Consider the following 72,089-nt stretch of genomic DNA (forward strand, 5'->3'; position numbering starts at 1 on the left):
AATTATATAAAAAGGAAGTAAAGGTGGGGTATTACCAGATAAACACGTAGCAGAGCTAATCCTGAATAAGAGCAGAATGCACAGGATACCTGTGCTGGTACAGTTATATGAAAAAGTTTGGGCACCCCTATTAATCTTAAGCTTAATGTTTTATAAAAATTGTTTTTTTGCAATAGCTATTTCAGTTTCATATATCTAATAACTGTTGGACACAGTAATGTTTCTGCCTTGAAATGAGGTTTATTGTACCAACAGAAAATGTGCAATCTGCATTCAAACAAAATTTGACAGGTGCATAAGTATGGGCACCCTTATCATTTTCTTGTTTGAAATACTCCTACCTACTTTTTACTGACTTACTAAAGCACTTTTTTTGGTTTTGTAACCTCATTGAGCTTTGAACTTCATAGCCAGGTGTATGCAATCATGAGAAAAGCTACTTAAAGTGGCCACTTGCAAGTTGTTCTCCTGTTTGAATCTCCTCTGAAGAGTGGCATCATGGGCTCCTCAAAACAACTGTCAAATGATCTGAAAACAAAGATTATTCAACATAGTTGTTCAGGGGAAGGATTCAAAAAGCTGTCTCAGAGATTTAACCTGTCAATTTCCACTGTGAGGAACATAGTAAGGAAATGGAAGAACACAGGTACAGTTCTTGTTAAGGCCAGAAGTGGCAGGCCAAGAAAAACATCAGAAAGGCAGAGAAGAAGAATGGTGAGATCAGTCAAGGACAATCCTCAGACCACCTCCAGAGAGCTGCAGCAATAACTTGCTGCAGATGGTGTCACTGTGCATCGGTCAACTATACGCACTGTGTTTTTTTTGCCGCCATGCATAACGCCTTTTTGTATGACCAAACAACTCAATCTTGGTTTCATCAGTCCACAGGACCTTCTTCCAAAAAGAAATTGGCTTCTCCAAATGTGCTTTTGCATATCTCAGCCGACTCTGTTTGTGGTGTGCTTGCAGAAACGGCCTCTTTCCCATCACTCTCCCATACAGCTTCTCCTTGTGCAAAGTGCGTTGTATAGTTGACTGATGCACAGTGACACCATCTGCAGCAAGTTGATGCTGCAGCTCTCTGGAGGTGGTCTGAGGATTGTCCTTGACTGATCTCACCATTCTTCTTCTCTGCCTTTCTGATGTTTTTCTTGGCCTGCCACTTCTGGCCTTAACAAGAACTGTACCTGTGTTCTTCCATTTCCTTACTATGTTCCTCACAGTGGAAATTGACAGGTTAAATCTCTGAGACAGCTTTTTGTATCCTTCCCCTGAACAACTACAGGTCCTTCTCAAAAAATTAGCATATAGTGTTAAATTTCATTATTTACCATAATGTAATGATTACAATTAAACTTTCATATATTATAGATTCATTATCCACCAACTGAAATTTGTCAGGTCTTTTATTGTTTTAATACTGATGATTTTGGCATACAACTCCTGATAACCCAAAAAACCTGTCTCAATAAATTAGCATATTTCACCCGACCAATCAAATAAAAGTGTTTTTTAATACCAAACAAAAAAACCATCAAATAATAATGTTCAGTTATGCACTCAATACTTGGTCGGGAATCCTTTGGCAGAAATGACTGCTTCAATGCGGCGTGGCATGGAGGCAATCATCCTGTGACACTGCTGAGATGTTATGGAGGCCCAGGATGCTTCAATAGCGGCCTTAAGCTCATCCAGAGTGTTGGGTCTTGCGTCTCTCAACTTTCTCTTCACAATATCCCACAGATTCTCTATGGGGTTCAGGTCAGGAGAGTTGGCAGGCCAATTGAGCACAGTAATACCATGGTCAGTAAACCATTTACCAGTGGTTTTGGCACTGTGAACAGGTGCCAGGTCGTGCTGAAAAATGAAATCTTCATCTCCATAAAGCATTTCAGCCGATGGAAGCATGAAGTGCTCCAAAATCTCCTGATAGCTAGCTGCATTGACCCTGCCCTTGATGAAACACAGTGGACCAACACCAGCAGCTGACATGGCACCCCACACCATCACTGACTGTGGGTACTTGACACTGGACTTCAGGCATTTTGGCATTTCCTTCTCCCCAGTCTTCCTCCAGACTCTGGCACCTTGATTTCCGAATGACATGCAAAATTTGCTTTCATCAGAAAAAAGTACTTGGGACCACTTAGCAACAGTCCAGTGCTGCTTCTCTGTAGCCCAGGTCAGGCGCTTCTGCTGCTGTTTATGGTTCAAAAGTGGCTTTACCTGGGGAATGCGGCACCTGTAGCCCATTTCCTGCACACGCCTGTGCACGGTGGCTCTGGATGTTTCCACACCAGACTCAGTCCACTGCTTCCTCAGGTTCCGGTCACCTCTTCTCGTTGTACAGCGTTTTCTGCCACATTGTTTCCTTCCAACAGACTTACCATTGAGGTGCCTTGATACAGCACTCTGGGAACAGCCTATTTGTTGAGAAATTTCTTTCTGGGTCTTACCCTCTTGCTTGAGGGTGTCAATGATGGCCTTCTTGACATCTGTCAGGTCGCTAGTCTTACCCATGATAGGGGTTTTGAGTAATGAACCAGGCAGGGAGTTTTTAAAAGCCTCAGGTATCTTTTGCATGTGTTTAGAGTTAATTAGTTGATTCAGAAGATTAGGGTAATAGGTCATTTAGAGAACCTTTTCTTGATATGCTAATTTATTGAGACAGGTTTTTGGGGTTATCAGGAGTTGTATGCCAAAATCATCAGTATTAAAACAATAAAAGACCTGACAAATTTCAGTTGGTGGATAATGAATCTATAGTATATGAAAGTTTAATTGTAATCATTACATTATGGTAAATAATGAAATTTAACACTATATGCTAATTTTTTGAGAAGGACCTGTATAGTAACATAGTTAGTAAGGCCGAAAAAAGACATTTGTCCATCCAGTTCAGCCTATATTCCTATATTCCATCATAATAAATCCCCAGATCTACATCCTTCTACAGAACCTAATAATTGTATGATACAATATTGTTCTGCTCCAGGAAGACATCCAGGCCTCTCTTGAACCCCTTGACTGAGTTCGCCATCACCACCTCCTCAGGCAAGCAATTCCAGATTCTCACTGCCCTAACAGTAAAGAATCCTCTTCTATGTTGGTGGAAAAACCTTCTCTCCTCCAAACGCAAAGAATGCCCCCTTGTGCCCGTCACCTTCCTTGGTATAAACAGATCCTCAGCGAGATATTTGTATTGTCCCCTTATATACTTATACATGGTTATTAGATCGCCCCTCAGTCGTCTTTTTTCTAGACTAAATAATCCTAATTTCGCTAATCTATCTGGGTATTGTAGTTCTCCCATCCCCTTTATTAACTTTGTTGCCCTCCTTTGTACTCTCTCTAGTTCCATTATATCCTTCCTGAGCACCGGTGCCCAAAACTGGACACAGTACTCCATGTGCGGTCTAACTAGGGATTTGTACAGAGGCAGTATAATGCTCTCATCAGGTGTATCCAGACCTCTTTTAATGCACCCCATGATCCCGTTTGCCTTGGCAGCTGCTGCCTGGCACTGGCTGCTCCAGGTAAGTTTATCATTAACTAGGATCCCCAAGTCCTTCTCCCTGTCAGATTTACCCAGTGGTTTCCCGTTCAGTGTGTAATGGTGATATTGATTCCTTCTTCCCATGTGTATAACCTTACATTTATCATTGTTAAACCTCATCTGCCACCTTTCAGCCCAAGTTTCCAACTTATCCAGATCCATCTGTAGCAGAATACTGTCTTCTCTTGTATTAACTGCTTTACATAGTTTTGTATCATCTGCAAATATCAATATTTTACTGTGTAAACCTTCTACCAGATCATTAATGAATATGTTGAAGAGAACAGGTCCCAATACCGACCCCTGCGGTACCCCACTGGTCACAGTGACCCAGTTAGAGACTATACCATTTATAACCACCCTCTGCTTTCTATCACTAAGCCAGTTACTAACCCATTTACACACATTTTCCCCCAGACCAAGCATTCTCATTTTGTGTACCAACCTCTTGTGCGGCACGGTATCAAACGCTTTGGAAAAATCGAGATATACCACGTCCAATGACTCACTGTGGTCTAGCCTATAGCTTACCTCTTCATAAAAACTGATTAGATTGGTTTGACAGGAGCGATTTCTCATAAACCCATGCTGATATGGAGTTAAACAGTTATTCTCATTGAGATAATCCAGAATAACATCCTTCAGAAACCCTTCAAATATTTTACCAACAGTAGAGGTTAGACTTACTGGCCTATAATTTCCAGGTTCACTTTTAGAGCCCTTTTTGAATATTGGCACCACATTTGCTATGCGCCAGTCCTGCGGAACAGACCCCGTCGCTATAGAGTCCCTAAAAATAAGAAATAATGGTTTATCTATTACATTACTTAGTTCTCTTAGTACTCGTGGGTGTATGCCATCCGGACCCGGAGATTTATCTATTTTAATCTTATTTAGCCGGTTTCGCACCTCTTCTTGGGTTAGATTGGTGACCCTTAATATAGGGTTTTCATTGTTTCTTGGGATTTCACCTAGCATTTTATTTTCCACCGTGAATACCGTGGAGAAGAAGGTGTTTAATATGTTAGCCTTTTCCTCGTCATCTACAACCATTCTTTCCTCACTATTTTTTAAGGGGCCTACATTTTCAGTTTTTATTCTTTTACTATTGATATAGTTGAAGAACAGTTTGGGATTAGTTTTACTCTCCTTAGCAATGTGCTTCTCTGTTTGCTTTTTGGCAGCTTTAATTAGTTTTTTAGATAAAGTATTTTTCTCCCTATAGTTTTTTAGAGCTTCAATGGTGCCATCCTGCTTTAGTAGTGCAAATGCTTTCTTTTTACTGTTAATTGCCTGTCTTACTTCTTTGTTTAGCCACATTGGGTTTTTCCTATTTCTAGTCCTTTTATTCCCACAAGGTATAAACCGCTTAGGCCATGTTCACACAGTGCGTTTTTTACTGCAGAACCGCAGCGGTTTTGCCGCTGCGGTTCCGCAGCTGTTTTCCATGCAGGGTACATTACAATGTACCCCTATGGAAAACAGGAACCACTGTGCACACGGTCCTGAATTTCCCTTAAAAAGCCGCGATGAATCGGTGCGGGAAAAAAGAAGGAGCATGTCACTTCTTTCCCCGAAACTGCAGCGGTTCTGCACCCATAGACCTCCATTGTGAGGTCAAACCCGCAGTAAAACCCGCAGATCAAAAATATATCTGCGGGTTTTATTGCGGTTTGTGGTGCAGAACCGCTGCAGCCGGAAGTGCGGGGAAGCGGCCGGAAGTGCGTCGGCGGAAGTGCTTGGGCGGAGAGACATGGAGGCGTACCGTCGCATGGGGATCGTGTCGGCCGTTTGATTGAATTGGTATGTGTGTGTGTCTGTCTGTGTGGTGTGTGTGTGTGTGTGTGTATATGTGTGTGTGTATGCGTGTGTGTGTGTGTCCCCATGCGACGCTAGTGCCACCATTGTGCTAAGTCGCCGTATGGGACTACGACTCCCATCCGGTATTAGGATGGGAGAGTTGTCCCTGTGTCCGGCGACTTAGCACAATTGTAAAGTTACACAAAACACCTACACACAATACACATACATGACACACAGTACATACAACATATAACACAGAGTATATACTCACCAACAGCACACTTGTAGGCAAAACCCTCGATCCTCCAGGAAAAAAATCACAAAATAAAAAATCAAATTCATACTCCCTGTCCGCAGAATCCATAAAACGAGTGTCCCACGCCGATCGGCTGCTCTCCGGCGATACACTGCCAGGAGCGAAGCTCCTAGCAGTGTATCGCGTACTGTTCCGGAGTTCAATGACTCCGGCGTCTCGGTTAACAGCAGTACAGCTGCGTTGAACTTTCCCACGCAGCACTGCCGTTAAGCGAGAGTGCCGGGGTCAATGACCGCCGGTAAACTCGCTCGCACATGAAAAGTGACACACCGACAGGAACTATGGCTCCTGTCAGTGTGTTGCTGCAGCCGTGGAGAGCAGACATGTCTCTGGATGTGTCTGTTCTCCATGGAAAATCTTCGTGGGATACGTGGCACTTAAATACGTGGCAATTAAATACGTGACACGTGGCACTTAAATACGTGATACGTGTCACTTAAATATGTGGCACGTGGCACTGAAATACGTGATACGTGGCACTGAAATACGTGGCACTTAAATACATGGCACTTAAATATGTGGCACGTGGCACTGAAATACGTGATACGTGGCACTGAAATACGTGGCACTGAAATACGTGGCACTGAAATACGTGGCACGTGGCACTGAAATACGTGATACGTGGCACTGAAATACGTGGCACTGAAATACGTGGCACTGAAATACGTGGCACTGAAATACGTGATACGTGGCACTGAAATACGTGATACGTGGCACGTGGCACTTAAATACGTGGCACGTGGCACTGAAATACGTGATACGTGGCACTGAAATACGTGATACGTGGCACTGAAATACGTGGCACTGAAATACGTGGCACTGAAATACGTGGCACTGAAATACGTGGCACTGAAATACGTGGCACTGAAATACGTGGCACTGAAATACGTGGCACGTGGCACTGAAATACGTGGCACTGAAATACGTGGCACTGAAATACGTGGCACTTAAATACGTGGCACTGAAATACGTGGCACTGAAATACGTGGCACTGAAATACGTGGCACTGACATACGTGATACGTGGCACTTAAATACGTGGCACTTAGGCTATGTTCACATTTGCGTTGTGCGCCGCAGCGTCGGCGCCGCAACACACAACGCAAACAAAAACGCAGCAAAACGCATGCACAACGCTGCGTTTTGCGCCGCATGCGTCCTTTTTTTGATTGATTTTGGACGCAGCAAAAATGCAACTTGCTGCGTCCTCTGCGCCCGGATGCGTGCGCTGCAGTGACGCATGCGGCGCAAAACGCAAGTGCGACGCATGTCCATGCGCCCCCATGTTAAATATAGGGGCGCATGACGCATAGCTGGATAGAGCTGGATCCGTGGGCTGTGATCTGGCCTACGCTCCGCACTCTGCGGAGCGCTGTCATTCAAAACACGTCCACTCATTTTGGTGTTTAGTCCCAAAATGGAGGATGGAAGAAGAAAAGGGTTGGACAAGGAAATGACATCATTTCTTTTTTTTTTTCCCCCACTGCAGTTAAAGCTTTATTTGTGTCAAACACAGACAATCTGCAGAGAAAACTGCATAAAAAACCGCACTAAAAACCGCATCAAAAACGCATCAAAAACGCACCAAAAACGCACCTGCGTTTTCTGCCAAGAGCTGCGGATTTTGTCCTGAAAAAAAAAGGATTGAAATCAGGATCGTGTGAACATACCCTTACAGTGCCTATTTAGGATGTTCTTAAACATTTTCCATTTATTATCTGTATTCTTATTTCTGAGGATATTGTCCCAGTCTACCAGATTAAGGGCATCTCTAAGCTGGTCAAACTTTGCCTTCCTAAAGTTCAGTGTTTTTGTGACTCCCTGACAAGTCCCCCTAGTGAAAGGCAGGTGAAACTGTACAATATTGTGGTCGCTATTTCCTAGATGCCCGACCACCTGCAGATTTGTTATTCTGTCAGGTCTATTAGATAGTATTAGGTCTAAAAGTGCTGCTCCTCTGGTTGGATTCTGCACCAATTGTGAAAGATAATTTTTCTTGGTTATTAGCAGAAACCTGTTGCCTTTATGGGTTTCACAGGTTTCTGTTTCCCAGTTAATATCCGGGTAGTTAAAGTCCCCCATAACCAGGACCTCATTATGGGTTGCAGCTTCATCTATCTGCTTTAGAAGTAGACTTTCCATGATTTCTGTTATATTTGGGGGTTTGTAACAGACCCCAATGAGAATTTTGTTACCATTTTTCCCTCCATGAATTTCGACCCATATGGACTCGACATTCTCATTCCCTTCGCTAATATCCTCCCTTAAAGTGGACTTTAGACAAGACTTTACATAGAGACAAACCCCTCCTCCTCTCCGATTTTTACGATCCTTTCTAAACAGACTGTAACCCTGTAAGTTAACTGCCCAGTCATAGCTTTCATCTAACCATGTCTCGGTTATTCCCACTATGTCAAAGTTACCTGTAGATATTTCTGCTTCTAGTTCTTCCATCTTGTTTGTCAGGCTTCTGGCATTTGCGAGCATGCAGTTTAGAGGATTTTGTTTTGTTCCAATCTCCTCGCTGTGGATTGTTTTAGAAATGTTCTTACCTCCCTTCTGAGTATGTTTTCCTGGGTCTTCTTTGTTCGAGTCTAATGTTTTTCTTCCCGTCCCCTCTTCTTCTAGTTTAACGCCCTCCTGATGAGTGTAGCGAGTCTTCTGGCGAATGTGTGTTTCCCAGGTTTGTTGAGGTGTAGTCCGTCTCTGGCGAGGAGTCCATCGTACAAGTAATTCACACCGTGGTCCAGGAATCCGAATCCTTGTTGTCTGCACCATCGTCTTAGCCAGTTGTTCGCATCAAGGATCCTGTTCCATCTCCTGGTGCCATGCCCGTCTACTGGAAGGATAGAAGAAAAAACTACCTGTGCATCCAGTTCCTTTACTTTCTTCCCCAACTCTTCAAAGTCCTTGCAGATTGTCGGTAGGTCCTTCCTTGCGGTGTCATTGGTGCCAACATGTATCAGAAGAAATGGGTGGACGTCCTTGGAGCTGAAGAGCTTTGGTATCCTATCAGTCACATCCTTGATCATCGCACCTGGAAGGCAGCATACTTCTCTTGCGGTTATGTCCGGTCTGCAGATGGCTGCTTCTGTGCCTCTCAGTAGTGAGTCTCCCACCACCACCACTCTTCGTTGCTTCTTGGCTATACTTTTTGCTGTCAATTGTTGCTGCGTACCCTTTTCTTTTTTGCTTGCTGGTAGTGCTTCATCCTTAGGTGTGCCATCTTCAACCTCTACAAAGATTTGATATCGGTTCTTCAGTTGTGTGGTTGGTGATTTCTCCAGGGTCTTCTTGCTTCTTTTGGTCACATGCTTCCACTCATCTGCTTTTGGAGGTTCTCTGACACTTTTTTCACCTTCTGTGACCAGTAGAGATGCTTCTGTTCTGCCTAGGAAGTCTTCATTCTCTTTGATGAGTTTCAAAGTTGCTATTCTTTCTTCCAGACCCCGCACCTTTTCTTCTAAAAGGGCCACTAGTCTACACTTCTGACAGGTGAAATTGGATTCTTCTTCTGGCCAATCTGCGAACATGTAGCACATGCTGCAGCTCACCATGTAGGTTGTCACATCTGCCATGTTGCTCCCAGATCCTGCTGACTTGCTGTGTGCTTTCCTTCTTGTGTAATCTACTCAGCCAAGCTTTCTTGCAATAATGTCCTACAGGCAAAAATTCAGAAGGCACCTGGAATATGCAAATTATCCTCCTCAAGCTTGAATCCCTGGTTTGGTGATGCTTTCCAAGCAGCTGGTCCCGGCTGTACCCAACGATCTTCTTGCTGAGGGAGACTCTTCGCTTTTCCCAGAAGGCACCTGGAATATGCAAATTATCCTCCTCAAGCTTGAATCCCTGGTTTGGTGATGCTTTCCAAGCAGCTGGTCCCGGCTGTACCCAACGATCTTCTTGCTGAGGGAGACTCTTCGCTTTTCCCAGAAGGCACCTGGAATATGCAAATTATCCTCCTCAAGCTTGAATCCCTCAACTATGTTGAATAATCTTTGTTTTCAGATCATTTGACAGTTGTTTTGAGGAGCCCATGATGCCACTCTTCAGAGGAGATTCAAACAGGAGAACAACTTGCAAGTGGCCACTTTAAGTAGCTTTTCTCATGATTGCATACACCTAGCTATGAAGTTCAAAGCTCAATGAGGTTACAAAACCAAAAAAAGTGCTTTAGTAAGTCAGTAAAAAGTAGGTAGGAGTATTTCAAACAAGAAAATGATAAGGGTGCCCATACTTATGCACCTGTCAAATTTTGTTTGAATGCAGATTGCACATTTTCTGTTAGTACAATAAACCTCATTTCAAGGCAGAAACATTACTGTGTCCAACAGTTATTAGATATATGAAACTGAAATAGCTGTTGCAAAAAAAACAATTTTTATAAAACATTAAGCTTAAGATTAATAGGGGTGCCCAAACTTTTTCATATAACTGTATACTGCAGTACTTGTAGGAATGAGGTCTATGCTGTAACAGCAACCAGTAAGTAATTTAAATAAAAGATCAAATGAAAACCAACAAATCAAAGTGTCGTTAAAACATAGAGAAAACCTAGCAAATAAATAAGCAGCATAATGCTTATAATGCTGTGTGATTCGAGAAGAGAAAGTACAGGTGACGAGCCCAATGTGTTGTCACCAACATGTGGCTTCCTCAGGGGTAGAAATTTCTAACTACTGGATAATAATAATAATAATAGTACAGTTGGTTTTTCTTACAAACCGCAAATCAAATCTCAAAATATCCGAATTCATGTGAAAGCATGAATTTCAGGAAATTTGACTTGAACTTCCACAAATCGATCTGCTCATCTCTAGTAATTAGTATATACGTAAATATCCACACTCCTTTAATAAATAGAAGTAAAGGTAACAGTTAACTCGTGAATTTTGTATGCCGCAACATCACCCCATACCACAACACGTGATTCTTACCATCACCTTAAAATGTAAGAATTCCAATAGATCTTCTGTACGGTCACAATTCTTTTTTGAATTGTATATGACTTACACGTATTTTAGTTAGCACTCCATTAATATATAAGTGGTGTCCATTCCAGTGGGATTTTCCAGAATAAAGAGAATCTGTGTCTCTTTTTAACTTGTCATATCTTTTATTCAGGAGGACTTCACCATGTTTTTCAATCCTCTTTTTAATTTTATTTGAAAATTATTTATCATTTCACATTGTTGAAGATCATATTTGCATTTCAGAATTTGTGACAATTGTTTTCTGTAACAAGTGAACATTCCCTAATTGTTATTAGCACAGACAAGTGGTCATCACTGAATCGCTGCTTATTGAACGCTTTGTAACAAGATAAATATAAAAGAACTTGTAAAGTACCAACATGGTAAAAGCTTTAGAACCTCTGGAGTCTGGTGACATCTAGTGTCGTTGTTACAAGATGAACATTAACAAAGTATGGTTTCTAAAATTATGTTCTTAACGTATTTTCCGGATTATAAGACGTACCCCAAATTTTGAGGAGAAAAATAGGGAAAAAAAACTTTTTTAACCCCTTCCCGACATTTGACGTACTATCCCGTCGAGGTGGGGTGGGCCCCCATGACCGCCGACGGGATAGTACGTCATACGCGATCGGCCGCGCTCACGGGGGGAGCGCGGCCGATCGCGGCCGGGTGTCGGCTGCATATCGCAGCTGACATCCGGCACTATGTGCCAGGAGCGGTCACGGACCGCCCCCGGCACATTAACCCCCGGCACACCGCGATCAAACATGATCGCGGTGTACCGGCGGTACAGGGAAGCATCGCGCAGGGAGGGGGCTCCCTGCGTGCTTCCCTGAAACGATCGGTACAAGGTGATGTACTCACCTCGTACCGAACGTCTTCTCCCTGCAGGCCCCGGATCCAAAATGGCCGAGGGGCTGTATCCGGGTCCTGCAGGGAGCACTTCCGGGTCGGAGCAGGCTGCAGATGAAAGCTGCAGCCTGCTCCGATGAAAGTATGATCGCGGATCTGATAGAGTGCTGTGCACACTATCAGATCTGCGATCTGTGATGTCCCCCCCTGGGACAAAGTAAAAAAGTAAAAAAAAAAATTTCCACATGTGTAAAATAAAAAAAAAAAAATTCCTAAATAAATAATAATAATAAAAAAATATTATTCCCATAAATACATTTCTTTATCTAAAAAAAACAAACAAAAACAATAAAAGTACACATATTTAGTATCGCCGCGTCCGTAACGACCCAACCTATAAAACTGGCCCACTAGTTAACCCCTTCAGTAAACACCGTAAGAAAAAAAAAAAAAAAACGAGGCAAAAAACAACGCTTTATTACCATACCGCCGAACAAAAAGTGGAATAACACGCGATCAAAAAGACGGATATAAATAACCATGTTACCGCTGAAAACGTCATCTTGTCCCGCAAAAAACGAGCCGCCATACAGCATCATCAGCAAAAAAATAAAAAAGTTATAGTCCTCAGAATAAAGCGATGCCAAAATAATTATTTTTTCTATAAAATAGTTTTTATCGTATAAAAGCGTCAAAACATAAAAAAATGATATAAATGAGATATCGCTGTAATCGTACTGACCCGACGAATAAAACTGCTTTATCAATTTTACCAAGCGCAGAACGGTATAAACGCCTCTCCCAAAAGAAATTCATGAATAGCTGGTTTTTGGTTATTCTGCCTCACAAAAATCGGAATAAAAAGTGATAAAAAATGGTCACGTGTCCGAAAATGTTACCAATAAAAACGTCAACTCGTCCCGCAAAAAAAAAAAAACCTCACATGACTCTGTGGACCAAAATGTGGAAAAATTATAGGTCTCAAAATGTGGAGACGCAAAAACTTTTTTGCTATAAAAAGCGTCTTTTAGTCTGGTTTCACACTTGCGTTTTTATCTGCATGCGTTTTTTAAAAAAACCACATGTGTGAAAAAATGCATGTAAACGCGGTAAAACGCATGCGTTTTTATAGAAAAACACAAGAAAACAAGAAAAAAACAAAAAACCCTAACCCTACCCCTAACCTGAAATACGTGGCACTGAAATACGTGGCACTGAAATATACGTTTATATACGTATATAAGTGCCACGATATTTCAGTGGCCACGTATTTAAGTGCCACGTATTTAAGTGCCACGTATTTCAGTGCCACGTATTTACGTGCCACGTATTTTTCAGTGCCTGAAATACGTGGCACTGAAATACGTGGCACTGAAATATCGTGGCACTGAAATACGTGGCACTGAAATACGTGGCTCTTAAATACGTGGCACTTATATACGTGGCACTTATGACTGTCAGAAAATGTTCAGTAAACGGTTAGGGGTGAGGTTAGGGGTAGGGTTTCAGGTAGAATTGGGGAGATTCCACTGTTCAGGCACATCAGGGGCTCTCCAAACGCGACATGGCGTCCAATCTCAATTCCAGCCAATTCTGCGTTGAAAAAGTAAAACAGTGCTCCTTCCCTTCCGAGCTCTCCCGTGCGTCCAAAAAGGGGTTTACCCCAACATATGGGGTATCAGCGTACTAGGGACAAATTGAACAACAACTTCTGGGGTCCAAGTTCTCTTGTTATCCTTGGGAAAATAAAAATTTGGGGGGCTAAAAATCATTTTTGTGGGAAAAAAAATATGTTTTATTTTCACGGCTCTGCGTTGTAAACTGTAGTGAAACACTTGGGGGTTCAAAGTTCTCACAACACATCTAGATAAGTTCCTTGGGAGGTCTAGTTTCCAATATGGGGTCACTTGTGGGGGGTTTGTACTATTTGGGTACATCAGGGGCTCTGCAAATGCAACGTGACGCCTGCAGACCAATCCATTTAAGTCTGCATTCCAAATGGCGCTCCTTCCCTTCCGAGCTCTGTCATGCGCCCAAACAGTGGTTCCCCCCCACATAGGGGGTATCAGCGTACTCAGGACAAATTGGACAACAACGTTTAGGGTCCAATTTATCCTGATACCCTTGTGAAAATACAAAACTGGGGGCTAAAAAATCATTTTTGTGAAAAAAAAAAAATAATTTTTATTTTCACGCCTCTGCGTTATAAACTGTAGTGAAACACTTGGGGGTTCAAAGTTCTCACAACACATCTAGATAAGTTCCTTGGGGGGTCTAGTTTCCAATATGGGGTCACTTGTGGGGGGTTTGTACTGTTTGGGTACATCAGGGGCTCTGCAAATGCAACGTGACGCCTGCAGACCAATCCATTTAAGTCTGCATTCCAAATGGCGCTCCTTCCCTTCCGAGCTCTGTCATGCGCCCAAACAGTGGTCCCCCCCCACACATGGGGTATCAGCGTACTCCAGACAAATTGGACAACAACTTTTGAGGTCCAATTTATCCTGATACCCTTGTAAAAATACAAAACTGGGGGCTAAAAAATCATTTTTGTGAAAAAAAAAATTAATTTTTATTTTCACGGCTCTGCGTTATAAACTGTAGTGAAACACTTGGGGGTTCAAAGCTCTCAAAACACATCTAGATAAGTTCCTTAGGGGGTCTACTTTCCAAAATGGTGTCACTTGTGGGGGGGTTTAATGTTTAGGCACATCAGGGGCTCTCCAAACGCAACATGGCATCCCATCTTAATTCCAGTCAATTTTGCATTGAAAAGTAAAATAGCGCTTCTTCCCTTCTGAGCTCTGCTATGCGCCCAAACAATGGTTTACACCCACATATGGGGTATCAGTGTACTCAGGACAAATTGCACAACAATTTTTGGGGTCCAATTTCTTCTCTTACCCTTGGGAAAATAAAAAATTGGGGGTGAAAAGATCATTTTTGTGAAAAAATATGATTTTTTATTTTTACGGCTCTGCATTATAAACTTCTGTGAAGCACTTGGTGGGTCAAAGTGCTCACCACACATCTAGATAAGTTCCTTAGGGGGTCTACTTTCCAAAATGGTGTCACTTGTTAGGGGTTTCAATGTTTAGGCACATCAAGGGCTCTCTAAATGCAACATGGCGTCCCATCTCAATTCCAGTCAATTTTGCATTGAAAAGTCAAATGGCGCTCCTTCCCTTCCGAGCTCTGCCCTGCGCCCAAACAATGGTTTACACCCACATATGGGGTATCAGCGTACTCAGGACAAATTGCACAACAATTTTTGGGGTCCAATTTCTTCTCTCACCCTTGGGAAAATTAAAAAATTGGGGGTGAAAAGATCATTTTTGTGAAAAAATATGATTTTTTATTTTTACGGCTCTGCATTATAAACTTCTGTAAAGCACTTGTTGGGTCAAAGTGCTCACCACACATCTAGATAAGTTCCTTAGGGGGTCTACTTTCCAAAATGGTGTCACTTGTTAGGGGTTTCAATGTTTAGGCACATCAGAGGCTCTCCAAATGCAACATGGCGTCCCATCTCAATTCCAGTCAATTTTGCATTGAAAAGTCAAATGGCGCTCCTTTGCTTCCAAGCTCTGCCATGCGCCCAAACTGTGGTTTACCCCCACATATGGGGTATCAGCGTACTCAGGACAAATTGTACAACAACTTTTGGGGTCTATTTTCTCCTGTTACCCTTGGTAAAATAAAACAAATTGGAGCTGAAATAAATTTTGTGTGAAAAAAAGTTAAATGTTCATTTTTATTTAAACATTCCAAAAATTCCTGTGAAACACCTGAAGGGTTAATAAACTTCTTGAAAGTGGTTTTGAGTACCTTGAGGGGTGCAGTTTTTAGAATGGTGTCACACTTGGGTATTTTCTATCATATAGACCCGTCAAAATGACTTCAAATGAGATGTGGTCCCTAAAAAAAAATGGTGTTGTAAAAATGAGAAATTGCTGGTCAACTTTTAACCCTTATAACTCCGTCACAAAAAAAAATTTTGGTTCCAAAATTGTGCTGATGTAAAGTAGACATGTGGGAAATGTTATTTATTAAGTATTTTGTGTGACATATGTCTGTGATTTAAGGGCATAAAAATTCAAAGTTGGAAAATTGCGAAATTTTCAAAATTTTCGCCAAATATTCGTTTTTTTCACAAATAAACGCAAGTTATATCGAAGAAATTTTACCACTAACATGAAGTACAATATGTCACGAGAAAACAATGTCAGAATCGCCAAAATCCGTTGAAGCGTTCCAGAGTTATAACCTCAAAGGGACAGTGGTCAGAATTGTAAAAATTGGCCCGGTCATTAACGTGCAAACCACCCTTGGGGGTGAAGGGGTTAATAAACTGGTGGTCCTTGCATCTTATTGCTTACCGGGGGTGGTGGCTGCGGTGAAGCGGGGTCCCAGGGTCGCTGCTGGAGGAGACAAGAGTGGAGCGTTGCTGCAGGCCGCAGGCTGGATGAGGGGGTGTTCGGGCTGCGGGTGTTCAGTGCTGCAGGGACTCTGCCGACATTTTGAGAAAGCCCAGAGCCCCTGCAGTGACACGGTTTCCTTTGAGATGGACTCCCTGAAAATGGAAATTTCGCGCCTCCTGCCAATAGGACCCGTTGAAGCACAGGAGGCGCGAAACGGCCGTCGTAAACTGTGTACCACACAAACTTTCCTGCTGGCATGTTTTAAAAGTTGAACTAACAAAAGGAACTTTTTAAGGAAATGGTGAGTGCCACCTTTTTCTGTTCATGGATAATATTTGAATTGTTTTTTCTATGGTGTGCACCCGAAATTCCAGGGGCAAGGTGTTAAGTGCTTTCAGATGTAAGCTGGCTACAGGTGCTGTGTTGGTGTTTTACTCCATTATAGGGGGTGAATAAGTTTGAATGGCACGATGCTCACCTAATTCCATTTATATACCCTAACGCCCCCAGAGAAAAGCTTGGTCACCCCTTTAGTGTCTTTACCCTATTGGACATCCCAGTTTCCATTCCAAAAGGAAGAAAAATAATTTTAAAAAGCATGAAAGCTGAGGGGGATCTACTTAAAATTAACTTGTGTTTACAGGAAGGGTATAGCTAATTTTCTTTTTTTTCTTAGTGTCCAGCTTTTAGTGTCTGCAGCATAACCTCAGTCCTCAATGTTCCCGCACCTCAATTTCACACAACAAATATACTATAAACACCAGTATTAGAGTTTATTATGTTTGATTTTCAGCTATATACAGTAGTTTGACATATATAATACATATATATACACACACAGGCTTGACCAAGAGGCATTCTTCATGCTGAGGTGTCAAAGAGTCTCTCAATCATTTCACCAACATGTTCCACTGAATATTTTATGTATTTATCTGGGTTCTTAGTGAAATTGACACCCTTGCCATACCTAGAAGAGAAAAGTGAGTGTATTAGAGAGCATCATAAATACCTAAAACCAGAGATTCGGAAGCTGGTATAATGAATAAGTTGGGGGGAGGGGACAATTGTACACTATAACCTACTTGAATAAGAACGCACTATATGCCTCCTGTACTATTTTCTTCTGAGACTGCCGGATCCGCTCACGCTGCTTTTTGTCTGGAATAGCCCATGACTTCTGGATCTTGCAGATTTCTTCCAGGCCTTCGTTAAACCCCTAATTTTAAACAATAAAAATAAGACATACATATTGTGCAAAGGATTAGACCATAGTAAATCACCTTCCATTGTAATAGAATATTACTATGTTTTTTTTCACTTTAATTTTTATTCCTGCCATCCAACTTTCATAACTTTTTATGTTTCTGACAATAGCCATATGATGGCTTATGTTTTTAGTAGGTCAAATGTATCATCTAAACTGCCAAATAAAAATTAAAACTTTTTTTGTGTCACAATATTTCTAAGATCCACAGCCTTTTATTCTTCTTTTAGCCATGTTTGAGTTTTTGTTTTTTTATTTGCGGGACAAACTGTAGTTTGTTTAGGAACCTTTTTGGGATATAAATTCTTAGAGATTCTCCGAATGCTTATTGTTCTATTTTTTTTTGATGGGGGGGACAACATTACCACAAATCAGCAGTTTTGGCTGTGACTACTCTTGCAATCACATTGGAAGAATAATTAATGGCTAAATACCTGCGAAACCAGAATCCCATTGACTTACTTTAAAACGTTCCTTTATCATCTGCCTCTCTTTGTCCTTCAACTGTGGCAAGAAAAAGAGAACATAGAGTAAGTAATTGCATCCATTTACATTAAAACACGGATCTTTTCAGATAATTGCAAGTCACCTTCGCTCCATGAAGTGGTGGAAGGTTCTTGTCATTGACATAGTCAATCACCTTGAGCCAGCTACAATAGAAAAAAAACATTATTCTAGCAAAAATAAGTGGCCTTCAGCAGATAAAGTTATTTTATGCTCTATTGCATCTAAAATTAAATAGCCTGTTCTTTAAATACCCTAGAGTTCTGTGTATGCAGCTCCCATGCAGACCTACATGTTTAAGTAGAAACAGAAACTGATGTGATCATTAAATTACTACCATCTGGATCTACTGTCCGCAGATTGGAAAGAAGTTCTAACGAGAATGGAGTAACACAAGACTGCAGGGTTAGACTGCAAACCATGTTGTTTTGTAGCCTGCAAACAAAAAGATAAAGTGCACCGATTTGTACGGCAGCTGTATACACCAAATGAAGACTGGTTGCAAAGTTTCTACTAATACTTTTTTAATTCTTATAATGAAATGCAGTGCAAATATGCACATAGCTTTTAAGAAATTCTAGGACTCAAGGAACCATGTATATGATATAATGAACTATCACCCCACATCGTAATTACTTAGCTACAATATTGAGAATTCAGTCTGTAAGGAAAATGCAGCTTCCTGCACAATAAATCAAAGATTATTGGTAGTCTTTGCTACCAATGCCTGGCACACAAGCCAATTTCACGGTCCATATACGGACCACTATGCCAGTCAGGCAACATCTCCAAACCTGACCTTACAGAGATATATATCATGTGAACCCGGCCAAAACAATAGATTTCTATTAACTGATTAGCCGACAAATACATTCATTTTCAATCAGCCTATTGATTGCAGGATCCTAATACTTAAAGAGGTATTTTTGTTTAAAAAATTATCAACTATCAATAGATAGATGATAATTGTTGAAGGGAAACTGTCAGGAAATTCATACTGCCCAAACAGCAGGTTGCATGACTCGCATTTTGGATGCAGAATTGCTGCCAGGCATATTATTTTCTTTAATGTTCCAGTGTGAACCATAGAGCCCCTTCCGACTCTTCTTCAATCTTTTATGAGGGTCCTCAAAAGTTTCAGAGAGTAATATACCTGGCTGGAATCGTTCATCCAGACTGCGATTCATGTTGCCCACGGTTTAGACAGTATAGCTAGTTGGGCAGGTTCACACTAAAGGAATTGTTGGGATTCTTCTTGTGGGCATTCCATCATATCGCTGCCTGTGTGTAACAACTCTGCTGGCATCACGGCATGGCCTCGCATCTGTCACACTATCTTACCCACTGCTCCAGGTCATGATGTGGTTTCTGTTTCATGCCAGCTCCATGGTCTGTGTCTCTGCCCTCTGCATGCTTCATGGCTGTGTGTATAGGGGGGCGGCGCCTGAACTCTCTGGTTCTTATAGGAATCAGGTGCATCTGTCTAATCTGTTCCTGACCAATTACCAAGAGGCCTCCAATATATAGTGCAGCTCCAGCCAGTGGTCTGGGCCTGTGCAATGTGTTAGCTCAGTTAGTGTTTAGCTTCTGAGTTTGCCAGGCCTTGCTCTGAGTTACTCCCTCTCTGGAGGCTTTTCTCTGTGCTATTGCCTTGGTCTTGTTGTCCGCCCTCCAGGAGGCAGAATATCCTGGTCCCTGTGTCTTTGTTTCTTGTCTTGTTCCATTTCCTTGTCTGAACTTAGTCTTATCTCGGTCTCCTTGTCTGTGGCTTCCTTCCCTGCTGTGTCTTTCCTCGTGTTCTCAGTCTGCTTACTCTCTGCATTCTTGCGGCTCTGTCTGCTCTGTACCTTTGTGGCTTTACCTCTGCTCCGCACTCCTGCGGTTCTGCTCCTTTCTACTCTGCTTATCTTCTGCTGCTGCAGTTATTCCTTGCTGCAGCTCCTCTCCACATTCCTTGTGGCTCCGCTCTGCTTTGCTGCAGAAACCTCTCGCTGCAGCTCCTCTCCGTATTCCTTGCGGTTCTGCTCTGCTTAGCTTTTGTTGCTACACTATCTCTTGCTGCTCTACCATTCCTATTCGCAGCCTTGCGGTTCTCTTCCTGTGTGAACAGGTCCCAACCTGTTCCTTCATTCTCCTTTCCTTCTGGCTTGTTTCCGTACCTACATCTCCTGTGTGAACAGGTCCCAACCTGTTCCTTCATACCTCATTCCTTTCTGCTTGTTTCCTTTCCTGCACCTCCTGTGTGAACAGGTCCCTACCTGTTCCTTCATAAACCACATCAACCAGTCCTGTGTTCTCTGCTGTGCCCTCCAATCCAGTGTTCCTGCCAGTCCTGCCGTTCCTTCCAGTCCTGTGTTCCTGCCGTCCTAGCCAGTCCTGTGTTTCCTGCCGTTCCTGCCAGTCCTGTGTCCCTGCCAGCCCTGTGTTCTCTGCCGTGTCTCTGCCAGCCCTGTGTTCTCTGCCGTGTCTCTGCCAGCCCTGTGTTCTCTGCAGTGTCTCTGCCAGCCCTGTGTTCTCTGCCGTGTCTCTGCCAGCCGTGTTCTCTGCCGTGTCTCTGCCAGCCCTGTGTCTCAGCCGTGCCAGCCTACTCGTCTGAGTTTCAGCCGTGCTCTTCTGCCAGTCCTGCCTGATGCCCTCACCAATCCTGGTGTTCCTGTCTCCCAAGTGGGATCAGCAGCCACAGCCAGACACCACCCTGGAGTAGCACCTGGCAGCTGCCTGCTGCACAAGCCTGACCTCACCATCAGAGGCTCCAGTGAAAACCCAGGCAGCTGTCATAGTCAAGCCCCTTCCAGGGTAGTCTGGTTTGTGGCACAGTGGGGCCACAAACCCCCCGAGCTCACGCCCACCAGTCAGGACGCGAGCGTGACACTGTGTCCCCCTGGTTTCTTCTTCTGTCCGGATATGTCATGTGGCAAGGGCAGCTAGTCAGTGACCCAGATCACAAGCAGTCTTCACATTCCATTTGAGTTGCAAAGAACTAACAAGCTCTTTTGGTTTTTGAATGTGAAGGCTGCAAGCTGATTAGTGGTGGCTGATTGGCTGAAGCAGTCACATGACTTTCACATCCACATGAAGAAGCCAAGCAGATACTCCTCCATCACTCAATACCATCAGGGAGGAGTCGATTTCTAAATTTATTCTGCAACAAGAAAACTGTTACTGCAGCTCATTCTCAACCCTATTCACTCATACAATTATTTAGCATATGCAGCTATTATTTAGATCAAAGGTTTCTCGAAGCAAGCCAGAATATTTTTTTCTAAGAGTACATAAACCTTCGTTGGTAGATCTGGATCTGTTGTTCTATGTGTTCGCGATATAAACTGTCAGGATCCCTTTGGGTCACAGACACCAATTGCATGAGCTCTGATCTGTGGGAAAAGAATCAACACATATGCTGTTAGACAATGGCTAACGTAAAAATGATAGCTAAAGTCAACGAAGTCCCATCATATTGTCATCTTGTAACATTATTCTATACTGTTGACTTCTTTATTAGAGAAGACTAATATAGTGTGTTTAACAAGCTAGGTAAATTACAGATTATAAAGGATATAACAAAAGAAAACACCAGCGCTACCATTAGAAAAGATGCCCTTTGCTGCTGGTATCAAAACAGCCAGATGCCAGGGCTGTCAATATAAATAAATAATAAAGATAAAACAGGATTTTTACCGCGCTAAAGTGATATAACTAGGCTGAGAAATCCATATACAAATGAGTGGAGTATATAAAAGTTACCCCTATTAGTAAACTCCCCGCTGAGTACCTGCTACATATGATGGAAGAGTGGAAGGGTGAGTGCACTATGGTAAATACTAAGCTGAGCACAACGTGGTACAAAAGATTTTGGCACTAACCAGTGCGAGTCTGACTCACCGAGTTCTGATGTTGGTCGTAGTGTTGGAGGTACCAGGGATCCGGGCGCCCAGACAGTGGCGTGGACACGAGGAACGCCCCGACCGGTGGCGTCCCTGGAAACAGTGAGGGGAAAAAAAAAATGGCGGACGGGAGGGCTCACTGTGTGACGTCACAAAAGTGTGGAGCAGCACTGGGACCAAGCAGAAACCGACGCGTTTCGAAGGAGCACAGTCCTTCATCAGGGGCGTTCCTGGTTTCCAAGCCGACACACCGCCTTCCTGTTCAGCTGCTGTCACCTGGCGCTGGCCTCCTCGCCCAGCACTTGTTCCCCAGGAGCAGCGTCTCACGTGCCGGACCCACTGCCTGGGCGCCCAGATCCCTGGTACCTCCTACACTACGACCAACATCAGATCTCGGTGAGTCAGACTCGCACTGGTTAGTGCCAAAATCTTTTGTACCACGTTGTGCTCAGCTTATTATTTACCATAGTGCACTCACCCTTCCACTCTTCCATCATATGTAGCAGGTACTCAGCGGGGAGTTTACTAATAGGGGTAACTTTTATATACTTCACTCATTTGGACATAGATTTCTCAGCCTAGTTATATCCCTTTAGCGCGGTATCATCCTGTTTTATCTAGATTATAAAGGATGGTTGAACCGATTTGTCCAGGACACTTGAAATTGTCTTGGTCAAACAAGGGTACAGTATATGGTGCTTCCGTATTGGGGCTTTTTAACTTCATCTACTTTCTCAAGAGAGAGAAGGATTGAGCATGTGGAATTACAAAGCCCAATCTTTTTTTTTCTTTGAGAGTCAAGCCATATGCACATTTGGTCAAATTGGCTGTGCAAATTAAAGGAAAGTCAACAAAAGATAGCGGTTTGTCAAATGCTAGTCATCTCTCCCAACTTTAATCAGTTGGCAGATCCAGGCAGTCAACAGGGAGCATCTCCTCTTTCTAATCATAATGCTTTAGTAGACATTTATTTCTTACTTTTCCAGTGACTTGAGGATATGGTTATAATTATTGTGCAGAAATATTGCCCCCAGAGCCAGATCCTCATACATCTTCGATTTAGATAGAAGTTTTAACTGCAAGTTTCCAAGGACTTTACCTGGGAGAGGAGAATATAAATCACAATTTTGTTATTAGGCTGCCATTATAAAGACCAACATGAACAGCTTTACATACAGTCACCCTTCCCTAAATTAAGCAATGAAACATATTTTCCCATCTTCCTAGTAAACCACTAATAACTGGCAGCTGGGCCAAGTCAGAGTAAACTTCCTTGGTCGGCACTCAAGTGCTGGCACCCTTGGCACCTCTTGTGAGATTACTAGGCCCCCGTGATGTCACAGAGTACCAGTGTGGATGCTGGACTAGGTCCAACGGATTCATTTGCTCAGCTCTACTAGTAACCTGTCACCCTAGAACATTACATCTGCTGGATAGTTGTAGTACAAGTATATGTTAAGAAGATATATTATAGCCACAGGAAGAAAAGGCAACACACATTCTTTATGCCACCAAAAACAATGCCCAGAAAAGTGCAAGTACTTACAGATATACGTGCTGAGAAGACGGAGGCTAAATTGAGAACTGTAGTTACTGGCTGCAGAGCTGGTCTCTATAACAGAGAGAATAGCACATCATTATAATGATCAGACCTTCAATGATCAGGAGAATGAGCAGATGATGACTCCTAAAATTATGAGACATAATGTATAGGAAAAAACGATGGACGTTTGGTGAAATTAGAGACAAACTGGACACAGCAGATTCTGCAAATATAGAACTAGCGAAATACTGCATTTACTAAGTTACCGTACACTAAATTATAAGCCGACACTAAATAGCTATGGCTGCCACTCTGCAGAAAGGGCTCCATCATATAAATCACAAGTCTAGTACCATTTTATGGAAACATGTATTTATGCATGGACAATGACAGATGATCGCAGTGCTCTGCTATTTTGGCCAGAGCCATAGGCTTTGCAAGGAACAGTAGTGCACATGCATGATTGGGTACTCCATCACCTCCTCCTGGTCATGGTGTTGGAGTGACATTGTTGTTCTGCAATGTTCTGTGATTCTGGACTTCAGATGGAGTTGCAAATATAAGTTATGGGCTGCAATACTCCTTTAAATATATTACTATGTTGCACTACACTGGTTTGCACTGTAAATTAGTAGAGGCCTATTTACGTCTCAATGAAAAGAGAACGTGACTTTGGATAGAGACATCCAATGATTTAATGCCGAGCAGCATATGGCTTCTGGTAAATGACACATCCATTTTCCCCATGTATACAATATCCTGTATCCGCTTCCTTCCCTGTCCACTGGGCTTTCTATTTATCTGTAGCGCGCTCCATGCGGGTCAGGTAATTAATAGGACAGCTGTCTAGGGCTGTCAGATACGTCACCGCATCTTGATTTATATTCTTTAATGACGTCGCCATGACAACCAGACTGACGTTTATTTATGAGCAGCCGTTGGTGGATTTGTGCAGATGTGGAGTGCTGACCTACCCAACCCGATATACGAAGCAATATCCATTAGGAAGTAAAACAGTTACGAATGCTGGCATCATACAGGTCCCTCCCTGGCCCAGATAAATGCTCTGCAAATAGAAAGACTATATATAGAAGACTCGGATCACATATGGTGCCCTTGTGTAGTCTACAGAAATAAAGACAAATCAGGATTGATAACTTGAGTGATAAAATAGGCAAAATCCTTCTACCAAATGATCTGGGAAATAGATTTATTATAGTGAAATGCAGAGGACTGAAAGCAGGCTGGGAGTATGAATTATACTCACATGTAAAGCGCCATGGAATAAATGGCGCTATAACAATAAATAATAATAATAATAGACGTGCCTGTTCCTTCCATGGTGTTGTTTTCAGGGTGTGGCTTCCATTCTGTATCTGCTTCCCCGCATATTTCATTAGGAAGAGACGGTCTGAATTCCAAAATTAAATGATCATATGCTTGCGAGGACAGAGCACTCTTATTTTATGCTGCCATTATGTGACGGAGAGAAAGGCATCATAAACACAGGCCAATTCCCACTTACTTTGTTTGCCAATTTTGCCATGTAATTGAAGAGTCTTGCACAATCTGGACAAGACCCCCACAGCTCCTCAGAAGCCATCAAGGGGTTTCTCTGAAGTACACAGGTACATATGGACTGGTTATTGGTGATGGCCATAGAAGCAGACTACGCCATTACTATGTGGCCCAGCCCAGAGCGCCAGCATATTCCGGCAACCCCCACAAGTGAGCGCTCAAAGCACAAATATTTTACACCTTCCATCACATTTATGGGAACGGTTTAAAGAGTAACTGACTTTTATTTTATTGATTATATAAAACATTAGTCCCAGCAATTTGATAAAAGTCTTAGAGTGGTTGTTCCATGAACAAAGTACACATTAACCAATAGATCTCGGAATAAAAATAACTTCCACCACTGGATGTTTTTTAAAAAAATGTTCCTGCGCTGAGATAATCTTATAAATGTGCCCCTGCTGTGTACTGTGCAATGGCTGTGTCTGACCGTACAGGAACATGGTCTGAGCATACCACATCATGTCACTAGGTGCTAAAATGGTATTCCAAAGGTTCTCATGATAAAAATGTTAGGTTTCTTAGAATCTATGCCACTCAGAATGCTGACTGCAGGGCTTTTTTATTAGTTTTCACTGGAGATTAGTCTTAACGAGTATCTGCCACCAGGTTTTTGCCACCTAATCTGAGAGTAGAATATTCTAGCGGTAGAGACCCCGATTCCAGCAATGTATAACTAACTGGGCTGCTGCCTGTAGTTTTGATAATCTCCTGCTGATAAAACAGGGATTTTTATCAGTAGAGGACTAGTAAACTATCTGCCATGTAGTCCTCCATGTAACCTGGCCCCACTACTGATTGGCAACTTTCTGTATACACTGTGAATAGGCAGAACGCTGCCAATCAGTGGTGGCTGCAGAGTAATACAGAGTTCATGAATGTGGAGGACTACAAGGCAGCAGGTTTACTAGTTCTCTAGGGATAAAAACCACAGTTTTATCAGCAGGAGATGATCAAATCTACATTGCTAGAATCAGTCTTTGATTCTACATTATGATGCTCTCAGATTAGAAAACAAAAACCTGATGACAGATTCCCCAAAATTCATATGCACGGAGCTCCCCATTGTGGTGCTGGTGGAAGCAGGTAAGTCAGTAATAATACATATTGTGTGAATGGAAGTAGAGGATTTAGGGCTGTTTGAGGTAAATAAATGAATGTATTTTTGTCAATTTTCTCACGCTGCTCTTTTGTCTATATACAAGTATTGGAAAATATATGACCGGGCATTTTTTGCCTAAACAGGATTCATCAACAAAATGAAAGTTAGTAATTCTGCTCAGTTGGCTTAAACAATAACCTAGTATGGGCCCCACTGAGAGCGCCAACAAATTAAGTTTTACTATGGGTCCCTATAATTTTGGTGTATGCCCTGGTTAACATCAACGCAAACATGAAAGTAATGATTTGATGCCTCGACAATGTGTTTGAATGCTAAATATATTATGGAAGTCATTTCAATGATATGCTCTGAACTGAAAGACACGGATTCACAAGAACATATGACTGACTTGACGCAGAAAGCTATGACCATGTATACTGACTGCTTGCAGACTGGTTGGAATGGAATAGTCATGCAGTGAGAAATAAGAAGTTATGGGAATTGACAAGTATGAGCATGGGAGCCCCTAGAAGTCTTGCACTGCTTACCTCTGGGATCGATAGGAATATTGTAAGTGTCCCCAAGAACTATTGGTAACGGAGGGAGAGGAAGAGAGGAAAACAAAGCAAGGAGAAAGGGGCCAAAGAACAACAGGAGGGAACAGAATATCAGTTTAGTGCACTAAAAGGAGAAGATTAAATCACTAAGTAAAAATGAAAAAAATTACAGATGTTGCTGAATGGGGAATTTATAAATCTGAAGAAGAACGTGAGAAATTCTTAAAGTAATGGATGTGTAAAGGGTCATGTGAGCAACTGAAAAGATGGAGGCAAAATGTAGACATGTAAATTACAGTATAAAGAATATATAAAAAAAAAAAAAAAAAAAAAAAGGGTAAGAGTTAATCGGTAGATTATGTGAAGCACAAAGGCACAGAGATAGTGACACAATGGATAGATAGATAGATAGATAGATAGATAGATAGATAGATAGATAAAAAATGGAAGCAGCACACCGGTGAATTTGAAAAAAGTAAAAAAAAGTGATATTTAATATCACATAATGGAGAAACTTTTTCAAGTTGGTTACATGTTAGATATAAAATGTACCCGTCACCTGCATACAGTGTAAGTGGGCATACTAAAGCTGCCAATACACAATAGAATAATGTGGGGTGCACCTAACACCTATCAGGTATGGTGGCCTCCCGACTCTCTAGTCCAAGGGTGGGGAATCTTTTTATCTGCCAAGGGCCATTTGGATATTTATACCATCCTTCGGGGGCCGTACAAACTCCGTCCACAAAGTACATCCCGACTCTGTCATTGGTGTCAGGACGTAATCTTTCATTGCATGCTATTCAGTGTTCAGTAGTGAACACTGCGTGTGTGTGCTAACAGAGCGAGAAGAAATTAAAGGGAAATTAAAGGGAAATTAAAGGGAAATTAAAGGGACGTATCCGAGCTAAACCCACCGGCATCAGGGGCTTATCTACAGCATTCTATAATGCTGTAGATAAGTCCCCGATGTAACCTGAAAGATGAGAAATAAAGGTTAGATTATACTCACCCAGGGGCGGTCCCGCTCCAGTCTGATGGGCGTCTCGGTTTGGGGCCTCCCATCTTCAGACGATGACGTCCTCTTCTTGCTTTCTTGCCGCGGCTCCGATGCAGGCGTACTTTGTCTGCCCTGTTGAGGGCAGAGCAAAGTACTGTAGTGCGCAGGCACCGAGAAAGGTCAGAGAGGCCCAGCACTTGGGCACTGCAGTACTTTGCTCAGCCCTCAACAGGGCAGACAAAGTACGCCTGCGCCGGAGCAAGAAGAGGACATCATCGTAAGAAGATGGGAGGCCCCGGACCGGACCGCGACGCCCATCGGACCGGGACCGCTCCTGGGTGAGTATAATCTAACCTTTATTTCTCATCTTTCAGGTTACATCGGGGGCTTATCTACAGCATTCCAGAATAAACCTCAAAATAAACCTTCCTGCCCAAGAATGCGGTCCCTGTAAATCTGCTTGGGGGCCTGATAAAAGGTCATCGAGGGCCGTAAATGGCCCTAGGGCCTGAGGTTCCCCATCCCCGCTCTAGTCAGTAGGTTCTTAGATGGGACCTAGACAACAGATACTAGAGAGAAAAGGATAAAGCTGTTGAATCACAAAATGCCTGATCCTTTCGCTCTCATGTAAGATAACATAAGCCACAGCCAAAGGTAGTAGTGTATTCCACTATCCTCATTCAATACACATGAATGCTCGGATGAGTGTGCATGTGTATGTAGGTCAGATAGAAAGAATAGCTACCGGCCAATGGATATGCAAAGTGTATGGCAAGCTTAGGAGGGTTGTTTCAGCTTTATTTTTCAGGAGTGCTCTGCTCCCCAGTCTCTAGGTTTCCAGCTTGCGCTGTGCTCTTGATTAATTGATGCTGAAAGCAGATGCAGCATCAGAGAATTACATTGGCAGTAAAGCCGATCAGGATCAGAAGCTAATTGTGAGCTCCAGCGGATCTGGTCAACTTCAAAGCAGTGAATGCAAGGTCTATACAAAACAGCTTGTAAGCACTATGCTTAGCAAAATTAAAAGTCACTCTGTGCGTGAGAAAGGAGTACATTTTTAGTAACAGGTAAATTGCTTGTTTTTACAAGCACCCTGAAATTTTACCCATTTAATAGAAAGAAACTAACCATTTAGGAATACAATTAGAAACATAGGCATTACTAAGATATAAAGTATCGTGTATGCCACTGATGTGTACATTTTATATGCAGAATATACAGAAATGAAGAAAACAAGGGGTAAAGTAGGGTCACCTGAGAAAAATAAGTAGGCTTTATCACCAGGGCAGAGAAGTTGGTAAAAACATGAGTGAATCAATATCACATTTTTGATTTATGCGAAGGTGCTTGTAGAACGTCATAGATGTGGCCCCTGAAACACTGAACTCTGTTACCTTGTGATGCCAGCATGGCTCCTGCAGTCTCCTGGAACTCTAGTAGCTGTTGTAGGAAAAGAATAGCCTGGATGGAAAACAGAGTTCTTAAAAGCGTCAGCATTTGTAAAAAAAACACAAGTGTTTACGCAAGTATGACTAATATATCTACTAGATATTCCAGCCTAAGAATCCCCTTTAAGCATTCAGTATGCCCGAAGATACCGTAATACTGACAAATTGGAGCTTGGGGGCCCACAGAATATTAAATGTAGCCAAGTACTAACATATGATCTAACAGGTATAGGTGCAATATAAAGTCCCTTACTATGTTGATTACGTCAGTATATAAACAGATGCAAATGGCTTAGGTATACTAACATTACATCATGAGAGACCCACAGCTTCAGATTACGGGAGGGTGTCCTACAAACTTTAGCATGATCAATACCTTTAAAATTACAAGGCTTCTGCCTACAACATTTTAATGCAACAATAGTCTTTCATCACACTGAACACAAAAGCCAGTACTCACATTACTAGTAAGTTCATGTACGGTGCCATCTTTAGACATACTGGTTTCCTTATCAGGATCATTCTAAGAATTATTAAAAGAGTGTTATTAGCTCCCGACCCATAAGCTAATAACCTTAAAGTACTGGTTAAGAAATGAAACACAAGCAAACACACATTTCCAATTTTAATTTCTGCTAGACACTTTTAAGCATCTTTTTTTTCTTTAGCAAAACTCATGGACCAGTTTAATAGAAAATCAGTTAGGGGTTATCCAAGAATGCACAAAATGGAACTGCTGGTTTTTCTGAAGCATTCATGCAATTAGCATGTATGAATGGCATGGGACCACTAGGCCTGCGTTCGTTGGAGGAACGTAAGCAAAACAGATGGTGGACCAGTTAACTGAAGTGGGATTCATCAGAGGAGTAACCTTTGTCTGAAGCAGCAAATTTAGATTGAGATCGAAGTATAATGCCAATCTCTGTAGAGTGTCATGGTATAAGTTGGTGTAACAAAAGCAACCGGAAATTTTGAAAATTGGTCAGGTTCACTAGAAAGTCGGAATCTGTTGGCAGACATGCCTGATCTTTCTTTATCATATATTTGTGAAAAGTCAGTAAGTCCCCATGCACATGAGCTTGTCGGCTGATCCTGCTAAAAATAGTTAGTTCCACCGATTTTTTTAAATCTAAAACATATGACCTGCTTTAATCTTTGACTAATTTTAGTCTACTGTAGGTATGCAGCAAAACCAAACCCCCCAAAACACTCCACTAAAATTTCTAATTCTTTATTAATCATTAACTTTTAAGCTAAGTTCACACTAGGCATTTTTTTGCTGCTTGTTATGCTAAATTTCAGCTGCGTATTACAGTACCAGAAAAGTCTATGAGATTTCAGAAATCTCATGCACACACTGTTTTCTTTGTCATCAGTATTTTGTGCTTTGCATGTTTTTTTTGGACATAGAGTATGTCACTTCTTTCAGAGTTTTCATCCATTCACTTGAATGAGTGGTAAAAAAACGCTGAAAAAAAAAAAAAAAAAGGTATCAGGTTTTGCTGCATTTTTGGTGCCAAAATCTGATTCTTTTCAATAGGACTTTTTTTTTCAACACTAAATTTTATCAGCATGCACAAGAGACAAACCTAGCATGCCAAAACCGCCGCAAAAAAAACACACACAAAAAAGGCAACAAAAACGCCACAAAAAAACAGAAGAAAAACATGCTTTTTTCTGCAGCTTCTTTCCTGCCAAGAGATCAGGTTTTGCTGCAGAAAAAAAACGCCTATTGTGAACTTACCCTTAAAGGAACCTCAGCTCATGTATGTTTATGGTTCTCCTAGCTGCAAGGCCAAAAATATTAAAAACTTTTGTCAAGACACAAAAGGAGAAAAAAAATTGTATTAGGGCTATATGTATTGGGGGAAGAATTGGGGCCTATAGTATTAGTACTAGCACTTCTGGCAGTACGTTACTGGATACCTTTGGGTAATTAGGGTAATTTCTATATGTCCTAACTTATTTTTGAGTATTGTCCTACCTTGATAACAGATTATTAAATGAATTTCATACTTAGAGACAGCTCAAAGCGCAGTCTTTGAGGCGCGGGGGTACCATTGTCGCATTTTTTTTCAGGGTGCCAACCTCCATGGACTTGGCAGGGAAGAAATTTAAGGTAAATACAGGCTCCAATTCTCCCCAAAAATACATATAGCCCTAATAGGAGTTTATTCCTCTTTCGGTGTCTTGTTAAACATTTTTTATATTTTTTCCTTGCAGCTAGGATGACTACACATACACAAGATGTGGTTCCTTTAAAAGTTAATGGTCAATAAAGAATTAGAATTTTTAGTGTTTTTTTTTTAATTTTGGTTTTGTTACGTTTTACTGTGACCCCCTTTAGTTTCTACATATACTCCTTTTGGGTGTTCCTTACTTTAGGTATGCAGCCAGTTTCTCACGACTAACATTCATGGTCTCCTGACCAGAACCCGCAGCCTCATAGAAATATATATAAGGGCATGTGCACACGTTGCAGATTTTCCTGTCAAATTTTCTGCGCAGATTCTGGATCTCTTAGCAGAAAACGCAGGTAAAAATCCACGCGGATTTGATGCGGATTTTCATGCGGATTTGTATGCATTTTTGTAAGCTAAATAAAGATTTATTATTTAACAAAAAAAAATTGTGATGTAATTTCTTGTCCAACCTCTTCATTTACATACTCCATTGAAGAATAATATTTACACACACAGAAAGATAGATAGATCTATAGATAGATAGATAGATCTATAGATAGATGGATATAGATAATACCAAGCCCAATGTTTAGTAATAAACATAATAAAATGGTACATAAAGAGTTAAATAAAGACACACACACACACAAAATCTGCGTTAGGGCGGGGTCACACTTGTGAGAAACTCGCATGAGTCTCGCGCCTAAGTACCCAGCACCACCACCTGCACTCCGACTGGAGCATTCAGCTACATAGAAATACATGCAGCCGCACACTTTGGTCCCGTGTGCAGGCGGCAGTGCTGGGTATTGATGCAAGAGACTCGTGTGAGTTTCTCGTAAGTGTGACCCCGGCCTTAAACGCAATATCTATTTTTTTTTTAAATTTAAAAAAAAAATAAAAAATGGCGTGGGCTCCCGCGCAAATTTCTGCACCAGAGAGGGAAAGCCAGGGACTGGGGACCGATTTTTATAGCCTAGGAAGGGATTGATACCCATGGATCTTCCCAGGCTATGAATATCAGCCCGCAGCTGTATATTTAGCCTTTACTGGCTATGAAAATAGGGGGACCCCCACCAAAAAAAATTAGGTGGGGTCACCCTATAATTAATAGCCAGTAAAGGCTATGCAGACAGCTGCGGCCTGATATTCATAGCCTAGGAAGGGACCATGGATACTGCCCACCCCCCGGCTATGAACACCAGCACACAGCAGCCCCAGAAATGGCACATCTGTAAGATGCACCAACTCCGACACTTAGCCTCTCTCTTCCCACTGCCCTATAGCGGTGGCATATGGGGTAATAGGGGGTTAATGTCACCTTTGTATTGTAAGGGGACATCAAGCTGGCTTAGTAATGAAGAGGTGTCAATAAGACACCTATCCATTACTAATCCTATAGATGTTAAAGGGTTAAATAAAGACACAGCCAGAATAAAGTATTTTGATAAAATAAAACACAACACAGTTTTGCCATCTTTAATGTTATGCCTAATTCCTGCGACACCCTCGATCTCCTTTAAAAAAGAAAAAATAATAAACCAACACAAATACCCCCTGGTCCGACACAGACCATTTAAAAACGAGTGTCCCATGACAATCTCCCCTATAGAGCTGTCACCGCTCTACAAGGCCTCCAGTGACACACTGACAGGAGACAATGTCTCCTGCAGTGTTATCACTGAGGGTTCAATGAGTTCAGTCTCTCATTTTACGGCACTGCTGCGTGAGAATTTTCCCACACAGCGGTGCCGCAAGTGACAGTATGAACTCTGCTGAACTCGGCGGAGGGATACAGTGCGGAGGAATACCTGCCATCATTGTATCACCAGAGCCCCTGGAGAGAGGTCACATCTGCCGATGTGACAGCTATCCACCGGAGATCGTCATGGGACACTCATCATTAAATAGATTACATTGGATCAGGGAGAATACTGTTGGTTTATTATTTATTTATTTATTTTTTTACAGGTGATCGAGGGCTTCGGGGACTAGGTGTATGGTGAGTATATACTGTATGTTGTATGTACTGTATGTGTATGTGTGTTTTTTCTTTTTTTAGTTTTTTTTTTTAATTTTACACAGTAGCCAGATGATGGGACTACTACTGTCCCATCATCCAGCTAGCTGTCACTGTAGCCGGCATAGCCAGGTGGGACTAGTAGTCCCATTGGACGATGCCTGCCTACACACAAACAGCCGCGCACACACCCGCAGACCCACGCGCACGCACACGCACACACACAGATACACACAAACACCCGCACATCTTCTCCGCACACACAGTCTCCGCCCACACTCCGCCTCCTCCCTAACTGCGTTTCTCGCACCCAACTCTTTTTAAACCTGTGGTTTTGCTGCAGATTTGCCTGACACAATGGTAGTCAATGGGAGCAGAAACGCTGCAGATCTGCAAAAAGAATTGACATGCTGCGGAAAATAAAATGCTGCAAATATGCGCGTTTTTTTTCCACAGCATGTGCGCACCAATTGTCAATTTCCCATTGACTAATATTGCTTGTGCACTACACTGCGGAATTGATGCAATTCCTCGCGTCCACGCTGCAGAAACGCTTCAAAATCTGCAATGTGTGCACATAGCCATATAAGGCTGTTCAGTTTAGATCAGGAGACCTGCAGCTGGTTTGTAATTGAACTATGTATGTCTATGCATTCAACTGCATTAAATTCTCTTGGATTGTGAGAACATTTATTCCCAATCATTTGCCCACGAAAAAAAGGTGACAAATAGCTAATGAAAGAGTAAAAATGATAGTTAACTGGATCATTTATGACAACATAAAAATCATCCTGTAAACAGAGGATGAGCTAGCAACAACATGTTGATCCTGTTAATATTGGGACAGGACAAATGTATTAATGATTGTGCTGTCCTCATAAAATTTATGTCAGTCCAGTTGAACAGGCCGTTAAAGGTGCGTTTTACCTTTTTTGGCAAACGTGCACTGCTCTCCAGTCTCTTGGTTTCCTGCTTCTTGGCGGCAGTGCATCATAGTTTAGAGCAACGACATTATTGAGCCACTAGTCAAAACTGTGCCCTCCTGATGCACTGCAGGATCAAAGAGCATGGTGGCACTGAAGCTGGCTGCATTTAAAAGCTAATAGTGTGGTCCAGCAATCATCGCCAGTTTCTGAGCAGCATTTACAAGCTTTATTGGAGACAGCTTGTAAGCACTGCACTGCACTGCACTGCACTGCACTGCACTGCACATGTTTGACCATTGCTGATAGACTGCTTTGGTGGCCATTAACCAATGCAATGAGCAGTAAACAATAAACTTATAAATTACTACGTTCATGAGAACATAGAGGATTTTTAACCCCTTCATGACATATAATGTATATTTATGTCCTATGTATTGTCGCTGATTTTAATGTGGGCTCAGACACTGAGCCCGCATCTTTCCCATCTTTAATCAGCTGTCATGTGCTATCGCAGCTCCACCTGCGGCTGTTATCCAGTTAAATTTAAAAAGCGGCGGCATCATTCTTGCCGTCCACTCCCGTGATCACAGGGCGCCGATGGTTTGTCATGACAGCTGGGGTTTGCAGAAGACCCCTATGCCTGTCATTACAATACTCCTGTGAATGTTGGCTCGTGGATGGCGTTCATAGATCGTGATTTCTGCTATACATAGCAGTGCTGATTTGGCACGGACGTGACCTTCCACCCATTGGAGAATCTTTGTCACCTCTGTCATGACCTGTTTGCTGCAAGTCTCGCCTTGGTGGTTTATGTAAGCCACGGCCGTGGCATTGTCCGACTGAATGCAGACTGGCTTGCCTGCGAGGAGGGGCTGCCAGCGGAGAAGGGCAAGAAAGACTGCCCTGATCTCCAAGAGATTGATGGGGAGAAGGGCTTCCTGAGTGTCCCAGCGACCCTGTGCTGTGTGATGAAGGAATATAGCTCCCCAACCAAGGAGACTGGCGTCGATGGTGATGACCTGCCACCGGAGAGGAAGAAAAGACCGCCCGCGCAGGACTGAGGTGGATAGCATCCACCAAGTCAAAGATTACCTCACATTGAAAGGCAGAAGTACCGGTCGGTCTAGGGAGATGGTCTTCTCGTCCCAAGCAGACAAGAGGGCCAGCTGAAGAGGACGGGTGTGGAACTGGGCAAAAGGCACAGCTTCCATGGACACAATAATCTTCCTCAGGACCCTCATGCAGGACCGTAAGGGAAGAGGAGCTGGACACCTTAGAAGGCAGATTCCCTGGCGGAGAGATGAAAACTGCTCCTTCGGATGGAAGACACAGGCCTGAATCGTGTCGAACTCCATACCCAGGAATGCCAGGCGCTGGGCTGGGATTAGGGAGGATTTCTCTCTGTTGATTATCCAGTCGAGAAGTACCAGAGAGTCCAGAGTGATCTGACGACTCTGGACGCAGTCTCGGCGGGACGGACCTTTGATCAGGAGTTCGTCCAGGTAAGGGAGTATGAGAATCCCCTTGGAGCGAAGGATGGCCATGACCGCTGCCATGATCTTCGTGAACACCCTGGGTGCAGACGCTAGGCCGAAAGAAAAGGCCATGAACTGATAATGATCCTCCTGGATTGCAAACCAAAGAAATCTCTGGTGCTGCACACAAACAGGAATGTGGAAATGGGCATCCTGGATGTCTACAGAACAAAGAAACTCTCCTGGTTCCATGCAGGCGATTACCAAGCGTAAGGACTCCATCCTGAAGTGGCGGATCTGAACGTGGTGATTCAACTGCTTGAGGTCCAGGATCAGACGAGGCGATCTGTCCTTTTTCGGTACTACAAACAGATTGGAGTACAACCCTGAAAACCGTTCGTTCCAAGGAACGGAAACGATTACTCCTGAGTGTAGAAGGGAAGAGACGGCCTGAAGAACCCCTGGGGCTTGATACGGAAGCTTTGGCGGGAGAGACAGAAAGAAACGTCTTCCTGGGGGAGGAAGAAAAGTCGATCTTGTAACCGGACATAACTATCTCTCTGACCCAGGCGTCGTCGACCACTGATAACCATGCGTCCCTGAAGAGAAAAAGCCGGTCTCCCACCTGGATAGATTTCCAGGTGGGGGTTACCCATCACTTAGAAGAGAACCTGTGAGAGCAGGAACCAGAGGGCTTGGAGGAGCAGCCCTGTGGCCTCCAGCGAGGTGTCGGTTTGAAGGATGGTTTCCTTCTTTCCCTTGGGGTGGACGAGCGATCCTGCTGAGAGGAAGTTCCTGAAGAGGAGAAAAGTTGAAAGGAATGAAAGGGCAAGGGCGCTTTCCTATTGAAAGGACATTTGGGCTTGGACTGAGGAAGAAAAGTACGCTTCCCCCTGGTAGCGTCCGAAATGATCTGGTCCAGTCTGGACCCAAAGAGCCTGGAACCTAGAAAGGCCAGGTTGGTGAGTGACTTCTTAAGAGATTGGATCCGCATTCCACACCTTCAACCAAAGGATGCGGCCTATGGTGACGATGCTGCTGCTTACTCTAGCGGAACAGCCGACCGCATCCAAAGAGGCGGCCAGGAGATATTTGCCGGCGTGAGCAATCTGGTCCGCCAAATCTGCTAGCTTCTCCAGAGGAGCCACTGCTACGATGCCCTGGCGAAGTATTCTTGCCCAGGCAGAGATAGACTTCACTACCCAGGTGGAGGCGAAGTTGGGGCAGAGGGAAGCACCAGTCGCGTCAAAGGCCGATTTAGCCAAAGACTCAATCTGCCTGTCTGTGGCATCCTTAAGAGATGCACTATCTGGTAGAGACAGAACTGTCTTTGAGGCCAAGCGAGACAGGGGGGTCTACCTTGGGAGACTTTGCCCATTTGTCGACAAGGTCTGTGCTAAAGGGACACAAGATGTCTAGCTGTTTCCTTCCCTAGAAACGCTTCTCGGGATGCTCCCAGTGCTTGGCCATGGTCGCCTCAAACTCTTTATGATTGTGAAAGGTCCGAGGGGGACGTTTTACCTGTTTGAAAAAAACGGAGTGCTCTTGAGCGGGAACCTCGTCCTCTTTTAGTTTAAGGGTCTGAGTAATAGCTGAAATAAGGCTATCAACCATGTCTTGCATCTTAGAAGCCTGGTCCGAATCAGACTCAGACCCGGACTGGGAATCCACATCCGACCCCAACACCTCCTCCTCCGAGGAGGTATGGGGAGAAATAAGCACCCTGGAAGATGCAGAGGGGGCCGGGGAACTGGATGAGGAACTAGGAAGAGCCCACTTTTTAGGTCCTTTTCCCGATATGTCCCTGCAAAGGTCGTGGTAAGGTGAGCGCGAATCACCCTGGCAGGCGTTTGGAGCACTGGTGGCGGCAGACAAGTTTGGAAGACGTTCCAGAGCCTGGATCAGGGACTGCGATATTTTAGTCAGGTCCGAGCCCGATTGAGACATGGCAACAGCTCACTCCGGAGGGAGGGGTGAGCTCACATCCCAGGAATTAGAGTCCTTCTGTGGGGCAGACAAGGTGGAAGGACTGCAGGACGGGCAGAAAGGGGACGGCTGACCTGAGGACCATTTTCTTTTACAGCAGGTGAAGGCGTAATGAATCACGATGGGCTTAGAAGGAGGACAGGAAGCCCCTGCAGGGTTGGACATAAGTTGAGCCTTGGTGATACTATATAGGGGTACAGGGGCAAGGAAATGGAGAAGGCAGAGCCTACCCGATGCCAGCTATAATGCAGCCAAAGATCGATGGATAGTTGTGCCCCCCTTGTCAGATGTCCGCATACAGATGAGACGAAGTCTGAGCCGAATGTACGGGATGAAGCAGGCAGAGGCTGTGTCTTGGACCGGCAGCTACAGAGCACAGGATCCAAGATGGCTGCTGGCAACGCTGATATCAGCACGATGCTGAAAATCGACAGAGTGACTGTGATTGGCTGGCACGCCGGGGGCGTGGCCTGCCCGGAGGATCTGCCGGCCAACACAAACTGAAAGTGCCCCTGTGATTGGTTTACCACCGGGGGTGTGCCCCGGCCGGGAAGAGGGAGATCCGATTGGAGGAAGGAACACGCACGCAGAGCATACATACCGGCTCGGAAGTCCACAGTCCTCTTCACCAATGAGGATAGCATCAGGAGTCCTCGGATGGTAGAGGGTCGCTGCGAACAGGGATCCTCCTACCCGCACCTTCTCCGGATGGTGCAGAAGACAACATCAACAACTTACAAGAAGGGGGAGGCCACCGCTGGTGACCACCGTCTTCCTCTCAGCCATCTCCGAGGAGGGGGGTGAGGAGGGGAATAGGCAAAGGACCGGCCACCGGAAATCACCCTGAAACACCAGTAAAGGTGACATGGGATAAGGTCCTGCCTGCGGGTCTGAGAGTAGGCGATGTGGGTGACACCACACTGCTCTCTCAGTCGCATATTTGTGGGAAAACAGGGTGAGAATTTACACCCTGTTACGCTGAAGATGGAGAACCTGAAATAACAAAGGAAAAAGATTAATAAAACACAACAAGATACCTGAAAAGAAAAAAACTGCGGATCTGGGATCAGATCCAGTCACCCTCCTACAGACACTAAGCTTAAACTGAGTTGCTTTCTGCCTGTCAGTGGGTGTATACTGCTGGGGAGGAGCTATTTTCCTTTTTTTGCCTAGTGTCAGCCTCCTAGCAGCAGCAGCATACACCCATGGTTACCTGTGTCCCCCAATAAAGCGATAAAGAAACTTTTTCATACAAATTTAGAAAAAAACAATCACCACTTAAATAAAAAATAAACTATGCATATTTGGATCTGTGCACTTGTTCTGACCAGGAGAATCATATTGCCAGGTCAGTTTTACCATATAGTGAACATGGCAAATAAAAAAAATAAATTGTGGAATTGCATTTTAGCTTTGCAATTTCACCTCACTTGTAATTTTTTCCATCTTTTCTAGGATACGATATGATAAAATCAATGGTGACATTCAAAAGTACAACTCGTCCCGCAAAAAACAAGTCTTCATACGGCTATATTGAAGGAAACATAAAAAGTTCTGACTCTTGGAAGAAAAAACAAAAAAATGGAAATGGCGTGAAGGGGTAAAAAATAAGTTAATTGCAAGTTAAACAGTTGCTTGTCTTTTTACTCGTTAAAGAACAATGGAATAACACTTGAAATTGTGCTGATCAACCATGATAGTCAATCGGCACTTGTATATGGGCTAAAATCAGTTTGTGTAATAGGGTTTATACAGATAGAATCACCATTCAAGTTACCTTTATACTGTCTGCAAAATCCTCAAGTGCTTTGGCTCCAGTGGTCTCTATAGAAGTTATAAGGTTTGGTAGCTTGTTCTTGGTGCTGGCAGCAGTACCCTACACATGGAGCAGCAAGATATAAGATTTATATTTGTTTCACATTACAGAGGTTGTTCACTGCTCAGACAAGCCCTTCTTAAATATTATATCTCCTCTTTTAAAATAAAAATACTCCATACTCACTCCCCGTAGTGAGGCTCACATGACATTGATATGCCACTTGAGCCGAGAAGGCAATGAGCGACCGCTTATGGGCTACAACTCTTATACCTTCCCTGGATATCCGACGTTCGTCCAAAGGAAGTAAGAGCACAGCAGCTCAATAGTGGCCGCTGATTGTTGGCCACGTGAGCTCTGCAGCCAATGTCACACAACCCTGGGGAGGAGCAGAGTCAACATAGCTGAAATGGCGCCATTACAGGAGAGGAGTATTAGCTATTTTTATTTTACAAGAAGGAATATAGTATTTAAGAAGGAGTTGTTTGAATCGGGGACAACCCATTTAGAAACCAATAGACAGATCACCAGTGTTAGCCCTTACTTGAAGAACTTTGTCGAACTCAGGCTTAGTGAGTTTGAGGTGCCTTAATATAGGGAAGATACTCAATACAGAGGTGAAATCATGCCTGGAATTGGCTTTCTTGGCAGCCAACACAATATTTTCCCCTTCCAGAATAAGATTATCCAGCGTCTCCTAAAAAAAGAAATGGATATCGATAAGTATATGTGGAACTGGTTGAAAATCACTATGAGCGCCTCATAGTACTGAAGACTAACCTGAATGAGAGAATCAAAGGTTTTCTTCTGATGGTGCTCAGGAATAATATCTATAAGAAGCTGATACTCGCTCTGTGCCAGTCGCACAAATGCACTAATACAGTAAATGTAAGTATCTGTCTCAAGATCCAACACATCTTCCTTCCCTGGAACATTAAAAAAGTGAAATAAAATGCTAGAAAGTGTTTATGGATCTATTGTATACAAAAAGTGTGAAGACCTCAACCAGCCAAGTGAACCTCATTCTAAGAGTTGGAGGAAAACCCATCACCACAGGGAACCAGTACTCACCTAAGGGTGTACCGTGTTTCTCGCCCACGGCCTCTCCGTGGTATCTGCCACGCGAGTCTTGTTCATGACCTAATCAGTATTTAGGAGGCAGGGGGAGAGCGTTATGCTTTACTTCACACAGAAGCCCGTGCCATGCAGAGTGGTTGTCCGGTGTCCGAAATGGGAAAAGGTCCAGAGTAGGGGGATGATCTAGAAAGGCTCCTTACACAAACCCACAAACCAAGGGCAATCAAAAGGACATAAAGGATACAGCCCTCTATACTGTCCATATGATAACTACAAGAGCTAATGTTATCAGAATGACAAATTCCGTAATCCATGAAGGAATATAAGCCGTCAATAAATGAATATGGCACAGTGTAGTAGCAAAGGAAAACAGTATATTTCAGAAGGATGTAGCCTGTGATTACAGGGGACCTGTCTATCTGAGGTCTGTTTTAGTAAGAACTTACACTACTGTTCAAAAGTTTAGGGTCACTTAGAAATGTCCTTATTTTTTTAAGAAAACCACAGTTTTTTCCAATAAAGCTAACATTAAATGATTCAGAAATACACTCTATAAATTGTTAATGTGGTAAATGACTATTCTAGCTGCAAACGTCTGGTTTGTAATGCAATATCTTCATAGGTGTATAGAGGCCCATTTCCAACAACCATCACTCCAGTGTTCTTATGGTACTTTGTGCTTGCTAACTGTGTAAGAAGGCTAATGGTTGGTTAAAATATCCTTGAAAACCCTTGTGCAAGTATGTTAGCACAGCTGAAAACAGTTTGGCTGATTAGAGAACCTATAAACCTGACCTTTCTTTGAGCTAGTTGAGAATCTGGAGCATTACATTTGTTGGTCCCATTAAACTCTCAAAATGACTAGAAAAAAAGAACTTTCATGTGAAACTCGACAGTCTATTCTTGTTCTTAGAAATGAAGGCTATTCCATGCGAGAAATTGCCAAGAAACTGAAGATTTCCTACAACGGTGTATACTACTCCCTTCAGACAAGAGCACAAACAGGCTCTAACCAGAGTAGAAAGAGAAGTGGGAGGCCCCGCTGCCCAACTGAGCAACAAGACAAGTTGTTAGTTAGTTAGTGTCTGTAGTTTGAGAAATCGACGCCTCACATGTTCTCAACTGGCAGCTTCATTAAATAGTATACGCAAAACGCCAGTGTCACCGTCTACAGTGAAGAGGCGACTCCGGGACGCTGGCCTTCAGGGTAGAGAGGCAAAGAAAAAAACATATCTGAGACTGGCTAATAAAAGGAAACGATTAATATGGGCAAAAGAACACAGATATTGGACAGAGGAAGATTGGAAAAAAGTGTTGTACAATGCTGTAATTGCTGCAAAGGGAGCATTCTTTGACGAAAGCAAAGTTTGAAGGAGAAAATTATTATTTCAAATAAAAATCTTTTTTTCGAATCTTGTCAATGTCTGGACTAGATTTTCAATTCATTTGGCAACTAATTTGATTAATAAAAGTATGAGTTTTCATGGAAAACACAAAATTGTCTGGGTGACCCTAAAATTTTAAACAGTAGTGTACATTCCCCATATATCAGGAATGCTGTATTATCTGTTCTTAGAACTCTGTATTCTTCTGTTATTCCTACTGGCAATTAATAAGCATATTATCTAATAGGCAATACTATTCTACTTGTCAATAGTGTATATCTCTAGATCCTCTGATACAGTCCAACAATGAACATGTCAGATTCGATAGGGAAATGCTTGAGTGACAATGAGACTAATAAATACAGATGTCAATTTATTTACACACTTCCAGAAGGAATAACAGAGAGCTAGAACTATACACAATTTTAAGAAAAGGTGCTCCTCAATTGTCATTTTATGGAGTATACAAGTGTTTACTGAAACAGATGTGTCAGAAGAGTCCACTGGAAAAGCCCCACCTAAAAGAAGCAGTTCTGGTTCCTGCCATCAGCTGCACATCAAGAAGTTTTAGATGCAAACCAAGAATTGTATGCAAGATTGTAATCGTCTGCGAAAGACATGTGCATTTACCTTCAAGGATGCTGAGGCTGGACCCTCCCTTTTTCCCATCAATCCCGTGTTGGGAGTACTGTTTGAGAAGATTCTGAGCCTTTCGGATAGTGCCTGTCACCAAGAGGAGAGCAGGAAGAAGAGAAGAGCAACAAGGGAGGAAAAGTCTTGGAGAATGAGCAGGAAGATATTCAAACACCAAAATACAGCTGAAAGAGCACCAGGGGGAATTAGGAAGAGACACCTGCCATGTGAGTTACGGTCATTTTACAATAGCATTAGAGGAACATTTCACAGCCACCACACTGCATAGCATGCTGGTAAATCTGCCAGCAATAACATCTAGACTTTACTTTCAAGCTATTATTTTGGTATTAATCTGAGATTGAGGTCTCCCTTAAGCTATACTTGTACACAGACCCATACATACACCCATCCATTTTAAAAATGGACCCGTGTGTCTGATCCATGAGATTCAGAGCATGCCCTGTTCTCATCCATTAGATCAGACTTGTCCATTAAAGTCTGTCGGAATGTGTTAAAAAGGATGAAAAATAGAAGTCACTCTTCAATACAAGGTTAAATTCAGAAAAACTTGGCAGATTTCTTTCAAAAACAGTGCCACGCCTGTCTACAGAATGTGTATGGTAATGCATTCACTGATTTACCCATTGTGGTGTGGTTCTAGTTTGTAAAATAAAGGAGCCATATTTTCAAATACCTGGACAATTTTTTATTTTTATTTTTAAACGTAACCTGTCAGCAGGATTTAGCTCTATAAACTAATGGCATGTCCATGTCGCTGTGATGCTGATTAAGGTGATAGCTGATGTAAAAGGGATCCGCTCAGTGGCTGCTGAATACTCACCTTGTGAAGTTTTCAGAAAACTACGTCTTCCGTGCTTTGGGGAGTGGGGCAAGGTCTTATTCCTTCTTATGGTTATCCACCCTACCAGCCCTCTGCCTCTTGCACAGGTCACTGATTATTCAGTAACCTGCCTCATTTTTACAATTCTTAGCCGCCATCAATGTGTGGGCAGCACGTGTGCAGTCTGAGTCTGTGACCTGTGTGCAGAACTTCAATAAAACGGCGCTGGATACGGCACATGCGTAGATCGAGATTTCAGCTTGGTGAAAAATTTACTGGGTCAAAATATCAATTTGAGCATCCGCCGCCTCCAGTGCCATTTTATTAAAGTCCTGCACACAGGACGCCAACTCACACTGCGCAAACGCCACCCACACAATGATGTCGGCGGCTGAGCAGAAATGTAAAAATAGGCAGAAGTAGAGGAAGGTGGTGGGGGCAGAGAACCAGAAGAAGATCTTGCCCCCACATTCCGCCCTGAAGCACAGAAGACGTCATTGACAGCTTCACAAGGAGAGTATTAAACAACCACTGAGCAGATCCCTTCACATCAGATTAATCAGCATTAAAGCGCCATTATGGCCATGCCTTTAGTTTATAGGGCTAAATCCTGCTCACAAGATCTCATTAAAGGGAACCTGTCAGCAGGACTGTGCACAGTAACCTACAGACAGTGTCAGGTCGGCACCGTTACACTGAATAAAATGATACCTTGGTTGATGAAATCCGTCTTATGGTTGTTTAATCTTTATTTTCAGTTTTGTGTTAATGATATGCTCGTGTTCCGGGGCGGGGTTCATGTATGTGGTGCTCTGATTATATATTCATAATGCAGACTGCTGACAGGTCACTGATCCCTCACTGACCTGATCTGACCTCTAGTTTACATAATGAATACTATCACATACTGAATTAAAATAAAAAAAAACCCGCTTCTGTAGGCAGGTGCCGGCCTCTTTCTGTATGCTATCAGGAACTGTCAATATGCATGTTGCAATACATGAGGCATCCTTAAAAGAACGGTCCTCTTCCCATACACTCTATTAGGGAATAAGGGCATAATGAATGGAGGTCAACACTCACTACTGACCAATGCAGAAAGCTGCTAAAAAACCCTGGTGGACCTGGCCATACCATGTATTACACAGACCACCAGGACTGGAATGGTTGCCAACAGCTTTGCCCAGGAATGGTTTTCTGGAGCAGTAATCTAGCCAGTCAGCTGATCACCAGTCCATCTACGGTACATTTGCACAACAAACAAACTACAATGATGCAGTTGGAAAGTACCGTAGGTTTTTCTTGCATCAGATTACTGTACAGAGCATGGTGAAAAGATCTCCTTTTTAGAATGCAAAATGCAAGTTCTGTACAAATGCTCATCAGTAATGAATATTGGGAAATGAGCCTGTAAATGGCCGAGAAAAAATAAATCATTTCTAACAGTTAGGCGGGGTTCAGGTGGTCTTTTGAAAAAAAAAAAAAAAAAAAAGGGCCAGTCAAGTCCACAAAGTGTGGACCTGAGGACTCTGTGGGTAGCCCCATATACTCATCTGAAGGAACTGCCTTCTATCGCATAACGCTTTAAAAGGACCAGAATAGCGTATTCTGAGATTTTTTTACAAAACGGACCGTCAGTCCTTACGAAACATCTATGTGCACTAGCACATTGGTTACAATTTGTTCGCATGTAGTGCATGTTTGGCCTGGACTGAAAACAGGCTAGTCTGAATGAGCCCTTATACCCTAGAGCTGATGAATAAAACATATTTGCTAGAGTCTTGCAGTAGATGAACAGCATGCTTTGCAGAGAATACACCCATAGTTTATTAGATTATCAGTTAGACCCCTCACCAATCATCAGAGGTTATGGAAAGCAAGGTTTAGAAAAATAAAATAAAAGGACTGCTTGTCTCCCACCCACTATCCCGGACACACGGAGTGGCCTTTACTCTGGGGAGGCTGCAGGCTGACAAAACAAGATGTAACATCAATACTTATTAAACATAATGACATACAGAGATTTATAGCAGACATTGAAGTATGGTAACATCGGCATGGTCAGGGTACGACATGGCACTCGGAATACGAGAGGTACTGCACCTTTAACAGTTATCTGGATGGCATCTTATGCGCATTAAAAGCTTTGTATCCATAGGTGACCACCATGGTATACAACATGTATGCAATGGCAATGTTCAGATTATTTAGACAATTCTGGAAGCAGAGCTATACACGTCCAGCGTGTTAAGAGACTGCAAAAGACTTTCACGCATGTGTGATGCACGCTTCATGTTAATGCTGGCGTTGCACGCTGCAGAAAGTTACTTTCCATTTACCTGGTATGAAGACTGCTTGTCATCAGGACATACAAGAGAGGAAATAATGGAGTCATTATACCCCAAGAGGAAAATAAAAGGGAAATATTTTTAATTGATGGCAAACTGAAACATGTCGGAAGCTTGTAAATGGCAGCAAAATGACATGCTCTCTGCTAGGCCTGCAAGCCATCAGTTATTGGGCAATCTCATCCTGCGCATAAATGGCACAGGATAAATGCTTGATAGATGTGAGGCCAAATATGATACTTTTGCCTATCAGAAAAATTGGTATCCTATGTCCACACCTGCTTTTCCTACTGAAATGCCATTGACGTTTACAGAAGGTAGAGGAAAAGCCAAAGACAGAGGCCATCTCCCTGTTGACTATAATGGTAAGAGCAGACAGCCAACTTCAATTATTAAATGAGGTTTGCAGGACCACCCTTCTCCTACAGATATGCTGTAAAAACGTAAGGTGGGAATACCCCTTGAATTATATTTTCTCTAATGAGCGGAATAATAAAAGTCGCAGTAAAGATGATAAAACTCAATCTGTATATATTCAATGTGAATTTACACATGGGTAAAGAAATAACATGGGAAAAGGGAAATAATGAGATCCCCCCATTCATTCAGCAGATATATGAATCCCTCCCACTATGGTTCCACTGGCTACATTCTAGCACAGGAGTTTACACCAGTATTCAATATTTCCTGCCTGACCTGGTCTCTTGGCTGGCTTCTTGGTTGGAGTATCCTTCCTTTTGTTTTGCACAGCAGGAGAATAGGGAACTCCAGAAGATGAGCTGTTCTTTCTGAAATGCTCTTTAAGACCTTTAATAGATCGGTCCAGTTGACTGGAGCGAATTTGGCAATAAACATTCATGAAGTCTGGAAAAAAAATATGAAAAAAGGAAGATGGCAAGTAAAAAAAAATAAATAAAAGCAACTTAATGAATCCAAAATCATGTACTCTACATACGACTGCAGTTACAAATACCCTATATCTCCTATTTCACAACTATGAAGCATATTTGTCATTACTGTGGGACAGGCCAATGGAAATGAAAAAAAATAAATGATCTAAAAATATATAAAAATAATATACAGTATGTCACAGTCAGAAGTTGCAATGTTCACATTTTGTCTGAGCAGAAGAAATACCTGAAGTGTGAACACTGCAGCTGATCAGGCACCTCCGATTGTCTTCAGCGCTCACGTGATGCCCCCGCCGGATGTTGATCCCCCTCACCCACGAGTGGAGGGTGGGTGAGGGGGACAATGTACTGAGCACAGTGGGGTAGTGTCAGTCCGGGAGTAAGTATTTATTTTTTTCTTCTTAACTTTTTTCACTTCTCATGGCTCATTCTTAAAAGGGATATCAGTAGTGGATAACACCTTAACCTTTCATGGAATCCCAGGGCCTTATGATAAAACTATACAGCACCTAATTATAGATGTCATACAGTATGATACAGTATGATGTCCAAACATTTCCATACAGATTCCAAAATAACAATGCTAAATTGTCCCAACATTACCAATCACTATAATATTTTATCATTGTACATTGCTAAGCAACAGTAATATACAAGTATCAAGTAGCAGTAATGCTTAAGCACATACCACCAGTGTTAACATCTGTGATTTCCCCCTTAGGAGGAGTTTGTGATGCACCATCAAAGGTTAATCTAAAATATTAAAGGCAATCTGTCAGCAGGTTTTTGCTATTTAATCTGAGAGTAGCATTATAGGGCAGGAGAGCCTGTGGACAGGGAAGTGCCACTTATTAGGCTGTGTGTTATAGTTTCAATACAATCAATAAGTGTTTTATGATCAGGAGATTACCACTGCAGGACTACATCTCACATGCACAGCAGTAAGGCCAAGCTGTGTAACCCCTCCCACACCACTGATTAGCAGCTTGCTGACAATGCACAGTGTACACAGGAAGGAAGCTGCCAGTCAGTGGTGTTGGCGAGGCTATACATAGAGCAAAACTCTCAAAACTACACCAAGCAGCCCAGTAAGTGATATATCCTTGGACTCAAGCTTTCATGCACTATATTATGCTGCTCTCAGGCTAGGCTAATTTCACACTTGCGTTTTTGTCCGCTGCGTTTTAGCGCTAAAAAACGCATGCGTTTTTTTTCTATACTTAACATTAAAAACCGCATGCTTTTTTTAGCGTGCGTTTTGACACGTTTTCGGCAACGCATGCGTTTTTTGACGCGTGCGTTCATTAGCAGAAAAGCAACATGTAGTAATTTCTAGCGGCGTTTTTTTGCCGCGAAAAAACGCATGCGTTTATTCGCGGCAAAAAAATGCATTTCTGTCTATGTAAACGCGTGCGTTTTTAAGCACATGCGTTTGCTTGCGTTAAAAACGCATGCAGTTTTATAGAAAAACACAAGAAAAAACAAGAAAACCCTAACCCTACCCCTAACCCTACCCCTAACCCTGACAAGCCACCCCCCACCATCAAGGTGATAAAGGGATCCAAACCCTAACCCTACCCCTAACCCTATATGACAGTCAATACTCTACGAGTTTATATTTTTAGTACTCTATAGCAATACCGTATATCTTGGGGTGTCCACATTGAACAAAGCTTTTTATTAGAAGAATGTCCTGGTCACCAGGTCAACATAATAGCTAATTCCTATGGATCCCTAGGGTTAGGGGTAGGGTTAGGGTTTGGATGCCTTTATCACCTTGATGGTGTGGGGTGGCTTGTCAGGGTTAGGGGTAGGGGTAGGGTTTGGATGCCTTTATCACCTTGATGGTGTGGGGTGGCTTGTCAGGGTTAGGGGTAGGGTTTGGATGCCTTTATCACCTTGATGGTGTGGGGTGGCTTGTCAGGGTTAGGGTTTGGAGGCCTTTATCACCTTGATGGTGTGGGGTGGCTTGTCAGGGTTAGGGTTAGGGGTAGGGTTTGGATGCCTTTATCACCTTGATGGTGTGGGGTGGCTTGTCAGGGTTAGGGGTAGGGTTTGGATGCCTTTATCACCTTGATGGTGTGGGGTGGCTTGTCAGGGTTAGGGTTTGGATGCCTTTATCACCTTGATGGTGTGGGGTGGCTTGTCAGGGTTAGGGTTAGGGGTAGGGTTTGGATGCCTTTATCACCTTGATGGTGTGGGGTGGCTTGTCAGGGTTAGGGTTTGGATGCCTTTATCACCTTGATGGTGTGGGGTGGCTTGTCAGGGTTAGGGTTAGGGTTAGGATCCCTAGGGTTAATAGGGATCCTAACCCTAACCCTAGCTATTTCTGTTTATAGTGGGTTTTCTAGTTGATTTTGATGATTGGCAGCTGTCACACACTTCTCAGCATGCGTTTAAAAAATGCAAAAGCTGGAAAAAACGCATGTAATCGCGGCAAAATGCCGCGGTTTTTTTTCTGCATGCAAAAACGCATGCGTCTAAAAAACGCGGCGTTTTGCCGCGTTTACATGCGTTTTTTCACCACATGCGTTTTTTTTTAAAACGCTGCAGATCAAAACGCAAGTGTGAAACCAGCCTTATATAGCAAAAACCAGTAGACAGATTCCCTTTAAAAGGTATATGTACCATGCCATAAGACAGAAAATAAATACAAGACAAGTCAAAGTTTACAATAGCCAGAACCATTTCTCACCTTGGTTCCTCCCGTAATCCACCAACCACTGAGAAATGCAAATAATGTCCTGCAAGATTCCCTCTGGAAGGTGCTCCAGCACCCCTTCCTCCTGCCCCTCTATCTCTTCATCAGTACCAATCAGGTCCAAGATAAGGATGGGAGGAACGGGCTTACTGTGTCTCTGCAGGAGGTTCCTGAACTCGGCATCCAGGGATTCTTTACCTCTTTCAAATAGTGATTTCTACAAATAATAGCAAAATAATTATTCCACCTTGCCTTTCAGGGCATGCTTTCACCGCTAGTAGTGTGTGAGATGAGAACTACTGTAGTCATCCACATCTGACTAGATCAAAGGGCTTATCTCATTAGCGACAACCCCCAAAGAGGACCTGTCATCTCTCCTTACAAGTCTATTGTACGAAATATCAAATCTCTCTACATTAGCTGTTATTAGAAGTCTACTGTGTGTGGACAGTTAGGGGTGTATCCCAAACACGCTCTTTAATCATTTGGTGTCAGTGTCAAACTGCGAATGGTCTCACCCTTTGTAGACAAGAGGATTGACAACACCCAGATGTTCATTTAAAATACATTTCTAAGAGGAATAACAGAAGTACAAAGTTCTAAGAAAACATGCTTCAGGATTATTTTATTGCCAATTCATTCAGACAGGTCCTCTTTAAATTTGAAGACCATCTGCCTTAAAGGGGTTGTCCAACAGAGGGCAACGGCTTCTTAAAAGCACCAGGATGCAGCATAAAATAAACTTGATACTTAACTCCAGTTCCAGTGTCAGCCAGTGTCTCCTAAAGATCATGTAACACAAACAATGTCATCTGACAGCTGCAGCTAATCGGTAGGAGCTGATTGGCTACACGCTTCACGTTTGTTCAAGCGGATGAACAGTGTTTATTCCACTTGAATGGAAATGTGCAGGCTCTAATACTGAGTCGTAGTCATCACGTGACATTGTCATGAGACCGGCGTGGGAAACAGTGTTGAAATCATAGGAAGAGCGCTGGAATGGGAATTAAAGAGGTCTTGTCACGTACTCAAAAAATTTAGTTAAATTCTTTGCAAAAATCTCAGCGCTCCTCTGATTCTGCCACCCTTTTTAGTTTTGCGCTGTGTCACAACTGTAGAGCTATTCACAATTACTGCTTTTGGAGAGCCGTATGTGAAATCTCTGTTTTATAGTCCAAGTGGGTATTTCTGTAGAGTCTTTTCCGAGAAGTATGGGGGTGCTTTCAACCCTCCCTCCCAGGTGCTGCCAATCACAGCTCGGCAGTGCCTGAGACAGCTACATCAGCTGCTGAGCTGTGATTGAAGTCGTTTGGGAGAAAAGTGTGAAAGCACATGATCCCAGCAAAAATGCTGAATAATCACTTTGTTGGACTGCAAAGCACAGATTTCACATACTGAGTTTCAAAAGCAACAAATGTTAATATTACTGCAGTGGAATATGCTTTGCAGTCTAACTGTGCGTTTCTTCAGCATTTGCTTGGGGGTCATGAGCTTTCACGCCTCCCTCCCTTCTTGAAGCTGCCTAGCTATGATTGACAGCGTCTGGAAGGGAGAGGTGAAAGCAAAAACCACATAAAAGACTATGTAGACATTTACAATTGGACTATAAAATCTGAGATTTCACATACTGTGCTCCAAAAACAATAAATGTGAATATCTCTGCAATAAGGCGGCGCAGCAATTAAAAAAAAAAAAAAAAGGAAAAAAAAAAAATCAGGGGATCTCAAGGATTTTTAGAAAGTATTCAATTTTTTTTTTATTTTCGCAAAGTCCTATTTAAGTACAAAATAGTTTTTATAATCAGCAAATATGCACCTATAGATATGCAAACATACCACTCTGTTTAACTCAGGGCTGTCTGGATTGTTATCTTGAAAATACTCTACTGCCTTCTGAATTTTGGCAATACAGCTCAGGTATTCCTCCAGTCGTCCTGACGGTCTAGAAAAAGAAAATTAATATATGAAGTAAAGTTTATATAGTCTTATATAAGTACAGAGAACTAGTGCTCTAACTAATCTTTGCTGTAGCGCGGGAACACACTAGTGCTTTTATCAGTTTCAAATGGACTCTTGCATCAAAGACAGGCTTAAAAAATATATATAAATGTCCAAATAGGGATGGAAGATACTTTTTAGACAATTTCTCCAAACCTGTACAGAATGACTGAAGAGAAAACGTGAAGAGGGGTCACTCATGAATGTTCTAATTGGTGGGAAAGAAGGAAGAAGCAAGTTGTACACGGTTTTCGCTAAGGATTATAGAGGAATTTCAGGATTCTAATTACTGAAGCTTATTTGGCTCAGTATCTGTACGGTCTTGATCATTTTCATTTCCTCACTGGTAGTTTAATTAGTGAAGATGTAAAAGGAAATTAATATCAGTTACTAATTGCCATAGTTAATGTACTTTTCCTTTATTTTTTAGGTTAAGAAAATGTGAGAAAAATTATATGTGAGAAAGAGAGCTCAGACAATGGCATGGCTGTGACACTACTGTTCTTTGACCCAAGGTCAAGGTTCTGATAAAATATTGTCACGGTCTGAAGGGAAACGCCTCAATGACAAGGGTAGTGGTTACAGTCAGTTATCAATTTTATCATATTTCCAGGAAGATTAGCAGATGAAGTGCAGAACAATTACTAAAACAAGCATAAATAATAACATTCCAATATGAATGTGAGCATTCCCCTAAAACCATAGGTAATTTCCTATTTTGACCCTTTTCTGTGAAGCACTTTAACATTTTTTAACAATATGACAGAAAAGAAAAAACTAATGACTCATAGTGGTAGAAACATCTAAGCCCCTAGTCCGTTTCTTACCCATCTCTGATGACTTTTTCGGTCTCGGTGGCCACATGGTAGTAACTAATCACATGATCTAGACAGGAAAGAGTACTGTCCACATTTTCCTGCAGCCGCTGTAGGGTCTCTGTTTGCTTGTGGACGGGAATGATAGAATTTTCCAACTTCATGAGTCGACTCTCAAAAGAAGAAAGAATGGACACCTGCACGGAAATAATAAGGTCAAAGCTAATAGCTTTTTTAAGTCATAGAAAGCTTTCGTATTTCAGAGGAAACCTGGCTGTGCACTTTAGATAGCAGTCATACAATTGTTCCTTTGACCAACAGCTATGGCTCCCAACCAGATCCCTCCGTGCATGCATGTGTTGTCAATGGGCATAGGGGATAGTGTTTCCTCTGACATTCACTGTTGCCAAGATCGGAGTGTTAGACCAACATTAATCTAATGTGTACCATTAGCTAAAAATCACATATTAAAATGCATTAATTACATTGCGGCATCTTCACAAATGCGTCCATGGTCCTTGAGGACCCAGATTTGAAATATTTTTGATGAATGTGTATTTTTAATACTTAATGACTTGCATAAACTGAGGCTCTGTTGTTGTATTTCTGTTTGTTTGCCATGTCCCAACTTAGTAACCAAAAATCTCTACTATGTCATCTTCTCCAAGCTGCCAAGTCATCCGGCAATATTGAAGGAGTGATTTTCTGTGGTTTCCCAGGTCAGTGTATGGGGGAGCTGATAACCCAAACGCCAGAGGCGATCCATAAACATACTGGCATGTGGCTCTACTGGGAAGCTTTTCTGTCCTCCCCATCATACAAGTATGACTCCTATAAAGAAGTCCCGTCTGCAAACCACCTGATAACTCTCCCCTTCTGGTGGCATTGTCCATTTTCTTGGACTCGCTAGTGGTTCTGCTCTTCAGTGCCTCGTCTACTTTTTTCCCTCTTTTACCTCTTATCTGCTATAATTTCCCTATTTTCTTAGGTCTTCACACTCGAAACCCCATTTTTGAACACTTTTATACAGTCACCCTTGAAATTGTTCCCAAAAAAAAAAAAAAAAAAGTTTCTCCCAGAAAATGATTACATTTACACGTTTACTTCCTTTGTGTTTATTGGAATGACACACACACACACACACACACACACACACACACAAACAGAGCACAAAAGACAAATTGTACATAATTTCACATAAACCTCCAAAAATGGGCTAGCAAAAATTGTTGGAACACAACTGTTTCAAGCATATGCTCCTCTTTCAAACTCACCTGTGGCAAGTAACAGGTGTGTGAAATATGAAAATCACAATCGGAAACCAGATAAAAAGGGGAGAAGTTGACTCAATTTTTGCATTGTGTGTTTGTGTGCGCCACACTAAGCATGGAAAACAGAAAGAGGAGAAGAGAACTGTCTGAGGACTTGAGAACCAAAATTGTTGAAAAATATCAACAATCTCAAGGTAATATGTCCATCTCCAGAGATCTTTATTTTTGTTTGTCCATGTTATGAAACATAATCAAGAAGTTTACAACCTATAGCACTGTAGCTGTGGACATGGCCGGCAGAGAAAAAGTGATGAAAGGTAGCAATGCATGATAGTCCAGATGGTGGATAAGGAGCCCAAATCAAGTTCCATAAAATTCAGTTTCAGTGCTAACTATCCGTCAACATTTGAATGAAATGAAACACCATGACAAAAAAAAGCTAGACTGCAGTTTACCAAAATGTACGCAAGTCAAAATCCTTCTGGGAAAGGGTCTTATAGACAGATGATACTGAGATAGATATTTTTGGTAAAGCAAATAATTTTACCGAAAATGGAATGAGGCCAACAAAGAAAAGAACACAGTACATACAGTCAAATATGGTGGAGGTTCAAACATATTTTGCTGCCTCTGGCAAGGGGGGCCTTGAATGTGTGCAAGGCATCATGAAATCTGAAGATTAGCAAAGGATTTGGGGTCTCAATGTAGTGCCCAGTGTCAGAAAGAAGGATTTTTGATACTCACCGTAAAATCTTTCTAGGAGCCTTCACTGGGGGACATAGGTATCTATGGGTGTATGCTGCTGCCGCTAGGAGGCTGACACTAGGCAACAAAAGAGTTAGCTCCTCCTCAGCATGTAACACCCTCAGACTGTCACAAAGTTTGGCAGTTCGCGAAAATGCAGTAGGAAAAGCAAAAATAAAAAAAGCTGCAGCCCTGTAGCAAATATGCTCACTTACTATGAGCGTCGACCACCAGGTGGCACTCATAGCGATCCAGCAATGACAACCACAGGGGTCTCCTGCTAACCCCGGGTTGTCATGCAAACCCATCGGGAACCCGCGGTAATGTGACACAGGCACCGATGGGAGGAGGTAAAGACGCGCTTTCTGCCTGACCATGTTATATGCCGCTGTCAGCGTTTGACAGCGTATTTAACATGTTAACATGTTCCGGGCACATGTCAGCTGATCAGATCAGCTGTCATGTGCCAGAAAAAGTGCCGGAGCCTGCACCAAACAGGGGGAGTGTCCGTCATTGGATGTTAAGGGGTTAAACTTTTTAAAAAAAATTTAAACTTTTTTTTTTTTTTTTACTTTTGGCATGCTTCAATAGAGTCCATGGGAGACTAGAAGCTGCCATTACCTGATCGGCTCTGCTACATACAGGCGCTGATGAGTTTGCCTGTATGTAGCTGAATTACTCACTTGCTATGAGCGCCGACCACTGGGCGGTGCTCACAGCAAGCCTGCAGTGACAACCATAGTGGTCTCCAAGAGACCTCTGGTTGTCATGCCAACCCATCGGTGACTCGCGATTACGTGACAAGGGTCACCGGTGGGCGGATTTCCGGCACGATTGCCAGAAGTGCATGTTAAATGCTGCTGTCAGCGTTCGACAGCCGCATTTAACTGGTTAATAGCCGCGGGTGGATAGCGATTCCACCCGCGGCTGCTCCGGGAACATGTCAGCTGTTCAAAACAGCTGACGTGCTGGGAAAGATGTGGGCTCACCGCCGGAGGCCACATCAAAGGGAAGGAGTCCAACATTGGCGTACTATTACGCCCAATGTCGGAAAGGGATTAAGGTGAGTACCAAAAAAAACACTTCTTTCTCTATCACTTCATTGGTGGACAAGGGTAACCATGGGATGTCCTAAAGCTGTCCTAAGGGAGGGAACAGAATATTGTTCTCAAATCAGGTCAGGCGACTGCCGCTTGCAGCATCTTTCTACCTACGCCACCATCAACCAAGGCATACGTATGTACCCTGTAGAATCTCGGCAGTGATGGCCTCCCCTTCTGGGAGTCCTCGCTCCCGCATGGGGTGGTCTATCCTTAACTCGAACTTAAGACGACCCTCAGGAATGACAAACTAGGCATCCGAATGTCAAGAGGATGCTGTTCTTGACAGGTAGAGACGTAAGGCTCTGACTACATCTGGCTTGTGGAGAGACCTTTTAAGAGGATGGACAGGGGACAGGCAGAAGAAAGGATAATATACTTGTTGATAGGGGACAGGGAGACTACCTTGGGAAAGAATGAAGGAAAAGGTTGTAGGACCACCTTGCCCTGGTAGAGGACAAGGAAAGGAGGGCGGCAAGAGAGAGCTGCCAAGTCTGAGACCCGTCTGATGGAAGTGATTGCAACCAAGAAGGTAACCTTCGACGAGAGAAAGGAAGACGCGATGTCCTGAATGGGTTCAAATTGAGAGTCCCTAAAAACTAGGTAAAAGTCCCACGGGTCCACAGGGAAACGATATTGAGGCACTAGATGGGCAAATCCCTGAAGGTCTGGACCTGGGGACAAGAGGCGAAATTCTGTTGAAACTGAATTGAGAGCGCAGAGACCTGACTCTTGAAAGTACTAAGAAACAAAAAGGCATTTAGGACGCCAGGATTGATGGAAGGGAAAAAGACATAGGAGCTGTGTGGCTGTCTTCACACCAGCAAAAGAAGACCTTCCAGGTCCGATGATAAATGCGTGAGGACTAGGGTTTCCCCACCCTGATCATGGTTTGAATGACCCTAGATGAGAAGCCTGCCTCCCTCAGGACTGCGTCTTCAATGGCTATGTCATTAAATTGAGAGACCAAGAATTCTGGTATAAGAGGGGATCCTGAGATAGTAGATCTGGTTAGTCTGAGCGTTTCCAGGGTACATCTGAGAGTAGGTTGACTAACGCTACATACCAGGCTCTTCTAGGCCAGTCTGGTGCCACTAGAATGACTGGAACTCCTTCTTCTTTGATCTTCTTGAGGAGATTGGGGATCAGAGAAAAAGATGGAAAAAAGTCCAGAAGTTGAAACTAAGGCGATGGAATGACAAGGACGTCGTAATCGACTGCCAGGGCGTTTCGAGACCTGGCCACAAATCGAGGGACCTTGTGATTCAAACGAGTTGCCATAAGATCGATGTTGGGAGTGCCCAACCTAAGTTCAAACACAGAGGGACCGCTCTTCCAAGGAGAGGCCCTGATGGCTTAGGGAGTCGATGACCTAGTTGTTCAAACCTGGAAAGTGCACCGATATTGCTGGCACGTGCCACTCGACCCAAGCAATAATCCGTGAAACCTCTAACATGATGGACTCACTGCATGTCCAGCCTTGATGGTCTACATATGCCACGGCCGTGGCACTGTTGGATTGAATGCAAACTGGTCAGCCTGCTAGAAGGTCCTGCCAGTGAAGAAGAGAGGTAGATGGATCTGATTTCCAGAAGGTTGATTCCAGAAGATTTCCTGTGAATTCCAGAGACCCTGGACTCTGTGTGGAAGACTACCTAACATCCGAGGAGTCTAGCGTCTGTTGTGACAACTTGCCAGTGGAGAGGGAGGGACGATCTACCGTGCCGAATGGAGAGGCTTCACCATGCCAATGACTGCCTCACTCGGAGCCAGAAGTATGGGGGGATCCAGGGAAGAGATCATTTTATCCCAAGCTGACAGGAGGGCCAGTTGCAGGTGACAGGTATTGAACTGTGGGTAAAGGAAGATTACTATCCCCGTTAGTGAAGAATGGCCATGACCGACACCATAACCTTCATAAACACTCTGGTGGCAGAGGCCATTCCGAAGGGGAGAGTTGTGAACTTGTAGCGGTCCCCCAGGACCGTGAAGCGGAGAAACCCATTTTAGAGGGGTTGGCTATATTATAGTATAAACACCTATAAATGGCCTGTTATACAATAGGCTACTTCCAATACACAACAAATCCAAAAAAACATGGAAGCAAATACCCAGCATCATATTAATAATCTTTATTAGAAATATATCAAACAAAACAAAATCAAGATAAAAACCAGTGGGAGTGTTACACAAAGAACCCCACTAACCCAAGTGCCAAACACCACAAACCCCAACGCCCATTTCTTTTCTATCTCCTGTCTGCAACACCTCAGTGCTTTGCAACTTTGATTACCATTATCTGAATTGGGACATTCCTTTTTTGATGTCTGATCTTGAGTTGTGTCTCATCTAGGATTTATCCCTCATATTGTGCCACGTTTTGGCATTACTATATATAGTAGGTGTTTGCAGATTGTGAATTATCTATGTTACTGCTCTGGAGTTGTACATTTACTTTGTGATTTTGTTTGCTCTTGGGCTACTGGGTTTTCTCCCCTCACACTCCCACTGGTCTTTCTCTTGATTTTATTTTCTCTGATATATTTCTAAGGCCAAGTTCACACGTTCAGTATTTGGTCAGTATTAGGCTGCAGTCACACTAGCAGTATTTGGTCAGTATTTTACCTCAGTATTTGTAAGCCAAAACCAGGAGTCGAACAAGCAGAGGAAAAGTATTAGGCCGGTGTCATACTGGCGTATTGCATCCGATGCGAGATCATCGGATGCGATATGCTAATGACACTCGGCTCCTGCTTGCAGCAGAGCAGGAGCCGAGTGTCATGCGTCTGTGCTCCGATTCTCTCGCACAGGGAGGATCGGAGCACAGCTGCGGAAGAGGCGGAGAAATTAATTTCTCCATCTCCTCCATTGCCGAGGTCGCATGATATCCGAGTGCTGTGCGCTGTCTCACTCGCACCCATAGGCTTATATGGGTGCGAGTGAGCCGAGAGGTTTCCTCGGTCCGAGACAATCGCAGCATGCTGCGATTGTCTCGTACCGAGGAAAACGGCCGACAAAAAGTCGGCTGGTGGGAGCTGCCCCATAGCTGAACATTGGTCCGAGTGCAATGCGATTTTTTATCGCATTGCACTCGGCCGTTTAAAACGCCAGTGTGACGCCGGCCTAAGAGAAACATATGCACCACTTCTGTATTTATCACCCACTCCGGGTTTTGGCTTACAAATACTGATGTAAAAAACTCACCAAATACTCAACGTGTGAACGTGGCCTTATAAATATTATTATTTATTCGGGGTTTTTGCGTCCATTGATTTTGGATTTATTGTATATGTGTGTAGACCTCTTGTTTCACCCCTAACAGATTTTGTTGGGGAAAATAATAAAGGTCAACATGCCCAACCCTCTCTTTTAGCACTCACCATGTTGTTGGTCAGCTGATCACTTTTCTCCAGACTCTCTTTGATGAATGTCAGCATTTCCTCTTCCTGTAAAAGGGAAGTCAGTGTTAGTGATCCGGATGTTCTTCTGCCATTCTCCTCTTCTCGTACCTTTGTTACAGGCCATTCTCATATCCCAAGCAGATGGAAACCTCACATCACAGGGGAATGACCCACCCTACACTGTTAGAGCCACTGACCCCCCTGTCCTGAATGCTTCCGTATGGTCCATGCTCCGGTATCATGAGAAATGTCACCAGCATGACACATGTAATGACTTACAGTGGACCTGTCACCGCTCCCAACAGGAATGTTTAGTAAGAACTTGCAGCCCCATGAAATAATTCAACACTCTGCAGTTAATTAGTCCTGGGAATGTTAGCTGACAACTGGGCATTGCCAGTCTCTCCTTGTCAATGGGGTGTGTCCTAAAAGTGGAAAACGCCTTTAACACCCAGTTGTCAGCAACCAATTCCAGCAGGCGTAACAGAATAATGATATGCTCAGACGCGCAGTATTGGGCTGCATGAGAACAGAGATTAGGGCACATGGGTGTCATAGAACCGGACAATGCAAGGAAACGGGGCCCTAATGTGACTGGGGACAGGAGCCAGTGGCCGCACATGCGCAGTGCTGTGTTATGGACCGTGTATAGTAGTGACAGCAGCAGTACACCCCGCCATGCACCACGGCACGTCACCTGCTTCAGCTTCTCCTCTATATCCCTCTTCCGGGAAGACGCATCCTCGGTAGGAATCATTGTGTCAGAATAACGGCCGAAAATGAGACAGAAACCCGAGCTCCTCCGCCCTTCCTGCCACTCGCCTCACAGGAATGACAGACAAGGACCTGGGTGACATCACAATCACATGAGCGTGACGTTCGTGTCATGTGACCGAGCTGCGTCACTCAAGGCGCGGGTGGTTTAAATGCTGGATTGAGGTGAGACAGCTGTGGCTTTGCCTGCCCTGGATGCGGCGTGACGTATAGCCAGTTATATATGTGCTGTACGAGAGGGGGCGCTGTGCAACACGTGTGTAGGCGGCAGTGAACGTACTTCGGGTTCCTCTGCAGCACATGTATGCCCTGTGCTGCAGGTGGCGCTGCGGAGCAGGGTGTAAGGTGCACTGTGCTGCAGGTGGCGCTGCGGAGCAGGGTGTAACGTGCACTGTGCTGCAGGTGGCGCTGCGGAGCAGGGTGTAAGGTGCACTGTGCTGCAGGTGGCGCTGCGGAGCAGGGTGTAACGTGCACTGTGCTGCAGGTGGCGCTGCGGAGCAGGGTGTAAGGTGCCCTGTACTGCAAATGGTGCTGCGGAGCAGGGTGTAAGGTGCACTGTGCTGCAAATGGTGCTGCGGAGCAGGGTGTAAGGTGCCCTGTGCTGCAGGTGGCGCTGCGGAGCAGGGTGTAAGGTGCACTGTGCTGCAAATGGTGCTGCGGAGCAGGGTGTAAGGTGCACTGTGCTGCAGGTGGCGCTGCGGAGCAGGGTGTAAGGTGCACTGTGCTGCAGGTGGCGCTGCGGAGCAGGGTGTAAGGTGCCCTGTACTGCAAATGGTGCTGCGGAGCAGGGTGTAAGGTGCACTGTGCTGCAAATGGTGCTGCGGAGCAGGGTGTAAGGTGCCCTGTGCTGCAGGTGGCGCTGCGGAGCAGGGTGTAAGGTGCACTGTGCTGCAAATGGTGCTGCGGAGCAGGGTGTAAGGTGCACTGTGCTGCAGGTGGCGCTGCGGAGCAGGGTGTAAGGTGCACTGTGCTGCAGGTGGCGCTGCGGAGCAGGGTGTAAGGTGCCCTGTGCTGCAAATGGTGCTGCGGAGCAGGGTGTAATGTGCACTGTGCTGCAAATGGTGCTGCGGAGCAGGGTGTAAGGTGCCCTGTGCTGCAGGTGGCGCTGCGGAGCAGGGTGTAAGGTGCACTGTGCTGCAAATGGTGCTGCGGAGCAGGGTGTAAGGTGCACTGTGCTGCAGGTGGCGCTGCGGAGCAGGGTGTAAGGTGCACTGTGCTGCAAATGGTGCTGCGGAGCGGGGTGTAAGGTGCACTGTGCTGCAGGTGGCGCTGCGGAGCAGGGTGTAACGTGCACTGTGCTGCAGGTGGTGCTGCGGAGCAGGGTGTAACGTGCACTGTGCTGCAGGTGGTGCTGCGGAGCAGGGTGTAACGTGCACTGTGCTGCAGGTGGCGCTGCGGAGCAAGGTTTAACGTGCACTGTGCTGCAGGTGGCGCTGCGGAGCTGGGTGTAAGGTGCACTGTGCTGCAGGTGGTGCTGCGGAGCAGGGTGTAACGTGCGCTGCGGAGCAGGGTGTAAAGTGCGTTGCGGAGCAGGGTGTAACGTGCACTGTGCTGCAGGTGTGGCTGCGGAGCAGGGTGTAACGTGCACTGTGCTGCAGGTGGCTCTGCGGAGCAGGGTGTAAGGTTCACTGTGCTGCAGGTGGTGCTGCGGAGCAGGGTGTAACGTGCGCTGCGGAGCAGGGTGTAAAGTGCGTTGCGGAGCAGGGTGTAACGTGCACTGTGCTGCAGGTGTGGCTGCGGAGCAGGGTGTAACGTGCACTGTGCTGCAGGTGGCTCTGCGGAGCAGGGTGTAAGGTGCACTGTGCTGCAGGTGGCGCTGCGGAGCAGGGTGTAACGTGCACTGTGCTGCAGGTGGCTCTGCGGAGCAGGGTGTAAGGTTCACTGTGCTGCAGGTGGCTCTGCGGAGCAGAGTGTGAGGTGCACTGTGCTGCAGGTGGCGCTGCGGAGCTGGGTGTAAGGTGCACTGTGCTGCAGGTGGCGCTGAGGAGCAGGGTGTAAGGTGCACTGTGCTGCGGAGCAGGGTGTAAGGTGCCCTGTGCTGCAGGTGGCGCTGCGGAGCAGGGTGTAAGGTGCACTGTGCTGCAAATGGTGCTGCGGAGCGGGGTGTAAGGTGCACTGTGCTGCAGGTGGTGCTGCGGAGCAGGGTGTAACGTGCACTGTGCTGCAGGTGGTGCTGCGGAGCAGGGTGTAACGTGCACTGTGCTGCAGGTGGCGCTGCGGAGCAAGGTTTGACATGCACTGTGCTGCAGGTGGCGCTGCGGAGCTGGGTGTAAGGTGCACTGTGCTGCAGGTGGTGCTGCGGAGCAGGGTGTAACGTGCGTTGCGGAGCAGGGTGTAACGTGCACTGTGCTGCAGGTGTGGCTGCGGAGCAGGGTGTAACGTGCACTGTGCTGCAGGTGGCTCTGCGGAGCAGGGTGTAACGTGCACTGTGCTGCAGGTGGCGCTGTGGAGCAGGGTGTAAGGTGCACTGTGCTGCAAATGGTGCTGCGGAGCGGGGTGTAAGGTGCACTGTGCTGCAGGTGGCGCTGCGGAGCAGGGTGTAACGTGCACTGTGCTGCAGGTGGTGCTGCGGAGCAGGGTGTAACGTGCACTGTGCTGCAGGTGGTGCTGCGGAGCAGGGTGTAACGTGCACTGTGCTGCAGGTGGCGCTGCGGAGCAAGGTTTAACGTGCACTGTGCTGCAGGTGTGGCTGCGGAGCAGGGTGTAACGTGCACTGTGCTGCAGGTGGCTCTGCGGAGCAGGGTGTAAGGTTCACTGTGCTGCAAGTGGCCCTGCGGAGCAGAGTGTGAGGTGCACTGTGCTGCAGGTGGCGCTGCGGAGCTGGGTGTAAGGTGCCCTGTGCTGCAGGTGGCGCTGCGGAGCAGGGTGTAAGGTGCACTGTGCTGCAAATGGTGCTGCGGAGCGGGGTGTAAGGTGCACTGTGCTGCAGGTGGCGCTGCGGAGCAGGGTGTAACGTGCACTGTGCTGCAGGTGGTGCTGCGGAGCAGGGTGTAACGTGCACTGTGCTGCAGGTGGCGCTGCGGAGCAAGGTTTGACATGCACTGTGCTGCAGGTGGCGCTGCTGAGCTGGGTGTAAGGTGCACTGTGCTGCAGGTGGTGCTGCGGAGCAGGGTGTAACGTGCGCTGCGGAGCAGGGTGTAACGTGCGTTGCGGAGCAGGGTGTAACGTGCACTGTGCTGCAGGTGTGGCTGCGGAGCAGGGTGTAACGTGCACTGTGCTGCAGGTGGCTCTGCGGAGCAGGGTGTAACGTGCACTGTGCTGCAGGTGGCGCTGCGGAGCAGGGTGTAACGTGCACTGTGCTGCAGGTGGCTCTGCGGAGCAGGGTGTAAGGTTCACTGTGCTGCAAGTGGCTCTGCGGAGCAGAGTGTGAGGTGCACTGTGCTGCAGGTGGCGCTGCGGAGCTGGGTGTAAGGTGCACTGTGCTGCAGGTGGCGCTGAGGAGCAGGGTGTAAGGTGCACTGTGCTGCAGGCGGCACTGCGGAGCAGGGTATAAGGTGCACTGTGCTGCAGGCGGCACTGCGGAGCAGGGTGTAAGGTGCACTGTGCTGCAGGTGGCGCTGCGGAGCAGGGTGTAAGGTGCACTGTGCTGCAGGTGGTGCTGCGGAGCAGGGTGTAAGGTGCACTGTGCTGCAGGTGGTGCTGCAGAGCAGAGTGTAACGTGCACTGTGCTGCAGGTGGTGCTGCGGAGCAGGGTGTAACGTGCACTGTGCTGCAGGTGTGGCTGCGGAGCAGGGTGTAACGTGCACTGTGCTGCAGGTGGCTCTGCGGAGCAGGGTGTAAGGTTCACTGTGCTGCAAGTGGCTCTGCGGAGCAGAGTGTAAGGTGCACTGTGCTGCAGGTGGCGCTGCGGAGCAGGGTGTAAGGTGCACTGTGCTGCAGGTGGCGCTGCGGAGCAGGGTGTAACGTGCACTGTGCTGCAGGTGGCGCTGCGGAGCAGGGTGTAACGTGCACTGTGCTGCAAGTGGCGCTGCGGAGCAGGGTGTAAGGTGCACTGTGCTGCAGGTGGCGCTGCGGAGCAGGGTGTAACGTGCACTGTGCTGCTGGTGGCGCTTCAGAGTCTCTTCTGCTTGTTGCCTGTCCTTAGCAGTGGTTTCCTAGCAGCTATTTTACCATGAAGGCCTGCTGCACAAAGTCTCCTCTTAACAGTTGTTGTAGAGATGTGTCTGCTGATAGAACTCTGTGTGGCATTGACCTGGTCTCTAAGGCTACGTTCACATTTGCGTTGTTGTGTGTTGCGCCGGCGACGCAACGCACAACGCATGCAAAACGCATTGTTTTGTGACGCATGCGTCCCTTTTTTGCTTGATTTTGGACACACAAAAAATGCAACTTGCTGCGTCCTCTGCGCCCTGACGCGTGCGCCGCAGTGACGCATGCGTCACAAAACGCAAGTGCAACGCATGTCCATGCGCCCCCATGTTAAATATAGGGACGCATGCGTCGCCGCAGCGGCGCCCGACGCTGCGTCGCACAACGCTAATGTGAACGTAGCCTAATCTGAGCTGCTGTTAACCTGCGATTTCTGAGGCTGGTGACTCGGATAAACTTGTCCTCAGAAGCAGAGGTGACTCTTGGTCTTCCTTTCCTGGGGCGGGCCTCATGTGAGCCAGTTTCTTTGTAGCGCTTGATGGTTTTTGACACTGCACTTGGGGATACTTTCAAAGTTTTCCCAATTTTTCAGACTGACTGACCTTCATTTCTTAAAGTAATGATGGCCACTCGTTTTTCTTTACTTAGCTGCTTTTTTCTTGCCATAATACAAATTCTAACAGTCTATTCAGTAGGACTATCAGCTGTGTATCCACCAGACGTCTGCACAACACAACTGATGGTCCCAACCCCATTTATAAGGCAAGATATCCCACTTATTAAACCTGACAGGGCACATCTGTGAAGTGAAAATCATTCCCGGTGACTACCTCTCGAAGCTCATCAAGAGAATGCCAAGAGTGTGCAAAGCAGTCATCAAAGCAAAAGGTGGCTACTTTGAAGAACCAAGAATATAAGACATAATTTCAGTTGTTTCACACTTTTTTGTTAAGTATATACACTCACCGGCCACTTTATTAGGTACACCTGTCCAACTTCTTGTTAACACTTAATTTCTAATCAGCCAATCACATGGCGGCAACTCAGTGCATTTAGGCATGTAGACATGGTCAAGACAATCTCCTGCAGTTCAAACCGAGCATCAGTATGGGGAAGAAAGGTGATTTGAGTGCCTTTGAACGTGGCATGGTTGTTGGTGCCAGAAGGGCTGGTCTGAGTATTTCAGAAACTGCTGATCTACTGGGATTTTCACGCACAACCATCTCTAGGGTTTACAGAGAATGGTCCGAAAAAGAAAAAAAATCCAGTGAGCGGCAGTTCTGTGGGCGGAAATGCCTTGTTGATGCCAGAGGTCAGAGGAGAATGGGCAGACTGGTTCGAGCTGATAGAAAGGCAACAGTGACTCAAATCGCCACCCGTTACAACCAAGGTAGGCCTAAGAGCATCTCTGAACGCACAGTGCGTCGAACTTTGAGGCAGATGGGCTACAGCAGCAGAAGACCACACCGGGTACCACTCCTTTCAGCTAAGAACAGGAAACTGAGGCTACAATTTGTACAAGCTCATCGAAATTGGACAGTAGAAGATTGGAAAAACGTTGCTTGGTCTGATGAGTCTCGATTTCTGCTGCGACATTCGGATGGTAGGGTCAGAATTTGGCGTAAACAACATGAAAGCATGGATCCATCCTGCCTTGTATGGAGCATCTTTGGGATGTGCAGCCGACAAATCTGCGGCAACTGTGTGATGCCATCATGTCAATATGGACCAAAATCTCTGAGGAATGCTTCCAGCACCTTGTTGAATCTATGCCACGAAGAATTGAGGCAGTTCTGAAGGCAAAAGGGGGTCCAACCCGTTACTAGCATGGTGTACCTAATAAAGTGGCCGGTGAGTGTAATTCCACCTGTGTTAATTCATAGTTTTGATGCCTTCAGTGTGAATGTACAATTTTTTCTCTCTCTTTATCCAGATATACCCTTTGATTCTTTTACTGGAAAAAGCATATAAGGAATTGTTGATGTTCATAAATGTGCCGTGTTTAAGGAAATACTACTAGAATCCTGTAGAAAACGTATACCCTTTGGTAATGATGTACAATAACAAATTATATTGTGGTACCGTGTTAGCCAGAAAAATCGATGTGAATACTTTTCTGCCCAGTAATGACAAAAGTATTCTAGGAGTGATACCTTTATTGGCTAACCAGAAAATAATATGTTCGCAAGCTTTCAGAGCACAGAGACTCGTTCTTCTGGCAAGATTACAAATAGATTAATAAGAAAAAAAGCACAATATTTAAAGAATACTACAGTAGGACATTTGTTTATGAGGTGGGAGGTGTGATGCCTCCTAAAGAAGCCAAGGAAATCAAATTAGGCATTTTGTTACAAATGGAGAGGTGTCCTTAACCCTTTTCTGACCTCGGACAGGATAGTACGTCCAAGGTCAGAACCCCCGCTTTGATGTGCTCTTTTAGCAAATAATTTTTTTTTCACCACTTAGACAAACAATAACCTAGACATGTTTGGTGTCTATGAACTCATAATGACCTGGAGAATGAAAATGGCAGGTCAGTTTTAGCATTTAATGAACCTAGCAAAAAAGCCAAACAAAAAACCAGTGTGTGATTGCACTTTTTTAACAATTTCACCGCACTTGGAATTTTTTTCCCGTTTACTAGTACATGACATGCTAAAACCAATGACGTTGTTTAAAAGTACAGCTCCTCTTTCAAAAAATAAGCCCTCACATGGCCATAATGACGAAAAAATAAAAAAGTTATGGCTCTGGGAAGGAGGGGAGCGGAAAACGAAAATACCCCTTGTCATGAAGGGGTTAATTATCTGGAGTCTGTCTGGTGGAGGTGTGAATTGTATCCATATAGTGTAGTCAGAGAGGCCTGGCGCCTGCGCACTGCAGTACTTTGCTCTGCCCTCAACAGGGCAGACAAAGTACGCCTGCGCCGCAGCGTGAAGACCAGAAGAGGACGTCATCTGATGAAGATGGGAGGCGCCGGACCGGACCGCGACACCCACTGGATGGGACCGCCCCTGGGTGAGTATAATATACCTCTTTTTCCAGGACGTCATCCTGACAGCACCCTGGAGGACGTCCTCCTCCCCTTGCTGGGACAGGAAACACACGAGTTTAATAGGTCATGTCCCACCCCTAATCCTCAGTGTTTTTCCTGTCCCTGCAAGGAAAGGACGCACGAGTGGAAAGCTGCAAGCTTACCGGAGCTCAGGGGAATCGTGCGGCTTGCCAATATCCTTCCCCCTGTCAAGAGGCTCAGGGTAGACACCCTCCAGAGGGGGGTCCCTCTGCTCCAAAGACCAGGAGTGGACGAGGCTCCTGGTGGCAGCCGCTCCTCCCGGTGGGAGGCTCTCGGCTGCGGACGCCATCCACGCTGTGTGCGGCTTCCAGGGAGCAGCGTGGTGTCCAGCACGGCGTCTCCAGACGGAAGTGCCCAGGACGCGTCACTTCCGGTTTTCGGCATCCGTTACCGTCACTTCCGGTAACGCTGCAAGTAAAGGGGGAAAGCGTGCGTTCCAGTGTGGACCGCATATCGGCTGAAGCGCTCCTGTTCCGACGCTACAAGCTGCGGGGACCTGCTACACTCGTCATGGAAGCAAGTATGCCGGTCGAGGAGGTGGTAAGTGCGCATAGCGCAGACCCCTATCCGCACGTAGAAGCAAGCTTATCCCAGCGCTTATCCCTATCTTATGTCCTTTAAGGATAAGGGAACCCCTGCTGGCCCCTCTGGTTCCTCTGGTCAGGCTAGGAGATCCGGCATGGCCTTGGGAAAATCTGCTAGATGCCCTATCTGTAATGCGAAACTCCCAGATTCCCATGGAAAGACCTTGTGTGCAGATTGTACGTCTAAGGTCGTGAGGGACGAACAGCCTGCATTACTATCTGAGATGAGATCCCTTATACGTGAGGAGGTGCAGGCTTCTTTATCCAGTATGGTGCAGAAGTCCAGTCCTATTCCCAGCCGCAAGAGGGCCAGATGGGAACGAGAACCAGAGTTTACTTCTGAGGACAAGTCTAACTCAGAGGACTTCGTCTCAGAGGAAGAGGGCGAGCTTCCGTCAGGAAGCCAGGACCACCAAAGAAAATATCTCTTCCAGGCAGAAGAGACAAATGATCTGGTGCAGGCAGTACGGTGCACCATGCAGATAGAAGAGACACCTAAACCACAATCCAGGCAGGACCTGATGTTCGGGGGACTTATGTCATGTCAGCAGACTGTATTCCCCGTTAGCGAGCACATTAAAGCCATGATAATGGAGGAGTGGAAGGAAGCGGAACGCCGGCTGGTGTTATCCAAAGAGTTCAAAGCTCGTCTACCATTTGAACCTGAGGACGTAAAACTGTGGGAAGAAATCCCTAAGGTTGACGTTCCGGTGGTGAAGGTGGCTAAAAAGACTGCCATACCATTCGAGGACTCTTCAAGCCTGCGCGATCCCATGGATAGAAAGACTGACATCCTTTTGAAAAGAGCCTGGGAATCTTCCGCGGCTCTGATTAAAACCAACATAGCGGCTACCTCGGTAGCTCGTTCTATGTACCTTTGGATGGGTCAATTGGAAGAGCACCTGTCCAATAAGACCCCGAGATCTGAGATCCTAAAGTCCATCCCTATTATGAGGTCCGCCACGGCCTTTCTGTCCGATATGACTGCTGAATCGGTCAGATTCTCGGCTAGAAGTGGTTCTCTATCCAACGCGGCTAGGAGGGCGGTCTGGCTAAGATCCTGGTCCGGGGATAGTGCTTCCAAATCTAAGCTATGTTCAATCCCCTTCTCCGGAGCACGGGTATTCGGGCCCCCTCTTGATACTATCCTAGAGACAGCTTCGGATAAAAAGAAGGGGTTTCCGGAGGACAAAACTAGGAAACCAAAGTCCTTTCGGAGGGGATTCCCCTTCCGAAGACAGTCTGACGCTAGAGGAGGTAGATCCCATAGAGGATCTTATAGGGGCTCCCGTAACCAGGGCAATAGAAACAGAAGTTTCTTTTTCAGTCCCTCTTCAAAGTCTAAGCCGCAATGACGCCACACTTATAGGGGGAAGGCTCCGTCACTTCGCGCACAAATGGGCCCGAATCACTCAAAACAATTGGGTTCTTCGGACTGTATCAGAAGGCTACCGTATCGAGCTTTACTCTCCTCCGCCAGACAGATTTATCGCACCTACGGTTATAATGCGAGACTCGCCAATGATGATAGAACTAAAGGACATGCTCTCCTCAGAGGTCATAGTGCCAGTACCACCTCTGGAAGTAAGCCAGGGTCATTACTCCTCCCTTTTCTCCATTGCAAAACCATCCGGCGAATCTCGCACTATAATAAATCTGAAGCCTCTGAACGCCTGGGTAAGGTACAAGAGGTTCCGTATGGAGTCTATTCGTTCAGCAATCCTTCTCATAGATCAGAATGCCGTGATGTGCACTCTCGACCTGAAGAGTGCCTACTATCAGGTCCCAGTCCACCCCTCCTCTCAGAAGCTTCTGAGGTTTGCGGTAGTTCTGCTATCCTGGACCTGTCACTACCAGTTCCAGTGCCTTCCGTTCGGGCTTGCCTCAGCACCCCGTATCTTTACAAAGCTGGTGTCCGAGATCGTCGCTTTCCTAAGAAGTCAAGGGATCATAATAGTCCCATATCTCGACGACTTCCTCCTGGTAGCAAGAACGCCAGAGATTCTATCAGACCACAGGAACCGAACCATTTCGGTGATGGAAGAGTTAGGATGGGTCATAAATTGGAGGAAATCCGACCTAACCCCAGAACACAGGAAAACCTTTCTGGGAGTATATCTGGACTCGACAAACAGAATATCCCTCCTACCCGAGTCCAAGCTGGAAGCAATACAGTCCCAAATCCGGCTCCTTTTAAGACACGGGGGGGTCAATAAGAGTGGCCATGAGAGTCCTCGGCCTAATGACGGCCTGCATTCCGTGTGTAAGATGGGCTCAGTTCCATTCAAGACCACTGCAGAAACTAATCCTTTCCAAGTGGGACAGACGCCTAGCTTCTCTGGACAGCACTTTAAGGCTATCTCCTCTGGTAAGAGGGTCTCTCCTTTGGTGGACAGAACCAGAAAACCTAAGGAAGGGAGTGTTATGGTCGGCCGAGCCCCACGTAGTAGTCACTACAGATGCCAGCGCCTGGGGCTGGGGAGCTCACTTAGAAGACAGGTTCCTTCAGGGGAGATGGCCGGAGGAAGTCATCCACAGCTCCTCCAACTTCAAAGAGCTGTACGCTGTTTGGGAAGCTTTGAAAAGGAACTGACACATCCTGAAGAATCGCCATGTCAGGATAATGTCCGACAATGTGACAACAGTCTCTTTCCTGAAGCATCAGGGAGGCGCAAGACACCATCTGCTTCAGAAATTGGCGGATCGGATATTTCGGTGGGCAGAAAGATCGGTCCTATCCATTTCAGCGATTCACCTGGAAGGCTCCCAGAACGTCATAGCAGACTACCTCAGCAGGAGAAGAGTGTTCCCAACAGAATGGGAACTCAACCAGGACATCTTCCAGGAGTTATGTCTACGCTGGGGAACTCCTTGTATAGACCTATTCGCAAGCAGGAGAAATTCGAAGGTCTCAAGATTCTTCTCACTGAACCCTCGGGATCTTCCGGAAGGGATAGACGCTCTGAGCCAAGTCTGGACGGAACCTCTCTCATATGCATTCCCTCCTCTGGCGTTAATCCCGGCTGTTCTCAGGAAGATCAAACAGGATCAAGCCCGGGTCATATTGATCGTCCCCTACTGGCCAAGAAGGAGCTGGTTCTCCCTTCTACTACAGCTGGCAATTGCAAATCCAGTAGAACTTCCTCTCAGACCGGATGTTATCCACCAGGGCCCGGTTCTTCACCCAAATCCAGAGAAACTCCGTCTCTCAGCATGGATCCTGAAGGGCTCATCTTGAAGGCAAAGGGCCTGTCAAGTCGAGTGATAACAACTATCAAGTCCAGTATGAAGCCTGTTACATCAGCAATTTACCTGAAGATCTGGAGGCGATTCTGTCTGGAAGGTGGCAGGTCTGAGGTTACGGCAGGCACTCCTGACTTACCCAGAATCCTGGATTTCCTTCAGGCTGGGTTTGACAAAGGTCTCAAACCTAGCACATTGAAGGTGCAGATCTCGGCACTTAGCTCCTTCCTTGACTATCCCCTAGCTTCTCACCCGTGGATAGTTAGATTTATCAGAGCCACACAGAGGTTGCGCCCTGCTATTAGACATTTATCGCCTTCTTGGGACCTTAATCTGGTCCTCAGATTCCTCTGTAAGGACCTTTTATGCTTCTTCCGATAATATGCCCATTTCGGTCCTCACTCGCAAGACGGCATTTCTAGTGGCAATCACCACGGCTAAAAGGGTGGGGGAAATCCAGGCCCTGTGTACTAGGGACCCGTACCTCCAGGTTAGAGACGATTGCCTAATTCTTAAACTGGACCCCTCCTTTATCCCAAAAGTAGGAACAATTAAAAATAGAAATCAAGAAATCGTGTTGCCGTCCTTCTGCGATAACCCCACTAATGCTAAAGAAAGGGACTTACATTCTCTGGATGTCAGGCAGGCGGTCCTAGACTACCTGGCAGCCACCAGCTCTTGGCGTACTGATCCGAATTTATTCATTCTGTATGGGGGAAAAAATAAGGGTAAGAAGGCCTCTAAGGCCTCTATCGCACGGTGGATCACGTCTGTGATCTCAGAGGCCTACCAGTCACAGGGGGTCTCTCCTCCAGAGGGTCTCCATGTACATTCTACTCGCGGGATAGCTACTTCTTGGGCAGAGAGGGCAGGTGCCTCTTTAGGACAAATTTGTAAGGCCGCGACATGGGCTAGTGCCAACACCTTTTGTAAACATTATAAACTTGATGTTTTGTCTGGTCAACATACTGCTTTTGGGAGGAAGGTACTCCAAGCGGTAATCCCACCCTGAGGAGGTGCTTTGGTACTCTCCAGGGTGCTGTCAGGATGAAGTCCTGGAAAATAGGTATTAAGCTTACCATTAATGATGTTTCCAGGAGTCCATCCTGACAGCACTGGTAGTTCCCTCCCTCTGATATTTATATCATGTTTGTTTAAACCTGGCATGTATGTAACATGTTTCTAACATATGATGTAATATGTCTGGATTCAATGTATTATGTTTGATGTCATCATTAAACTTGTTTTCTGCATATCCTTGTAGCGGTTCTTGTTACAACACTGAGGATTAGGGTTGGGACATGACCTTTTAAACTCGTGTGTTTCCTGTCCCAGCAAGGGGAGGAGGACGTCCTCCAGGGTGCTGTCAGGATGGACTCCTGGAAACATCATTAACGGTAAGCTTAATACCTATTTTCTTACCTTTCAGGTTACATCGGGGGCTTATCTACAGCATTCCAGAATGCTGTAGATAAGCCCCTGATGCTGGTGGGCATAGCTCACCCTCAAAATGGGGGTGACGGGTTCCCTTTAAAATGACCATTTAGCATTGAGACTTTTAAGTCTGTCATGCAATGTCCATTTCCAGAAAAATGTTTTCCCACAGGTGTGTCCATTTCATTCCTGATTGTGTGTCTGTGTAGGTTCATCCTAGTTTGTAGTTTTTGCATGGTTTCCCTAATATAGATACAATATACAAGGTGCCCTGGAAGTATCATGTACACCACATTGGAGGATGTACATGAAAAGAAACCCCTGACCTTATACTCCTGATTTGTGTTTGGCACGTGGACTATATTTGTTGGTAATATGTGGGAACAAGTTTTGCATTTCTTATTGTTACATGGGAATGAGCGCGTCACTGATGGTGATGAGAGGACACTTCTG

General features: G+C 44.7%; 1 protein-coding gene across 11 annotated transcripts; it reads right to left on the reverse strand.

Moving 5' to 3' along the window:
• Window positions 1-16,683: 16,683 nt before the first annotated feature.
• EXOC7 (exocyst complex component 7) lies at window positions 16,684-59,337 on the reverse strand. 11 transcript variants are annotated; one of them, XM_077251791.1, is made up of 22 exons: window positions 59,134-59,337; window positions 58,416-58,481; window positions 51,933-52,117; window positions 50,944-51,049; window positions 49,103-49,325; window positions 46,193-46,360; window positions 45,488-45,499; window positions 42,302-42,394; window positions 40,281-40,349; window positions 39,990-40,135; window positions 39,754-39,906; window positions 39,171-39,269; window positions 29,264-29,326; window positions 28,750-28,816; window positions 26,347-26,385; window positions 23,122-23,187; window positions 22,554-22,674; window positions 20,970-21,065; window positions 17,777-17,837; window positions 17,650-17,691; window positions 17,006-17,139; window positions 16,684-16,890 (listed from the first exon to the last, which is right to left on the reverse strand). In XM_077251791.1, the coding sequence occupies exons 1-22, from the start codon at window positions 59,191-59,193 to the stop codon at window positions 16,785-16,787; spliced, it is 2,175 nt and encodes a 724-aa protein (XP_077107906.1). In that variant the 5' UTR covers window positions 59,194-59,337; the 3' UTR covers window positions 16,684-16,784. The 11 variants fall into 11 exon arrangements, with proteins under 11 accessions (XP_077107906.1, XP_077107907.1, XP_077107897.1 ...); XM_077251792.1 differs by lacking the exon at window positions 45,488-45,499; XM_077251782.1 differs by lacking the exon at window positions 40,281-40,349.
• Between the last annotated feature and the right edge of the window lie 12,752 nt (window positions 59,338-72,089).

Source organism: Ranitomeya variabilis, chromosome 4, assembly GCF_051348905.1.
Source record: "Ranitomeya variabilis isolate aRanVar5 chromosome 4, aRanVar5.hap1, whole genome shotgun sequence".
NCBI lineage: Eukaryota > Metazoa > Chordata > Amphibia > Anura > Dendrobatidae > Ranitomeya > Ranitomeya variabilis.

Bases quoted from the DNA above. Each gene is read 5' to 3' on its own strand.
- EXOC7 (XM_077251791.1), bottom strand. From the start codon at position 59,193: ATGATTCCTACCGAGGATGCGTCTTCCCGGAAGAGGGATATAGAGGAG. The intron at 49,326-50,943 runs GTATGTTTGCAT...TATTATTTGTAG, and splicing joins GCCCTGAGTTAAACAGAGTG to AAATCACTATTTGAAAGAGG. The intron at 40,136-40,280 runs GTGAGTACTGGT...TTAATGTTCCAG, and splicing joins GAAACACGGTACACCCTTAG to GGAAGGAAGATGTGTTGGAT.